The sequence below is a fragment of the Saimiri boliviensis genome, chromosome 15, assembly GCF_048565385.1.
Source record: "Saimiri boliviensis isolate mSaiBol1 chromosome 15, mSaiBol1.pri, whole genome shotgun sequence".
In the NCBI taxonomy this organism is placed as follows: Eukaryota; Metazoa; Chordata; class Mammalia; order Primates; family Cebidae; genus Saimiri; species Saimiri boliviensis.
The window spans coordinates 61398563-61470651 of NC_133463.1; positions in this window are offsets into that span (position 1 = coordinate 61398563).

Sequence of the window (72089 nt, forward strand, 5' to 3'; positions counted from 1 at the left end):
CCACTTTAAGTTGGATTTTCCACTAATATGAGTAAAATATATGCTAATTTGCTCACCTTACTGAAGAAATGAAGAAGCAATGGACCATGGGAAATAAGGAACTAAGTAAAATCCCCCTAGTTACTGAAGAGCATATTTAAGATGAAAATCTAATAGGCCTACGTATTAAGCCTAACCTCATTCGATTATAGCATGGGAATTAACCTATGGCCACAGTGGAAGTTATTTAGATACACTGAAAACTTCAACTCTTTTCTGTTATCCTTTATCCCCCATAATATCACTGTTCACAATTGTCACTTTTGGAAAAGCTTAACTCAAAGAAAACAAACATACATTAAAGTATGTCATTTTCAGGCAATTTAAAAGTGAATGATAAAAACTGGTATGTTAATATGTAGGGAATGATTCTTAATGAATATACAACTGTGACCCTTACACAACACAATGATTAGGGTTATTGACCCCCACACAGTCAAAATTCTGCATATATTTGTTGATATTTTCCCAAAACTTAACTACTAGTATCCTACTGTTGACCAGTATTAGTGTCGATTAATGCATAATCTGTTGTGAAATAATAATATAATATATACTGTATTTATAAAGTAATCTAGATAAATGAAAATGTTATTAGGAAAATCATAAGAAAGAGACACCATAATTCTCAGCAAACTGACACAAGAGCAGAAAATCAAACACCACATGTTCTCACTCATAGGTGGGTGTTGAGCAATGAGAACACATGGACACAGGGAGGGGAGCACTACATGCTGGGGTCCATTGGGGGGAAATGGGTGAGGGACAGGGAGGTGGGGAGGTGGGAGGAGATAGCATGGGGAGAAATGACACATACAGGTGAGGGGAAGGAAGGCAGCAAACCACACTGCCATGTGTGTACCTATGCAACAATCTTGCATGTTCTTCACATGTACCCCAAAACCTAAAATGCAATAAAAAAAAATAAAAATAAAAAAAGATTTATATAAAAAAAAAGAAAGAAAGAGAAAACATATTTACTACTCATGACATGAAAGTGGATCACCATAAAGGTCATAAAAATCATCCTCGTCATCTTTACATTCAGTAGGTTAAGGAGGAGGAGGAAGAGGATAGGTTGGTCTGTTGTCTCAGGGTTGGCAAAGTAAAAGATTGAGAAGGTAAAAGAGGAGGTAGGAAAGGCAGAACACATAATGTAACTTTTATTGAAACAAAAATCTATATGCTAGTGGACCCTTACAATTCAAACTCATGATGTTAATTCTAACTGACACAAAACAGTAGAAGTTTTCTTCTGTAATTTTTTTATTTGTTACAAAAATACACTGCACCTCAAATACCAAATGACTGTATTATTAGCTTTTAATATTAAAACAAATTAGTTGGCTTCTTGTAGGTATGTATTTTCTCAAAGAGTGGTGTTTATTTGTTTAAAAAACTCTGAAAACTCACTCTTGCTTTTATCGATTCACAAGTATTCAATGAAGCATTGATTTTAAATTTTTTAAACTCTCAAGGCAAAACAATCATCTCTTCAAAACATTCTTTCTGTTGTTTCTCTTCTCATTATTATTTTTTACTTTTTGTCTCATTATTCTTAAACAAAGCCTTTGCATATTTAAAGTTATAGGCTTTTATAGACAGTCATACAATAATGAGGGTTTTCTTTTTTTGGTTTGTTTTTTCATTTCTTTTTAGGCAGTTGGGAGTAATGTGTAGAGTATGGTGACAAAATTATTTAAATAAGTATTTTCATCAAATTAACTACTTTTACATTTTTTTCTGTTGGATATTTAACAATTGCCTGCAGCACATTCCAAAAGGAAAAAAAATAGTCTTTTGACATTTAAATGTTACTAAGGAAATTTAAGATTAGGATTCAATTATTTTCTAATAATACAGTCATACACAACATAATGATGCTTCAGTCAACAGTAGAATGCATATACAACAGTGGTTTTTCTGTACCATTTTTGTTTAGATATGTGTAGACACACAAATAATTACCACTGCATTAAAATTGCCTACAGTATTTAGCACAGTAACATGCTCTACAGGTTTGTAGTGTGGAAGCAATAGGATATACCATACAGCCCAAGTGTGTAGAAGACTATACCATCAAGGTTTGCACTTAGGTGCACTCCGTGTGTGATATCCTTACAATGTCAAAATTGCCTAAATATACATTTCTCAAAACACTGACGTTAAGTGATGCACATATTTTACTGGCTCAGTCTATTAATTTTTATTTTGCTTTGCTGATATTTTATCCTTTGTTTCCATCAAAAGATTGTCACATAAAGTAAACAAAGTTACTGTATTTCCTTTAATAAGGAAGGTATAAATTTTAGAACAAACATGTTAGCAGGGAAGCTAAAGGATGTGGCTTGTAAAAAAAAAAAAAATAGTCTTGGGTCTGCAGGCTTGGATCTTTGAGCACTAAATTTATCCCACTGGCTTTTCCTGAAGTTCATATAAGTGAGCTTTGTATTTCACAGACTTTGTTCTCTCCTCCTCTGCTAGTAGATATTACCACGTGTGTGTGTGTGTGTGTGTGTGTGTGTGTGTGTGTGTGTGTGTGTTCACAGTGTCTGTGAGACAGTCACGGATCATATGTATATGGCAGCCTTTTCCTTATATATCTCCCTTCTTTGATAATGGCAAGGATGTTTAGGCCTCCTCAAGAAGTAGAAAGATTAACAATTTTTAAAAATATAAAATGTCTTCTCTAGTTCTTAGATAGTAAGGCCTCAATGAGGATCAGTGGTTATTGATGATAATTATTATCAGTTGTCTTTTAAAATTTTTTATTTTTTATTATACTTTAAGTTCTGGGATACATGTGCAGAACATCCAGGTTTGTTACATAGGTATGCAAGTGCCATGGTGATTTGCTGAACTCATCAACCCATCATCTACATTGGGTATTTCTCCTAATGCTGTTCCTACCCTAACCCCCATTCCCCTCAACAGGTCCTGGTGTGTGATGTTCCCCTCCCTGTGTCCATGTGTTCTCATTGTTCAATTCCTCTTATGAGTAAGAACATGTGGTGTTTGGTTGTCTGTTCCTGTGTTTGTTTGCTGAGAATTATGGTTTCCAGCTTAATCTATGTCCCTGCAAAGGACATAAATTCATCCTTTTTATGACTACATAGTATTCCATGGTGTATATGTACCACATTTTCTTTATCCAGTCTATCATTGATGGGCATTTGGGTTGGTTCCAAGTCTTTACTGTTGTGAATGGTGCCACAATAAACATACGTGTGCAAGTGTGTTTATAATAGCATGTTATCCTGTGGGTATATACCCAGTACTGGGATTGCTAGGTCAAATGGTATTTCTGGTTCTAGATCCTTGAGGAATCACCACATTGTCTTTCACAATGGTTGAACTAATTTACACTCCCACCAAAGGTCTAAAAGCATTCCTATTTCTCCACATCCCCTCTAGCATCTGTTGTTTCCTGACTTTTTAATCATCACCATTCTAACTGGCATGAGATGGTATCTCATTGTGGTTTTGATTTGCATTTCTCTAATTACCAGTGATTATCAGCTTTTTTTCATATGTTTTTTGGTTGAATAAATCTATTCTTTTGAGAAGTGTCTGTTCATATCCTTTGTCCAATTATTAATGGGGTTGTTTTTTTCTTGTAAATTTGTTTTAAGTTTCTTATAGATTCTGGATATTAGCCTTTTGTCAGATGGATAGATAGCAAAAATTATCTCCCATTATGTAGATTGCCTGTTTACTCTGATAACAAACCAACAGCCAATATTATACTGAATGGACACAAGACAAGGATGCCTTCTCTCACCATTCCTATTCAATATAGTATTGGAAGTTCTGGCCAGGGCAATCAGGCAAGAGAAAGAAAGAAAGGGCATTCATATAGGAAGAGAGGAAGTCAAATGGTCTCTGCTTTCAGATGACATGATTCTATATTTAGAAAACCCCATGGTCTCAGTCCAACATCTTCTTAAGCTGATAAGCAACTTCAGCAAAATCTCAGGATATAAAATCAATTTGCAAAAATCACAAGCATTCCTATACATCAATAATAGACAAACAGAAAGCCAAATCATGAATAAACTCCCATTCACAGTTGCTACAAAGAGAATAAAATTCCTAGGAATACAACTGACAAGGGATGTAAAGGACCTCTTCAAGTTGAACTACAAACCACTGCTCAAGAAAATAAGATAGAAAGAAACAAATGGAAACATATTTCATGCTCATGGGTAAGAAGAATTAATATCATGAAAATGACCATACTACTCAAAGTAATTTATAGATTCAATGCTGTCCCCATCAAGCTACCATTGATTTTCTTTACAGAATTAGAACAAAACTACTTAAAATTTTATATGGAAGAAAAAAGAGCCCATATAGCCATGACAATCCTAAACAAAAAAAGCAAAATTGGAGGCTTCATACTACCTGACTTAAAACTATACTACAAGGCTACAGTAACCAAACCAGCATGGTATGGGTACTAAAACAGATATGTGGTACTGGTACTGATACCAAAACAGATATATAGACCAATGGAATAGAACAGTGGCCTCAGAAATAACACCACACATCTAAAACTATCTGATGTTTGACAAACATAACAAAAACAAGCAATGGGGATTCCCTATTTAATAAATGGTGCTGGGAAAACTGGCTAGCGATATGCAGGAAACTGAAATTAGACCCCTTCCTTACATCTTATACAAAAATTAACTCATGATGGATTCAAAACTTAAATGTAAAACCTAAAACCATAAAAACTCTGGAAGAAAACCTAAGCAATACCATTCAGCACACAGCCATAGGCCAAGCCTTCATGACTAAAACACCCAAAGCAATTGAAACAAAAGCCAAAATTGACAAATGGGATCTAATTAAAGAGTGAGCTTCTGCACAGTGAAAGATTAACAATTCACACATATTAATGTCCATGAAAAAAAGTTCAATGATCATTTTTAAATAACCTAAGACTCTTTTTATTATCCATAACTATATTGGGCTAAATAACGGCCACTGAAAGGCATCAGCTCCTAATCACTAGAATCTGTAAAAATTACTTTTAAAGAAAAAGGAGCCTTTGTACATATGATGAAATTAAAGATTTTGAGACTGGAAGATTATTCTGAACTATCAGAATGTATCCTGATAATAAGGGTATCTTCACAAGAGGGATGCAGAAGGAAATTAGATACAGACAGAAGTGAAAAAGTTTATGTAATTACAGAGGGAGAGAGAGGAGTGATGTGGCCACAAACCAGGGAATGCCTGCAACCACTCTCAGAGCTGGACAACACAAGGAGGCAATTCTCTCTCAGAGCCTCCAGAAGGGGCACAGCCATGCTGAAATCTTAATTATGGCCCAATGATACTAGTTTTAGACTTTTCACCACAGAACTATGAGAGAATAAATTTCTGTTATTTGAAGCCATCAGTTTTTTGGTAATTTGTTACAAAAGCCAAAGGAATGAATTCAATGATATAACCACAAAAAGAAATATACTCTGAGTTATTTTAAAAGGACATACACACCATCTGTACACCTCTTTTTTAGGAAAAGGCAGTTCCTTGTGTCAATCATTCTTCAGATATCCTAAATTAGGAAACCTTAGGAATTGTCCATATAGAGTGATGATGGGTACTTTATTCCCAATTTATGTACTTACATACCTCAAGTAACTTGCCTATTAAGTTATGAATTTGATCCTGTATAATTATCTTATACTTACTGTTATAAGTAGGAAAATATATTCTATTAGGGATTCATAAGACTAGTTATTATTGTTATTTTTGGGCCTCCTAAACTTTCTCTTCCCTTAAAAACCATAAACTGTATATGAGGAAGTTTGTAAATATGCATACCCCATCCAAATGCAAATAGGTTTATACTGACCATGACCTAGTTATTTACAGCCTTTATTTCAATTCTGACTCACAGCCAAGGTAAAAATTACTTCAATTTAGGGGGCATGAGCCTATAAGTCTTCAGAGAGAGAAACCTCTGTTCACAGTAAAGAGAAAGTTTTACCTGTATAAAGGTTATGGTGAAATTTTTGGCTTGCCTATGACCTTCTTAGTTCCACTTATGAAACATTGCAAATGATTTTCAATCATTTTTGTGATTCAGAATTATTTCCATACTATATCAAAATATTCTATGAATTTTATATATTTTTTCTTTTTATGATTATGAATGATTTTTGACAGAATAACTACTTGAGAAAGTTGACGTTTCAAAAGACAATCTCCTTTTAAATGGTTTGGACACTAGGTTTGTCATTGCACTTTAATTTACATTTGCTGGATGATTATCAGAAAAAAGCCTCTATAAAAATCAAAATGGAATGAAGTATCTTTTAAACATGAGACAATACAGCTACATTCCTGTATAGAAACCACTTCAGAAAACAAATGACCAGGCTTCAGCCTAAATTAAGTAAAGGCAAAACTAGAAAAATTATAGAATGCTGCCAGAGAGCATGTGAAAAGTATATACCTGAAAATTCCAAATAAGTGCAAATTACTGTGTACCAAGTTTTTTTCCTAGTCATTCATCACATCAAGACTTGAAACACAATGAAAACTGCTATGATTTTTGCTTTTGTCTTTTTGCCTCTTATTTGCCTCTAAAGGAGTCATCAGAGTCTGCCAATACACATTTTTGTACATAAAATTAAATCCCATTTTCTGCTGATATAATTAGCATGGTCAAGTGCTAGTTTACTCACTAAGTATTGTAAGTGTTGCGATGAAAGATTTTCAAACTAGAATTTATGTGTGTTGCATCAGATGATCACTAGTTTAGGAACAGAAACTTGCATATGCGTCCAATAGAAATTTTTCTTGGAAGTCTATGTAACATGAGTATTACAAAAAGCTGCCAGGATTATGTGCTGGAAGATTATTAAAGAATGTGGTCATAAATTCCAGAGGATCTAATTCTGTTTGACACTTAAGAAAAAAATGTAAATTGCTTTATGTGTTCTTTATTGGTTCATTTAGAAATCTTGCAAAGAGAGTACACTCAGAAAACAGAGAAATTTAAATTCTATCACATTAATACTACATATTCCTACAGCATGAATTCATTTCTGGCATATAATGATTTATTAAATGGAAAGATTCCAAATACACCATGACATTTTACTTCAAGTATAATTTATGAGCGCTGATGCCATTTTTGCAAGCCCTGGCTGAGTTCAACAGTCTATAAAGTTAGATAATAACCATTATGTTTTCCACTTTTTATCAGCTATTTTATAAACTTTATGGATCTGACTAAAACATAAGGTTATAGATTCCTAACATATGAATTCTAAACAAATGTTAATCTACTTCAAACCCAGCGATGTGACTGACAAAATATATTTAAGCTGCAGTTGCTGGAGAAGTTCTAAGCATCTGAATAAAAATTTCTTTTGAGTATTCAAGTACTACTTAGGGAAAATTTCCATAACCATCTCCAACGAAGGAAAGAAACTATAAATAGTTCAATCAATAGTAAAAACTGGTATATACCAAGATATAATAGGAGAATATTACTTTATTTATTTATTTTGAGATAGAGTTTTACTCTTGTCACCCAGGCTGGAGTGCAATGGTGTGATCTCAACTCACTGCAACCTCTGCCTCTCAGGTTCAAGCAATTCTCTTGCCTCAACCTCCCAAGTAGCTGGGATTACAAGTGCATACCAGCACACCCAGCTAGTTTTTATATTTTTAGTTAGAGACAGGGTTTCCCCATGTTGGCCAAGCTAGTCTCAAACTCCTGACCTCAGGTGATCCACTCGCCTAGGCCTTCCAAGTGCTGGAATTACAGGCATGAACCACCGTGCCCAGATGAAAATATCACTTTTAAAAAGTAAGCTTAAACTAGTAAAATACTTGTGAAGAAAATATAATGTCAATAACATTATTTTGTTCAATGATCTAGACCCATTCTGTTATTTGTAGGTCTTTGGACAAATTATCCAAGAACTACATACAATGATTTTTTGCTTGAGTTCCCCTTAATCTCTACCTGATTACGTCCATTTTTCTTTCTGATTTCAGTTTGCATGTGACATCAAGGTAACATTCTTCAAAGTCATGCCTGACTACCATCCTGTCATCCAAGATGTAATTAGGTGAGTAACCTGTGCTTTTGTTCTACCCTTAACTTACATTATCAAAACACAGCAATTGCCACCTTATTGTAAATGCTATCTATGCCACATTCAACAGGACCATTAACCTGCTAACTTCAGGAACCCTGTCTGTCCTCATCACCCAGGCTTAAACAAGTTACCAAAAATAAAAAATGTTCAAAAACTATTGTCATCTTATTGAATGAATAAATTAAGGAGAAAGTGGGTGAATAGAAAAAACACTGGGTTTGAATGTTTGTGTTCCTGATTTTTTTAATAAGAGGTATAAGATTCTGCCATTCGGGTGGATCACGAGGTCAAGAGATTGAGACCATCCTGGTCAACATGGTGAAACCCCGTCTCTACTAAAAATACAAAAAATTAGCTGGGCATGGTGGTGCGTGCCTGTAATCCCAGCTACTCAGGAGGCTGAGGCAGGAGAATTGCCTGAACCCAGGAGGCGGAGGTTGCGGTGAGCCGAGATCGCGCCATTGCACTCCAGCCTGGGTAACAGGAGCTAAACTCCATCTCAAAAAAAAAAAAAAAAAAAAAAAAATTCTGCCATGACCATACTCTGCCGGCAGACACAATGGCCCCCAATTAGTGAAAATTCAGAATTAGTTTTCCCATTAACTGAATACCATTAGGAAAAATAAACTTCACACTGAGTAATGAAGACTTTAAATGTTTTGCTTGAAAGATTGTCTCAACTTTTTGACCAAAAACCAATTTTATAAATCTAAGTTTAATGCATCCCCTAATTCTTTTATACCATTTGCTAGTATATAAATTGCTTCACCCTTTTGGAGCAGAACTTCTAAATGACACAAAATGCAAAACACGTATACATTTAGACCTAGCAATTCTGAAACATGCAAAAACATGTGCAACAATATTCAATTGTGCATATTATTGAATAAAGACAACCCGAACTTCATCTTTCAGAAACTGGCCAAATATTAATAAACTATGCTACAATTAGATACTATGTGGCTATTTAAATCAATGATGAATTGACTATGTTGATAAAAGAAGATTCCAAAATTGGTAGATGAACGAAAGTACATTACAGAACAACATATAGACTGTGATTGTATTGTATTTTTTGTGTACACACACACATATATATTCATTTATAATTCATTTAATAAATATTTCTTGAGGAATTACTATGGGTTAAGAAGTGCTCTGTGCAGGGGATATAAAATGACAAATAAGCAAGATAAATAAATTTCACATTCTATAGTATAAAATGCAATGTTTTTAAGTGGATATAAAATGATCTGGGAAAAGGCATGCCCAAGTTTTAACAATGCATTCTTAATCCAGGACTGAGAGGGGCAAGTAAGAAAGAGGCAACAGCAATTTTTATAATTTGCCCTTTATATTTTTGTTTACTGTGTTTAAATTCACTCACAATAAGCATGTATTTTGCACTGAAAAAGAAAACCAAAAGTTTCATAACTCACATGGTTCAATTCCTCTAAAAGTTTTCTGAATTATCTCACATCACAACATAAGAACTTCAGGTTGGAACTGAAACTTATTTTTTGTTTTTGTTTTGTTTGTTTTTATGCCCAGTTTAATATACCCAGCTCTTCCCACATACCCATGATCTACTGATTGGTAATATTTCAAATGACTTTCTTCTCTCCCTCTTGATTGTAACTTTCATTGAAGGAAGGAAGCCATCTTATTTACCTTTATATCCTAGAACACTTAGATAAGCAAATACGGTGTAAAGAGTTTGTGAATAAATGTGTTGATGGCATTGGAAATAAAAACTTCATTCTAAAAAATTTTATTATTTCAGATAATGTAGAGAATTTTATTTAACAAGTTGTAAGAGAACATTGTATTACTAGTCTCTTTTAGTGACATTACTTTCAATTTAAAATATTTTTGATGGTGTGTCTTGAAACATGAAAGGTAAAAACTTCCTGTTTCTAGTAAAGCTCTCTGCCCCAACAGGGTGACTCTTAAAATATCTACATTCTGTAGTCTCATTCACTATATAAAAGTGGATCACTTGTTTGATTAAAACATGACAGATATTAAGGATTTTTTGCCAAGCAATTTCACATATTTGGCCATATATGAAAAATTATTTGGGAATCAACAGAATTGAATTCTGTTTAATGAACTTTAAAGTTCCTTACTAAACAACTTTAATTCCAAAGAGTAAAATCCACTTAATCCATAACCTAAAAGTCTGTTGTGTTTAGCAGGAATCAGAGAAGGAATTTATGTCAATGCATTGATCCTATTGGGATCAAATAGGCCTCAAAAAAAAAAAAAAAAAAAAAAAAAAAAAAAAAAAAAAAAAAAGGCAGGATTTTCCTAAATGTTATTTATTTAAACGTGGGAGATAGATGGGTTGTTAAGAAAGCTTAGTGGAAACATAAATATGATTAATTGGGAAACAGGTCAAAACACTATAGAAATCACAAAATTAAATGTCCCTTCTCACAGAAAAGGAGTTCATGAGAGTAACCCAATGTGATGATGAGAAGAAAATTAAATTAAAATATAGAAGGAGGTATTAATTTTCTACTTAATGAATATATTTAGTACATTAAGTACCATTGTGTGGACTAGGTGCTAAGGTTTAATAGAGGATGAAATCACATGGTGGATTAAACAAGAGAATTTTAATATAAATAAGTATTCCATTTTGATAAGGGAGTAGCTATATGATATAAGAAAACTATCAGTGGCACTCTAGGGAAAATGGTGAGTACCTAAGGAAGGACAATCTGGTAAAGGGGACTTCTCAAGACTGAAGTTTGAGGTTTCTCCCCATGGTTGGAGTTCACATCATTCTTTAAGGAGGCATAGGTCAGCCCACTGTATGGTAGAGAAATCTGTCAATTTGCCCAGGCTTGCACTGGCTCATAGTCACAGGAGCAGCAGGAAGCAACACCAATTCCCTGGTGTGCAGGTGGGGAGCAGGTTATCAGCAACCTCAGGTAACATACAGAGGGACTGAAAATTCTCCTGGATCTAAGGCTACCAGAAATTCTCCTGGATCTAAGGTACCAAGGCTAAGGCTGTCATCACTGAGGGGATCGTGTGCTACTTACATGTGACTGGGGCAGAGCTCCCATGTTGTCCTCATCCCCCCCCGCCCCCCACCCGATCCACCACACAGCAGCTAGAAACTGCAGAAGAGGCCCTTCCTCCTGCAGTGTCTCTCAGTGCACTCTACCAAGAACTGTTAACAGTAAGCTCACTTTAATGAAGACATGCTTAAAGGGATTCCATTTATAACAGTAGAGCATATATTGAAGGGTGAATTAGAGCTGAGAAGAAAGAAACTGATAATTGGGACAATTATATGAAACTTTTACCTTGAAGAATAGTAATTTAAAATGTGTAGAATTTGTGATCAGGTACATAAAAATTTGCATTATAGTGGACCATCAAGAGAGGAAGCTCTTATCAGATGGGCAGTACATAACAGGTTGGAATATAGATCCAATTTTATATGTGACTATAAAAAAATAGAAAATAGAAAGTCAACAACAGGGGCATATATTTGTAGATAGCATAAGCCCAGTTATGGGGTAGAAGTAAAAAATAATGTGTTAATTGTCTCTATTCCTCCATATCTGTAGTTTAAGATATTCTCATAAGGCCTCTGCAAACCTAATTCAATCTTACAGCAAACTGTTTTAATTCCCTGGCCTAACTATGTCCCCAGTGAGTTTTCAGTTTTCTACTTCTGAGTCATATAGGTAAATGCATACTTGGCAGAGATTTTACAGACCATGCATCTTTCTTCAGGAGGGACTTTAAAATGAGTGAGTAGGCATGATCTCTGTTTCTCCTAAAAGAATTCAGATTCTCAATGGATAGCTATACTTAATTGCTCATTTATTTTTATAATCATATTTAGGAGCACTTAAGGTTAATCATGAAACACTGGATATGACAATTCATGTGGCTGAGAGAATATAAAATACAAATCATTAATTTAAATAGGTAACATGAGCCATGGCATAAATTAGACATAAAATATTTTTTCCCAGACATATTATTTTTGTCCTTTTGTGGATGTCTTTTTATTAACTGTAATTATTATTTACAGTTATTATTTCACCCTTAAAAATAAGGGTGAACTGAAGATTGTTAGTAAAATATTATTCAATGTATTTTCGTTCCATGGAATGATTTTTGTCAATGCAGTATTTTTAATGGTCTTGTGCTAGACAAATATAATAAAAGCCTAGGGATTTTATCAGATGAATGGTATAAGAACAGAGACATTGTAAAGACTGCATGATCAACAAAATTATGGGTTGATAAGTCATTTAAGAGATATTTTGAGGATAAGCATGAGAAAGAGCAAGGGGATTTTCTCAATTCACACGAAGAATCAGTTATTTCTAGAAATGTCAATGGAGTTAATAAGGTTTGACAATGAAACTGGTCAATGGCAATAAATATTGTATTTCCTGCAGTCACTCAGAGGAAGGGTATGATTAATTATTATTCAATCAATAGTTGTAAAGTACCTATGGCATGGAAGGCACTGTTATCAGAATTGGAGATTGGGCAGTGAGCAAATCAGGCTAGATCTCTGTTCTCACTGGGCATATATACTAATGATAAGAGTCAGGGAAGAAAGGAAGGAAGGAAGGAAGGAAGGAAAAAAAAATAAAAATAAGTGATAGCACTATAGATTTGGGCAATGGCACTGGAAGTGGTTAAAAAAAAAAAGCAAAAAATAACATGTGAGATATATTTTTAGAGAAGAGCCAATGAGACTCACTAACATCAAAAAGAGTATGAAGAAAAATGGATGAACACAATAAGAATGCATTTAGTTATCAATTATGGACATGTATATACATTAGCTTATGAAAATCCTAATTGACGAGTTACAGCAGCCCTAAGAGAGATAAAAATTGGCAATTGGTGTGTACCTGTAGATGAAGACACAGTATAAATAACAGGTAAAGAATGGAGTGGGGGCCAGGCATGGTGGCTCACACCTGTAATCCCAGCACTTTGGAAGGCCGAGATGGGTGGATCACAAGGTCAAGAGATTGAGACCATCCTGGCCAACATAGTGAAACCCCATCTCTACTAAAAATAAATAAATAAATAAAAAATTGACTGGGCGTGGTGGTGCACGTCTGTAGTCCCAGCGACTCGGGAGGCTGAGGCAGGAGAATTGCTTGAACGTGGGAGGCGGAGGTTGCAGTGAGCAGAGGTCATGCCACTGCATTCCAGCCTGATGTCTGGCAACAGAGCAATGCTCTGTCTCAAAAAAAAAAAAAAAAAAAAAAGAAAAAAGAAAAAAGAAAGAAAGAAAGAAAGAAAGAAAGAAAGAAAGAAAGAAAGAAAGAATGGAGTGGGTAACTTCCCCCATCCCCCATCCCTTACTACTAAGATCCAAAAGGGTGGAGGATATCATAAGCTACTTCTGACCATGCAACTGCTATTTGGCTTTATTGACATATTTTCTGCTTTGTATCCTGAAATTCAAGTAAACTGATAGCCTGAATATATTTTACCTGTATACTTTTTTTGTAATTTCCAAACCTGAAACCAACTGATACAGGATATAAAAAATTTGAGTTTATTAGACAGGGATTTGGAAATACTACCTTGGGAATTCATGATAGAAATCTGGAACTCTGGGATAAAATTGTGGATTAATACATAGATTTTTTTCCATCTTAAGCTTAGAGATGGTACTGAGAAATATTAAACAAGATGAAGAAAAATGAAAATTGATTATTGCTTTTGTCATAGTTGAAATCATTGGTAACATTTGTCAGCATGATTTTAGTTGGACAGTAGAATTAAAACTTGATAAAGTTGGTTATAAAAGAACTATGTTGTTAAAAGAAATTGGAGATAGCAACTTGTACTGAGGCAGTGGGAGTGGGATTCACACTTGCGTGCACATGGCAATAGATGCAAGGTTGGGTATGCATGTGTTGGTAGGGTGGTGGCACCAACAGGGTTGGGGCAGCAGTGTCTTCATACATGTGCATGTGCCATGGCAGTTTTTATAGAAGTAATTACCCATGAGGTGAGTTTTAAGAAAGATAATGGGAGTTTGTATCATATTATTCTGTTTAAACATTCCCACTTCCTTAAATAAAAAAGCCTAGCTATTTCTTTCATTAAGTTTTGCCATGCTTGTGATGGATTAAAATGAGCTTTCCAACTGATAGAAGAATTAAGTCAATGAGAGCCACGGTTAACACCATTAAGAGGCTAGAGATATAGAAACTTAAGTCTAGCTGAGAGAAACCCAGAAGAATAGGTCAAGGTTGCAAAGTACATAACCCTTTGTTCATTTGTATCAACTACAACATGAACAGCATGTCCTGGAACACTTGAGTAAAGTGGTCCTGCAAGGGGTAGGCTTAGTGTTTCACAGTTAAGGCAAGAACTTGGCACAAAGGCTATTCCTTAGTTGAATGGCCTCAAGAAAATCTGAGTGTATTATTGGCTTGATTACAGTCACTCAGAAAATGCCTTATTCCACAATAACCCATAATTACACCTCATTCACTCTGAGGCAGAAACTTCTTTTATTCCTTACTCCTATCATTTTAGCTACTAATAAAATCTGTCATACTTGACAAATGAGAGAGGGCTATTTACTTGTTCTACTAGAAGAAACTTTAGCTATCCAAGCTACTAACTCGGCATATGCATATGCATAGATTCAGGGGCAGATTTTAGATTTTAGTATTTCTATTTTATAGCTCCATTGTAAAGAAGCCAAAGTGAACATTATGAAAATAGGCATCATCACGGGATACTCTACTTTAAAAGGTCATACTTTGGCAGAGGAAATGAGTATATATATATATATATACTCAATGTATATATATACATTGCATCTAAAAGACTTGGAAGCAAAACAGATTTTTATAACTAAGTAATGGAAATGGATGTCTCCTATATAATATACAAATATTTATCTGACTTACATTGAAATAAGTGACTCAATCAGCCTCTATTTATTCTATGCACCAGGAAATTTTTCCACCTGAATGTCATTTATTGTTCACAATGCTGAGAATATGCTGGTGTCATGAGTAACTAGCTTCATAAAACTGTATGTACCATGTATATGGTATAATGCATCTGCTACAATAGCTCCATTTCTGTTGTTGAACTTAAAGCCTACGTTACAGATCAGTTTCTTTCTTTCATTACTATTCCATATTTACCTTCTCATTCATCCCTACTAGACTCAGCCAACTGAGAGTTTTGAATTGGTGGAGTGGCCCCAAATATAATGCTCACAAGATCCGAATTACTCTACATTTATTGGGTTCTCATAGTTTCCCACTGAATTCTATTATTGGGCAGGGGATACTAAAAGATGCTTCAGTTAATTCTCAAATTTTACATTTAGCCTTCTTATTAGGTTCCTGTTGCTGCTATAACAAATTGTCACAAACTTGATGATTTACAATAAGCCCAAACAACACACATTTATTGTATTATAATTCTGAAGATCAGAGGTCTAAGATAGACTCACAGGTCTGTCTGTGTTCCTCCTGAAAGCTCCAGGAGATTGTTTTCTTGTCCTTTCACCAGCTTCCAAAATTCATCCACAACCTTTGCCTGATAATCTCTTCTTTCCCCTTCAAAGCCAACAGTGTAACATTCTCAAATTTCTTTCCTTTTGTCCCTCTGTTTCTGCCTTCTGTCTTTATAAAGATCTTTGTGGTTACATCAATGAGCCTACTTAGTTATTCCAAGAAAATCTCATCTCCTTTTCCTTAATTTACTCAAATCTGCAGTTGTTGTTGTTGTTGTTGTTGTTGTTGTTGTTGTTGTTTTTTTGCCATATAAGGTTAAATATTCATATATTCCACAAATGAAGGTGTGGACATCTTTTGAGGATTATTCAAGACCACAACCTTTCTTTTCCTCATTATGTAGCAGCAATCCAAGTTTTATTTGGTAATCTGAATCAACCATCCCAAACAATAGTGCAAGCTCCTTTTCTCCTTGTTGAGTCATTGGTATGAGTAGTACAAAACTCATTATGTTGGTCAAAATGGTTTTAGTTCCTAGTTTGATGGAACCATGACTCTGTTGCCTTAGACACTACAATCTGCAAATCATTAAGTCCAAAGTTACAGTCAAAAGAAGCAATATTTCTACAAGTAGATTATTAAGTATTACAGAAAAGATATTTCTTTCTCTTACATCTTTTAGTCTCTAGGTTTGTATTTTGTCAGTGGGGAAAGCAACACTGTATATTAATCTATATTTTAAGAAATAAATTGTATTCTATAGAACGAAACCCATAAGGTGTAATATTCAGACGGAGCTCCGGTTGAGTCTACTGGAAACCATTTTATCATGAATAGACTTCTGATGATATAAAGGAATTCCAGGGATGAGAGCTTATTGCTACATATCTTTTTTTTCTTAAAATCAGTTGCTTGTCTAGGGGAGATATTATGTGGACAGTATGTTAACAAATAGTCCAGTGGCGTGCTATACTCATGACACTAGCTAATGAGAAACAATTGTTAAAATTTTAAGCATTTTGCTAATTGGTTATTAAATACAGCTATTATTAAAATTAAAGTGTAGAATTTACTATAGGAAAATAATAAAACTTCCCTAAGTTTCTTATCACTTCTGTAAAAAGGCTTAGTTTCCTAAGTCCATTCTTATACCTTGAGAATTAGAATTGCAGCCACATGTTTAATTTCTCTGATCATAAAGTGTACCGAAACTTATTTTATCTTTCTAAGACAGGTATGTAATTGCAGTGCAGAATAGATCGGTAGATTAAGTTCCCAAGGTGGTAGGAATACTGAGAAGCTATATCTCTAGGTAGGAAGCCAAGACTTTGGAGAAATCTCTAGGTCATTGCTATACTTTACATGTTTGTTCCCTCCCAAACTCACATTTTATTGCCAATATAACAGTATTGGGAGGTGGGAACTATAAGAGGTAGTTAGGCCATGAGGGCTCCACCCTCATGGATGGCTTTAATGCCTTTTTTTTTTTTTTTTTTTTTGAGACGGAGTTTCGCTCTTGTTACCCAGGCTGGAGTGCAATGGCGCGATCTCGGCTCACCGCAACCTCCGCCTCCTGGGTTCAGGCAATTCTCCCGCCTCAGCCTCCTGAGTAGCTGGGATTACAGGCACGTGCCACCATGCCCAGCTAATTTTTTGTATTTTTAGTAGAGACGGGGTTTCACCGTGTTGACCAGGATGGTCTCGATCTCTCGACCTCGTGATCCACCCGCCTCGGCCTCCCAAAGTGCTGGAATTACAGGCTTGAGCCACCGCGCCCGGCCAATGCCTTTTTTAAAAGGACTTTTGGGAATATGTTTTCTCCCTTTGCTCTTCTGCTTTTCTGCCATGTAAGAAACAGTGTTTTTCCTCAGCATTCAAGGAGACTTGGAAACGGAGACTATATATTCACCAGACACCACACTTGCCGGCACCGTGATCACGGACTTTCCAGCCTCCAAAACTATTAGAAATACATTTATGTTCTTTATAAACTACCCAGTCTCTGATATTTGTATCTGATATTACCCAGTCTCTGATATTTTGTATTAGCAACACAAAATGGACTAATCCCGTCACAGGAGACAGTCACCTGAGATTTATCTGACTCTTGGAGAGATGTATTTGCATTCCAAAAGGTTGGACAAAGGGCATTACTATCTGTCTCCTCTTTGTTTATCACTTATGAAGCAACTAGATACTTAAGTAGGACATCTGACCTGGTTTCTATCACATCATTCCAGGAGTAAAATCTGGGGCAAGGGTAGGGGGAGGACATCCAAGTAGCTTTAGTTTTATTTACTATATCATAATTGATAAGATATTTGTCTTTGATCTAGGACACTTGGTGTGTGAGCAGTCACAATAAAATTAAGTTGAATATCAAAAATTAAACTCATATAGTAAAATAAAATATATTAAAAAGAAAGATAATACTCAACTTTCACCACTTCCTAATTGTTTTACCAAATTTACTATTTCCTATGTTCTTGAATTTATGTTCATCTGTTGTATCTGTATGGTGAAAATACTCTAACAGTGTGCCACACTGTGTATCTTTTCTTAAGTCTAAGTGTAGTGGATGACATACTGGCCATAGTAAGAGTATTTAAAGTGTGGAAATTGACAAACAGTACAAATCGTAACTTTATTTTCTGTTTGTTAGTTGTCTAAAATTGATAGTGAAAATGTTAACTCTGATTAAACTCAAAAGAATATTATGTCTGCAGATACTACGTTGAGAATAGAGGGGGAGCAAAAGGAAATATTTCTCCAAAATTCAAACTCTGTTTTTTTTTAATTTAACAAAGTAATCATGTACAACAAAACCAATGAATGAAAGTCCAACATACATTTTTGTTACTTCACTTTCATCTTATCAATGTAAAAGAAAATACCAACCAACATTTGTGTCTGAATGACATTCATTGGTTAGTTGCAATTATAGATGGGTTATGGATAAAGTGTTTAGCATAAATTTAGCAAACTCATTTTGTATGAAACGATTGGTTCCATGAAATGTACAATAAAGAGTTTCATACATCATATTATTGCTTGCAAAATTTGTTCTACACATTCTATCAATGTAATTTATAATAAGTATGTATATGAACATACAAGCAATTTTTTTTTTTTTTTTTGGTGAACTGGTTGTTAAATATTTACCAGCAAAACACTGATAAGAAAGCATTCTCAAAGTTCACTGATAACTATAATGGAAGAAAAGTTGTGAACATGAAGGCAAACCCATATGCAAAATACTAGTGTGTTTCAGTGTCTTCTTCTTGATGAAGAAGTTTAATGAAGTCAATCTGAACCCTCAGGAAACTGGACTGCATGGGGATTTCACCACTGAACTCTGCTGTTGTCAGAAAGTTCAGCATAGAAGTAACTGGTGAGAAGTAGTTTATATGGTTGAATTCATGCACAAATTCTATCCCTGACACGTAAGTGGCCCATCTGACTGATTAGAACTACAGAAATCTAGATCACCTCTTTAAAAGGTAAACTATCTTTTAAAAAATATTCCAAACTGAGCAATCATATACCTAGCAACATTAAACAACACTGTAATTAAGACTAATTCAGGGAGTTTCTTGCATATTTTACACTGAGTAGGATTAGACATTATAAGAAAAATGAATACAATTAAAAAGATTTTAGTGGGAAATTGACTGCCATTATCTTAGCCAGTGGCATTATCATCTTATATAAAGAACTGAAATGATAATTTGCAGAGTGACTGTTGAAAATGTGTGGAAATGTTTTAAGAAAAGAATTATTTTTATCTGACATGATGATTTTCTAAGCCAATATGAAGACGCACAATGCACCGATGAACTCCCTCAATGCCTCTATTTATGGACCTGTAAATTGTTCAGGTTTGTCAGCATTATACTTGAATTTTAAATTTTCTGTTAATGCTGTGGCTGTTGAGGAAGAATGCCAAGCATAGTACTAAAGATTATCTTTATTTCATAAAAGTTGTTTTAAAATCCATTAACATCTAATGTTCTTTAAGAAGCAGCATCTCAAATTAATTTAAATTGTAGAACATACTTGCAAATCAGAATTTAGCTCTTAATGCTGACAGAATATAATTTCCTCCTTTTTACATTTGGTTTACACAACACTTTCCTGTGGTATTCAGTTTCTGTTAGGAATTTCTGATCATCTGTAACCTCCAGTTTCTCTCATATATATTTGCATGCCATACATAAGAATAAGTGATTGAGGGAAATTGGTAATGCTGAATGCTTTCCAAATCTTCTTATTTTGGGATTAGTTTGAACTATATAAAGTTATGACTTTGTAGATCAAATGCAATCTAATAATGACAATTTCTTATATTTTAATTCAATACTCCATGCTCATGCTAGCATAAGAATAAGGTTATGTAATTATTAAGAAGTAATTGCTTTTATATACATAAAATGCAATGAGGAGCTAAATTAAAGCTCCCTGTAATTTAAGTATCAAACTAAGGTGAAAAGTAACAATGGGGAGATTGTGGGCTTGGATTAGTTTCAAGAAACACATAAATTTTATTATTATATCCAGTGACGTATAATCTCACATTAAATAAACTTGACTATTTAAAAAAGAATTAAAAAGTCACTAAAGATGATGCAGCTTAGTAAAAATTACTTGGGATATGTGTTGATATGTTGAAATTGTTCCTTTCTTCAAAAAAGACAAATAAATTATTGAATGCCTCTTAATTAGACCCTGTGCTAGACACTTTGTACAAAGCTTTTCATCTAAATGTCAATAATCTCATGGTATTTTGTTCTTATATTTCAGAAAAGAAAAATGAAGCACAATAAATTGCCTTAAAAGATACCACTTTTTAAATAGCAGACTTGGGATTTGAATCCATATTCCACTAAGTTCAGAGCCCCTGTTCATTTTGTCATTTGTAGATTAAATTTAAATGAAATCAGTAACAATGAAATACAATCACTTAGAAAAATCCAGAAAATAGTGATATAGAGAAAAAAAATACAAACTTATTTAAAAGAATTTTTAGCAAGGCTGAGAAAATGCATTGTATTACTGCAAGTTTGTCAAAACAGAGAGAATATTTGCATGGATGCTATAAGCATGTTTTCTCCCATAATCAGAAGCTTACAATTTCCCCAACTATAAGATTACTATAAATGAGAGCTTAATGACCTATGAAATATCATTTGAAAATGAAAGTTAGCTGTAATTTGAAAAGCAAAGCAGGAAGTACCTTTATAATCCTCCTCCTGCATTCATTTGGAATGCAATCAGCTCAAATATTCAAGTGGCATCTTCACAAATTTCTCAACACACGTGACTGTAGTCTTTGAAAGGCAAGCTTCATCTTGAGAATTACTGTTACAGCTTGACTTACAATCTTCTCAAGATGACAAGCAAAATCAAAAGACTGTAAAGAATAACACATTTATAATTTTATGAAATAATTCCAGAATTTTTGATTGTTCAGCAGCATAATTGTTTGCACAGTGGTATTAAACAAAATTTCTTAATAAAAAGAAAACAGTAATAGAAATTAAAATATCTTCTTAGATATGCACTTAGATATGTAAATGTTACATGTAACATTTACATTTTTGAATAAAATAAGAAAATAATATTATCTTCCAAATAAAATCACAACTGTATGGCTGAAGTTATAATATTCAGCTGTTTAACTGTAGAATCCTATTTAAGTACAATCAATATCAAATATAATTATGATTATATTGATTATGTCAGTTCAGCTATTATGAACATGACAAATATATGAAGAGGTGTGTCTTATAAATTGTTTTTTATTTAGAAGATTAAAAATAAGTAAATATCAGAAGCTGTAAAAATAAACCAAATTACATGTTTGACTCTACTTCTTTCAGCTCTTTCAAGATGTCAAAATATTCTCCATAATTTGAAAACACTGTGAATCTTTACAAACTCTTTGTATTCTGAAGTGAATGTCTGTACCTCAAATATAGAAAATTTCATCTGGGATTCTCAGTATCTTATTCATTCACCAAGGTTCAAACTGTGAAACCTTTCAGCTAGAAGTAATAAACTAATTATCAAATATCAATATGCCTCTTCATTACAGTCCTTATTACCTTTTCTTTCTATGATAACTATTTGTGAAAAAAGTCTTTTATTATTTCACATTTGTTAAATCTTTTAATCTCGGAATATTTCCTCTTGTGTATTTACACATACACATACAAAATATATGTTTTCTATAGATGACTTTTTCATATATTAAATACTTTAAATACATCCTTTTAATTGGCCTATCACCCTAAACCCTATTTGCAATTATGAATCCAATTCAAGTTATTTATTTATATTTTTCAGTAACTAAACTTATTCTTTGTAGAAACGGTTGCATTGCTTTTTACTAATATGAAGAGCTCAGTTTCCCTCACCCTAGGAGTGATGGTAAAATGAAAGTGAGTGTCACTTTTTACTTAATACATAGAAAGTATATCTCAATAGGCAGTGTAGCACTCTATACCTGACAATGCTCAAACAAAAGTTTAATCAGTAGTAAATAGCACCGACACACATTAGGTCTGCAGTACCAATGGACCCAGACAGATTGACGATGCACATGACCTGAGCATTCCCCAAACATTCCACTATCGTAAGATACTCTGGTTCCTAGGCAACAACATTTCTCATATTTGTCTCTTACATGTGGTTCCTTGCATTACTGATGAAACTGAAATGTTTTCATATGCCTATTAGTCATTTCAGTTTCCCATTTGATTAATTGACTAGAATAAAGACATTCTCAGATATGCCAGCATTACAGCATTACTAAAACCTGAAAACTTAATGAATACTTTCTTAGTATGATATTGGGGGACACACTAACCAAAAAATGAGTGAATGAATAAAAACAGAAATACAGGGAACCCAAAGATCATGGGATTTTACTCAGGAGAATAGCAAAGGAGGTGCTCAGCGTATTACTAAATGTAAGGACCAGGCCTGTAAATGGACAACAGAGCTAGCAATCAATCCAGACAAGACTAAGAGTGCAGGGGCGGGTCTCTCCCAGATACACAGGTGGATATATGACCTGATTAATGATAGATTCATAGTAACAAAGCCAATGAATATATAAGATAAAAATTTATTTCAATTGGTAAAAAAAAAAAAAAATGCTGAATCCTGAGTACAAATATAATCCACGCAACTCAAAGGTAGACAGTCTACACAATCACAATAATCAATTGAAAACTCTAAAGTTGAATTTGGTAAATCACCATAGGGTCTGATGAAAAATAAAGAATTAAAAAAATCAATTAAAATTTCATTCGTATCATAGTGTGAAATTGGGGCTAGAGAATGTATATGTGTGTGTTTGTTTTTGTTTGCATTTATTATTTGTTACTTTTTGTTTTGTTTTTATTTTATTAATATCTTAAATTTTAAGTGTATTATACAGTATTGTTAACTATGGGCAAAAATGTGTTGTTGTTTTTTTTTTTTTTAATATGTGTGAACAAATGCTTAGGGATATGGAGGAAGGCAAGAAAAGGAAAACGCTCAACATATGTTGTGAAGGACAATAAAATCTAACCTAAAAGGGAGCTACAGAATAAATGTATTACTTATTTATACTTTTATAAATTTAGAAGTAAATACCAGAAGAAACAGCTAAAGATTTAAAGGTAACTGCTTTAGAGCATAAGGAAGGTAGACTGCTATCTTAGTTTAGTACTTTGTGATTTTTTTCTAAAATGTCATCAGCACATGTACAGTGTTTCATCTGAGATAATTCAATCAGCCTGGGTGTAAAGGTGCAATTCTCCAGAGATTTGTGTCTGTTCATAGTGTTTGAAACCTAAGCCCTCATTAAGTTACCTTCCTATGTTGGATATTTTTTGATACCACCTATGTAGAGGGAATTTAAACTCCAGTCTCACATGAGGGCAGCTTATACTCATGAATTCTCAGGAGTGACTTTCATTGTACGAACAAGTGCCAAAGCTGTGGTAAATTCGCTAAACATCTCTCTTTACAGAATAGATTATTTTTAGTTTCTCTGACACTGAGATTGTAGACCTTCAGAGGTCTTTCTGTGGGATTATTATTCTGTTTTTCTCTCTGGCACAGACACTGGATTTTAGTTGTTTTCATTGCTGCAACCATTAAAACTCAAGCTTTTCAAGGCAGATGCCCTTAGGGCAGCTACAGATTCAACACACTCTTACTAAACTGAACTGATGCTCCTGGCTCAATCTTCTCCTCTGAGGAGTTTGCTTACTTTCTCCACTTAGCTACATATTTTAAAAATATATTTGTAAACATTTTATCTAGCATTTAAAGTATTTTTGTAACAAATTTATTTAGAGATAATGCACATATTATCCAGTATTTTAATTGGTTTATTACAGGAATATTTGCAGAATGTTTAATCTCATTAATTATTGGAAATAAGAAAATTTAGTATGTGCTTGATTATTTTCTTCTATGCATTTTCTCTCCTCTTCATTTTTTCTAGATGATTTGTATGAAATACAACTGCCAACATTGGTCCTCTAAATTCCTATCTCTTCCCTATTTTTTTTCTTCTCCTTTTCTTTTTAAACCTATCTCTTGGATTTCTTGAGCTTTTTTCTACACTCTTTCTACTCTTTTTTCTGCTCCCATAATTTTGACTTGAAGAATGCATTCTTGTTTCTGAATGTTCCTTTTTATATCATTCTGTTTTTACTTCATATATGCAACATCATCTCTTATATTTCTCAGAATGTTGTGACTTTTGGAAGTTTTAAAAATGGTTAGCTTGCTTCGCTATCATCTTTTGATACAAGAAGCTGAAAGATCTGTGGGCCTATGGCTTTCATTCTTGTTTAAGAGTGAAAACTTTGAGTCAAAGAATGTGGTTTTGTTAACCTGGAAGTTGTAGTGCTAGTGCTTTAGAAAAGTACGACAATGAAATGTGTCTTGCCATTTTCTATTAAAAATAAGTAATACAATTTCCTGAATATGAGACTGTTTAATTTGTCCACAGAGGAAGCTCCCACTCTCTTGCCTAAATGCGTAGGTCTGGTTGACGGCTTCTAGACGATGAGCAGGAGAAGTGATCCACAGGCTTGCTATATACTATGAATGTAGACATGTATTTAACTTGTCTGCTTTCAATAAGGAGACTCAATCATTGCCTTTTATTGTGACTGATGTTTAAAATGAAGAATCTTTTCAATTTCTCCACAGTATAAACCTTCCTTGTATTTTCAGTGCAGGATAATAGTAGTCACTTGGCTATTCAAGATGGAAAAGACAATCTAACATATCATTCTATTTTTGAGCCCTCCTTTTTACCAGTGCCCACTCCTCAGAAGTAACCAGTGCCTAGACTGTTGGATAGTGTATACAGAACAAGCAAGTACTCTTTCTTCTTGTTCGTTTCCCCTTTTCCACACATGTGTTTTAGCATTCCTAGCTTGAAGTCAGTGACCACTTTCCCATTTACTGTCATCCTCCAAAATTATGTTAACATGGCTTATCTAGTGGTGTCTTTACTCTCATTTTCTTTGTTACTGTGTATTTTTGCCACTGCTATTTATTCAATATTATTTTAGTATAATTTTGCAAGGAAGTAGAAGGCAAACATTTACTCAATCCACAATGTTTAACTGGGAGTATACAAACTAATTTTCACTTCTCTAGTGGTCACATGTAGTTATTTAAGACCCATATTTGTGGTGTTTAGGTTTCTGGATTATTTCACTTAGCATGTTCTCACTCTTACATGGAAGCTAAAATACATTAATCTCATAGAAGTATGACAGAAAAAGTATAACAGAAGATATTAGGGTTTGGGAAGTGTATGGATAAGTGGGGTAGGAATAGGGTTAGATTTGTTAAAGGATACAAATTTACATCTAAATTGGAAGAATAAGTACTAGCGTTCTACAGCACTGTAAGATGACTACAGTTAAAAATAACTTATTAAATAGTTTCAAATAGCTAAGAGAAAGATAAATAAATAAATGACACATGTTCAAGATGATAAATATGTTAATTTCCCTAATCTGAGCATCATACATTATATGTATCAAAACATCACTACCTACTTTTAAATATGGAAAATTACTGTATGTCAATTACAAAATACCTGTATTTATAGTTATTTATCCTTGCCACATTTTTAAGCTTATTACTATTCTTATTGTCTATGAGGCCATAAGAATCCCAACAAACTCCCACCTCCCTCTGGTCCTCTACTATCCTCTTCATCTCTTGCTTCTACCTTCCACACACATATTGCTATTACTCACAAGTTTTAATTCCAGATCATTACCATTTATGTGGTTGGAGAATGAATCAGAGGCAGAGAGATGGCAAATGCTTAGCAAAAATTTGGTTTTGCTTAGGTATTAACTTACTGTTCCTTCAAGTGGCTAATAATATCCTCCTGGACTTATTTCTCTTTTTGTGTATTTCCTTTAGTGAGTATTCCAAAGACGTTTTTGTGGAATAAAACATCTAATTTTTAAAAAATAAATGAGTGTCTTTATTTCAGGCTTGCATTTATATAATATTCTAGAAATATATGTAAGATTGCAAGTTTGAATTTTTTATCAACAATCTTTCAAATCTTTGTTTTCTTTTTTTATTTTGTTCTTCTCACACTGTTCTTGTGACAGTGATGCTGTTGAAAAATCTAAGTCAATGTAATTCCTGTTCCCTCATTTTTTTTCTTTCATGAAACCCTCATGATAATTTTTGGCTTTGAAGGTTTTAAGGCACTGAATTTAATATGAATATTTTGACATATTCAGACTAAAATTAGAAAACATTCTCTCATAGTTTATATATTCCATGAGCTTGGGAAAGTTTTAAATAATGGCTTTATCTAATATTTTTTTCTTTTTTGTATTTTTCCTTTTCCTACTTATTTGGTTTGCTGACACTTGTATTTCAAATATCCATTTGTTTTTAACTTATATTTTGCATGATGGCCCTAATGCCCTCCTCCAGAGTCTCATTCTGATCTTTTAACTCATGAATTCACTTTTCTGTTGAACTATACTGTTAATCAACTCATCTGATGACTTATTTAAAAGTTTTGTATGCAATATCTCAATTGATTATTTTGATGACTTTCTGGTCCTGCTTTGTTTTTCTTTTATCTTTTTAGTTTTTGAGGGCATTTATTGTGCATATTTAAAAATCTTATTCTCCGAGATCCATTAATTTTGTGTAATATTATATAATTTTAAGGAGAGAAAGGTAACTCTCAGGGCAGTCTCTGGTGTTAGCTATGGGCAAGCCTGGCCCCATTTCTACCCTCTCCTACTGGGTAATATTCTCTCAGGTAACTGCCCTTGATCTCAAATTCTTTGTTCTCTTCCAATAGTCGCCCTTCTAGATTTTAATAATTTAATCTTTATAGTGAGTAGAGAAAAGGAGGGAACATTTCCTCTTGGCCCCTCTACCAGGTACTAAGTTTCCAAGGGTTACCTACAAAACTGGGAACCTGTCACAAGGCTTGCAATATGTACACAAGCCAAAGAACAAAAGCAAAGTCTTCGCCACTAGCCTTTTGCTTTTCTTAGGAATCCAGCTCTCTTCTTTCCCTCATCACACTCTTATCAACTACCTTTGGCTTCTACAAATTTATATCCATTCAATTCTCATATTAATTTTCAGGATATGTCAAATTCACTATCAGAGAATTGACTCAGCAAAAATCTATGTTATTTGGCCATTTGTCTATGATAAAAATGTACATTTATATCAGTCATTCTATATGACAAATGATTGTTTCAGATAAAGAGTGCTATAGAATCAAAAACTTGAAAAGAATAGGATTAGCATATAATCTACATAACACCCGATATGTCAAAGTCATCAAAGAGCTACTAAATAAATAAGTAAACAAACAAACTCAGGGCAAGAGACTCCCTAATGCTTAAAAATAACTGAGAGGCCTCCAACAGTCCACAATCCTACTATGGACTCACAATTCTAGCTAGGAGGGAGCCCATCAACCTTCATGGGCCCTGAGACTAACAGAAAGAGCTCTCTTGAAAGCACACTAAGGCACTGCTGCAGCAAGAAAGCTGACACTGGGTCCCCAAAATCCTTGAATCCTAAGTAGTAATGACACAATGCACCAGTGGTGGGACAAGAGGCCAGTCCCCACCATTTGGTGTCCTGCCCTGCAACGAGGGCTGAGGCAGAAGCCATGGACAGCCATCCCACACACTAACACCCACTATTACAGAAGAGAAGCCATGCATTTTTATGCATGCTGAGGACAAATTCCACTCTACACAAAGAGTACAGCCCATCTCCCTCATCCACCCCTTCCAGCTTCCTGACTACAGCTGATCCCAGGAAAAGCAACTCCCCCCTTCATAGGAGCAGGGCCACAGCACAGCCACTACCATATCCACCTGAGCATTCCACCAGTGACCTAGGAATCCCTGCTTCTGAATACCAAGCCAGCATCTATACATACCACCAGGGGACCTGAGGGCATAGTCTGGCCTGGTTCTACACTTCCAGTAATACCCAAGCAGACAACCCACAGGTCTAGAAATCTTCACCTGTGATACCTGAGCTTTTCCCTTGGGATCTGAGATCAGAGCCGCTAAACCACTATTGCAGCTGGTGGTCACCCGCATTGACCATCTGTGCAACTGGTGATAGACCTGCCCAAACCATTGTGGTCACCACCAACACCAGCATGGACCACTCATGTTTCAGGAGGCTTTCTCACCACTGCTACTGCCATCACGCACATTATGCCCACTGCCCAGGTGCTCAAAGCCAGCCACTAATGCCATTCCTGGCACCTGAGCAAGCTACTTGGAAATCCAGAAATTGGATTACATAGATCTACTAATACCAGGACCAGCATACACTGCCATGTGACCCAAGAACAGATACGCAGAGCTTAATGCTGCCACCACTGAGGCCCAAAGACTAGCCAACCTGGTGCCTAGTCCCAAGAAAAATCTCCATTACCTTCTCTAACAACTATGCCCTAAACCACCAATTAAGTCACAGACACCACTGATGCTGTTCATAGACAAAGAAATAATGCAGAGACTACACTACTGCACCTTGTGTCAAAGCCAGAGTGCCCCATCTAACCAGCACAATAGATTCATCTTCAGGAAAACTCTTCCCCAATGACCACAAAATCAAAAAACTGAAAGAAGCAACTCTTATGCCAGATATGCAGCCATCAAAGTAAGAACACAGGCAATATAAAAAAGCAAGAAAATATGACATCTCCAAAGGAACACAATGATTCTCCAGCAGCAGATCCCAATCAAAAAGAAATCCTGGAAAAAGAATTTGAAACTTTGGTACTAAAGATGCTCAGTGAAACAAGAAAGCATTTGGAAAAACAATACAAAAATTCAGAAAAAACAATTTGGGATATTAATGAATTTACTAAATAAATAAATATAAAAAAGAACCACAAATAAGTGAGAACATGCGATGTTTGTCTTTTTGTGCCTGGATTATTTTACTTAACATAATAACCTCTAGTTTCATCTATGTTGTTGCAAAAGAATTTTCTTTTTTTTTATAGCTAAGTAGTATAGGTATATAAATAACTCAATTCATTTATTTATTTTTTCTGAGACAGAGTCTCACTCTGTCACCCAGGCTGGAGTTCAGTGGTACAATCTCGGCTCACTGCAACCTCCACCTCCCGGGTTCATGCTATTCTCCTGCCTCAGCCTGCTGAGTTGCTGAGACTGCAGGTGTGTGCCACCACACCCAGCTAATTTTTGTGTTTTTATTAGATACAGGGTTTCACCACGTTGGCCAGGCTGGTTTCGAATTCCTGACCTCGTGATTCACCCTCCTTGGCCTCGCAAGTGCTGGGATTACAGGCGTGAGCCACTGCGCCCAGCCAGTACCTCAGTTTATTTATCGACTCATTGGTCAATAGACACTTAGGCTGATTCCATATCTTTGAAATTGTGAATTGTGCTGCAGTAACATAACATGTACAGGTGTCTTTTTGATGCAATGATCTCTTTTTCTTTGGGTGTATCTCAGTGTTGGCAGAAAATGATAGATCTACTTTTAGTTCTTTAAGAAATCTCCCTACTGTTTTCCATAGTGGTTGTACTAATTTACACTCCCATCAGCAGAAAGGTTCTTTTTTCACCACTTCCTTGCCAACATCTATTGTGTTTTGACTTTTTAATAATGGCCATTCTGCCTGGAGAAAGGTGGTAACTCATTGCAGTTTTAATTTGCATTTCCCTGATGATTAGTGAAGCTGAGCTTTTTTTTATATGTTTCTTGGCCATTTTTATGTCTTCTTTTGAGAAATGTCTATTTGTGTCATTTTCCCAAGGTTTGGATGGAATTATTTATTGTTTTTCTTGCTGGTTTCTTTGAGTTTCTTATAGATTCTGGATATTAGTCCTTTTTTGAATCCATAGTTAACAAATATATTTTTTCATGGGTTGTCTTTTACTCTACTGATTAATTTTGCTATACAGAAGCCCTTTTTAGTTTAATTAGGCCCCATTTATTTATTTTTGGTTTTGTTGCATTTGCTTTTGGGATCTTGGTTATAAACTCTTTGCCTAGGCCTATTTTCAGAAGAGTTTTTCCTAGTTTTTCTTCTAGAATTTTTATGGTTTCAGAACTTAAGACTTACATTTTTTATCCATCTTGAGTTGTTTCTTGTATACAGTGAGAGATACTAATGAGTTTCATTCTTCTGCAAGTGGCTATCCAGTTTCCAGCACCATTTATTAAATAGGGTATCCTTTTCCCAAGTTATGTTTCTATATGCTTTGTCAAAGATCAGTTGGTTGTTAGTATTTGGCTTTATTTCTGTATTTTCTATTCTGTTACATTGGTCTATTTGTCTACATTTATACCAGTACCATGCTGTTTTGGTAACTCTAGCTTTGTAGTTTAATTTAAATTCAGGTAATGTGGCCAGGCATGGTGGCTCATGTCTGTAATCCCAGCATTTTGGGAGACAAAGGTGGGTCAGGTAGATTATCTGAGATCAGAAATACAAGACCAGCCTGACCAACATGGTGGAAGCCCATCTCTACTAAAAATACAAATATAAATTATATATATATATATATATATATATATATATATATATATTTTTTTTTTTTTTTTTTTTGTATTTTTAGTTGATTTTGGTGACACACACCTGTAGTCCCAGCTACTCTGGAGGCAGAAGCAAGAGAATTGCTTGAACTTGGGAGGCGGAGGTTGCAGTGAAGCAAGATCATGCCACTGCACTCCGGCCTGGGTGACAGAGAGACTTCGTCTCAAAGAAAAAATAATTAATTAAATAAAGTCAGATAATGTGATGCCTCCAGATTTGTTCTTTTTGCTTAGGATTTCCTTGGCTATTTAGGCTCCTTTTTGCTTCCATATGAATTTTAGAATTATTTTTTCTAATTATGTTGGTATTTTGGTAGGAATTACATCGAATCTGTATATTGCTTTGAGAAACATTGGTCATTTTAATGCTATTGATTCTTCTACTTTATGAGCATGGAATGCGTTTCTATTTGTTTTTAATCCTCTATGTTTTCTTTCAGTAGTGTTTCATTATAGAGAGTTTTCACCTCCTTGGCTAAGAATATTCTTGGGTACTTTAATATTTTGCAGCTATTGTAAAAGGAATTGAGTTATTAATCTGATTTTTAGGTTGGTCATTAGTATGCAACAGTGCTACATATTTGTGTACATTAATTTTGTAACCGGAGATTTACTGACTATGTTTATCAAATCCAGAAGTCTTTTGGAGGGGTCTTTCAGGTTTTCCAGATATATGATTATATTATTGTTAAACAGTGATAGTTTGACTTCCTGTTTTCCAATTTGGATATTCTTCATTTCTGTCTCTTGCCTGATTGCTCTGGCTAGGTCTTTCAGGACTGCTGAATCTAAATTGTGTAAGTGGGCACCTTTTTATTTTTTCAGTTCTCACTGAGAATGTATTCAACTTTTTCCCATTGAGTATGTTGCTGGCTGTGGGCTTGTCATAGATGGCTTTTATCACCATGAGGTATATCCCTTCTATGCCTAGTTTGTTGTGGGTTGTTATCATGAAGAGATTCTAGATTTTATCAAATACTTTATCTGTTGAGAAGATCATAAGGTTTTTATTTTTAATTCTGTTCATGTGATTTATAGCATTTATTGACTTGCATTTGTTAAACCACTTTTTGGATCCCTGGGATAAAACCTACTTGATCATTTATCATGTATCTTTATTTTATTTTATTTTATTTATTTATTTGAGGTACTGCTGGATTTATTTTGCTAGTATTTCCTTTAGGAATTTTGCATCTATGTTCATTAGGGATATTGGTCTGTAGGTTTCTTTTTTTGTTATGTCCTTTCCTTCCTTTGTTATACCCTTTCAGGGTGATCTGGCTTCATAGAGTTAGCTATGGAGAACTTCTTTCTCATTTTTTTTGAATAGTTTTAGTAGGATTGATACAAATTATTATTTGAATGTCTGATAGAACTCAGCTGTGATGCCATTTGGCCCTGAACTTTCTTGTTGGCAATTATTTTTATTAATGATTTGCTCTCACTGCTGATTCGTCTGTTATTGGTCTGTTCAGGGTTTCTATTTCTTCCTGATTTAATCTAGGAGGAGTATATGTTTCCAGGAATTTATCAATTTTCTACAGATGTTCTAGTTTGTTTACATAGAGGTTTTCAGAGTAGTCTTTAAGAATCTTCTGTATTTTTGTGGTGTGGTTGTAATGTCTTCATTTTTATTGCTAATTAAGTTTATTGAATCTTTCCTCTTGTCTTTTTGGTTCATTTAGTCAATGGTCTATTAATTTTATCTTTTCAAAGAACCAGCCCTTTGTTTCATTTATCGTTTGTATTTTTGTTGTTTTATCAATTTTATTTAGTTCTGCCAATATTTGTTATTTCTTTTCTTTTGCTAGTTTGGGGTTTGATTAGTTCTTCTTTAGTTACTAAGGTGTGATGTTAGGTTGTCAATTTGTGTTCTTTCAGATTTTCTGACACAGGCATTTAGAGCTACTAACTTTCCCCTTAGCACCACTTTAGCTGTATCCATGGTTTGATAACTTGTGTCACTATTATCGTTCATTTTAAATACTTGTTTTTTCTATGTGTTTGGATAGTTTTGAGGGTTCCTTCTGGAGTTGATTTTTAGTTTTATTCCACTGTAATCTGAGAAGATATTTGATATGATTTTTATTTTAAAAATTTATTGAGACTTGTGTTGTGGTCTTTCATATGGTCTCCGTTGGGGAATGTTCCACACGCTGATGAAAGTAATGTTTATTCTGCAGCTCTTGGATAGAATGTTTTGTAAATATATGTTAGGTTCATTTGTTCTACAGTGTATTTTAAGTCCATTGTTTCTTTGTTGATTGTCTTGACTATCTGTCTAGTGCTGTCAGTGAAGCATTGAAGTCCTCCACTATTATTGTGTGGCTATCTCATTTCTTAGGTCTACAAGCAATTGTTTTATGAATCTGAGAGATCCAGAGTTAGGTGCATATAAATTTAGGATTGTAAAATCTTCTTTGTGGATATACTCTTTTATCATTATATAATTACTTTCCTTGTCCTTTTTATTATTATTGCTTTAAAGTCTGTTTATCAGATATAAACTAGCTATTCTTATGTGTTAGGTGAGTCTCTTGAAGACTGTTCAGTGTCTATATGAATCCTTATGTGTTAGGTGAGTCTCCTGAAGACAGAAGATAATTAGTTTGTAATGTTTTAATTCATTCTGCCAATCTGTATCTTTTAACCATTTAGGGTATTTACACACAATGTTCATATTGAGAGGTGAAGTATTGTTCTAGTTATGCTGATTATTACCTATCTTGTTTTCTTTACTGTGTTATTGTTTTATAGTCCTGTGAGTTTTATGCTTTCAAGAGTTTTTATTCTGGTTAATATCAACCTTTTGTTTCAAGATTCAGAAGTCCTTTAATAATTTATTGTAGGACTGGTCTAGTAGTATAGTAGTGACAAATTCTCTCAGCATTTGTTTTTCTGAAAATAACTATTTCTCCTTCATTTATGAAACTTGGTTTTGCTGGATATGAAATCTTTGACTGGCATTTATTCTGTTTAGTCTACAGATAGAATCCCAATCTCTTCTGGCCTGTAAGTTTTCTGCTGAGAAATCTGCTGTTAGTCTAATAGCTTTTCCTTTATTTCCTTTACAGGTTAACTGTTGCTTTTGTCTCACTGCTCTTATAATTCTTTCCTTCATTTTAACTTTAGATAGCCTTGGTGATATATTTTTTGTAATGAATCTCCAAAGAGTTCTTTGAGCTTCTTGTGTATCAAAATACCTAGCAAGGCCAGGGAAATTGTCCTCAATTATCCTCTTTAGTAAGTTTTACAAAATTTTGCCTTTTCTTTTCCCTCAGTATACCAATTATTTTTAGGTTTGGCCATTTTCCGTAATGCTGTGTCTCTTGGAGACTTTGCTCATTTCTTTTGATTCATTTTTCTTTATTTTTGTCTGATTGTGTTAATTCAAAACTCTTGTTTTTGAGACCTGAAATTCTTTCTTCCACTGTTCTAGTCTATTGTTAAAACTTTGCACTGCTTTCTGTAATTGCCTAAAAGTGTCCTTTATTTCTAGAAGTTCTGTTTTTTTCTTTAAAATATCTATCTTTTTAGAAAAGTTTTCATTCCTATCCTGAATTGTTTATTTTTAAATTTCTTTATGTTCATTTTCACCTTTCTCTTGTATCTACTTGAGTAGCTAAATGATCAACATTTTCAATTTTTTATTTAGTATTTCAATGATGTCATCTTAATTTGGATTTATTCCTACAGAGATGGCGTGATCTTTTGGGTGTTTTATAGAACTCTGTTTTGTCATTTTGTCAGAATTATTTTTCTGGTTTCTTCTCGTTTGTGTAGACTATTTATTCTAATTAGTTTTGAATTTATTTTTTTACTTGACTGTGTTGTTTAAATTTCTATTTTAACCTCTTAATGATGTGACTTTAGTGTTTATAGTTTATTATATTCTAATTTGGTGCTTGGTGCTTTCTGAGGTGAAGATTCTGTATGAGTTCTTTGGTTACAGAAAATATTTGCATGATGGCTTTTTCAAATGCTGACTGTAGTAGCAATGTGCTTAGTGTGTGAGCAAGTTCACTGCCTTCTATGAAGTTAGAATGACAGAAGTCTCTTAAAGTTTATCTCATTACCCTGTGATGTGCACATTTTTTATTTAGTATTTTATTTAGTGAGTTGAATACTTCAAGCTTTAGGCCATTAGGGAGGTGTCCCTGGGTAGACATAAGTGTGACTAAAGCAGGAGGAAAAATGCAATACCAGTGGTGGACAGAGGTCCCAGCCTTCACAGAGTGGCTTGGAGAATTCTCAGTCAATGCACATGGGGGCCACCTCAGCTCCCCTGCCAGGCCAGCAAAAATGTAATTCACTTCTTAGTCACAGTCCTGAACCAGTGTTTCTGCTATTCAGAGCAAATAGGCACCTACTTTATCTGTCGGAATGTTGATGTTCCAAGTAAAAGGGAATTGTGACTCTATTCCTCATGCAAGCCTGAACTTGAAGGGCACTCCTGTTGGAATGCAGTCACCCTGCAGTGTTCCAGAAAGATTCTCTATAAGTGCATCCATGCCAGGCTCCCATGAAAAAAAGCCCTAGTTGTGTCTGCAGTGGTAGATGAGAGGGAAAAGAAGTACCCTTCTCCAGGACTCTTCAGGACTGCCTGTTGAGAAAGAGCTGTAGATTTTCCCCATTGAACCCAAAACTGCACCTATGCCTCTAATAAAAGCAACTTCCCACCAGCAGAAAGATCTGGGACTCAAGGACTCCCATGAGACCCTTTTGGCACACAGGGTGTTCCTTTGATGTGGTACATTCCTCCTGAGGGAAGGAACAGGAGTCCCTGAGAGCCAGACAACTGACTACTATGAATGCTGCTGCTCATCTGGGTCTAGCTCTCCAGTAAGGCTGCCACACTCCAGGCTGGTGCTGGGGAATGCCTTGATTAGGCAGATTTTTTTTTCCTCCAAAATAATCACATTAAAATATTTTACATACTCTCACAATGCAAAATCCAGACAGATTAGTATTGGCTACCAATTAAAACCAATTTAAAGATACCTTAAGAAGTTACCACTTAAAGTACATTCAGATTAGTAGATGTTTACTTAGAATGGACAGAAAATGTCCTGTACTTTGATCAAAGTCTAAAAATGCACACCATTTAATAAGCAAAAAAAAAAAAAAAAAAATGTGGTTTGAAATGCAGTCTGCAGACAGAGGCATCTGTATGGGTTGAAAGTTTATGCAAACATTCATAGATATCAGTGCCAATGTCAAGGTTTGGCATTTTATACACTGACAGACAGCATGAGTTATAGATTATGATGAAAAAAGTCAACCCAAATTTATAATAAATTGTGTCAAATCCATAGATGATTAGAATTCACTTGAAATAACACCATAATTTTTCTTCCTTCATTCAACTTGCAGTGAAAAAATTATTCTATACACGTATTTTTTAATTGTCCTGGTACTGTCACAATAAAAATATTATTGTGAGTTTTAACCTGCACAAATAAATAAGAACATTTTATATTTGGGGAAAAATAAAAATTGTTGCTAAAAGAGTGAAACTGCTTTAGCTGTCATTGAAAGGCTATTAACAGTTTTATTAATGGCGCTTAGAAATATATCTGTTGTTAGATGCTTTGCAAATTCTGTTACCAAAATTGGTGTTACCTTTTCAACTTATCTCTGAATTCCTTGTATAACGTAATATTCCCATTGCTCTTTATCGTCCTTTGCTCTTTATTTTCTTTATTGCATTTATCACCAGCTCCCATACTGTCTGCTCTTTCTTTCCCACCCCTACTACTCCTCTGCCAAGAGTGTAATCTTCCAGATGATGGAGGGTTGGTCTGCTTTGCTCAATGTCAAATCTCAGCACCTTAGAACAGTGTGTATTCCAGTAGGTGCTTAAGAAATATTAATGAGTAAAGAAAATTAGAACTGGAAAATTAAAAGGCCCTTTAAGAAATTTAAGGTCTAGACACTTACAATTGAGTAATCCAAGATATGATATAATAACAATGGAACTGAAATCTGCACTCTTCCACTACAACCATGCACAAACTATTGAGCGTCAGTACCACAATTCTGAACACTGGTTCAGAAAATGCACAGAATGCAATTTCTGCGCATTCTTTGTCATACTGTGCTGTTTACATGTCTGAAATATTTACTACAAAGCAATATATTTAGGTAACTATTAAGAAGATTTTTGTTCCAGAAGGACAGACTGGGAAGAAATGGTAATGCAAGTTAAGCTATGATCTGTATAGTATGAGCACAAATCCAGTAACTGTATTAGTTTACTCAGGTAGATATGGTTCAGATCAAGGTAAAAAATGATTGCAATGTCACCTTCCTTACACTTTAAGCAGTAATTAAGGAAACCACGTAAGCTCATAAAGGTTCTCTGATTTACTTTGAATTATGTGTATAACTTTGTTTCCCTCATTATTCTTCCCCTGGTGGATCATTGTGGGATTAAATCCAACAAGTTAGAGTGATGAATAATTTTCCCAAAAAGAGAGTAGCCTCATAACTGCTTGCTTTATTAAACACTTATCTTGACATTTGTAGAGAATTATCTTAAATGGGAAATAATAAAGTACAAAACAGTTTTTAATAAACAGTAAGAAAATGCTCCAGACAGTATCAGTTCTTTAAATGTGATGAATATAATACTTATTCTGAAAAAGAGGCATCTGCACAAGAGCTATCTAGAAACTAAGGCTCCCTTCAATTAGGACTATATCCCTTATCTGAGGTCTCAGAGGGAGTTTTTAGGGCAGATGGAATTAATCAATTGGAACCAAAAACTGTGTAAGCCAGCAAAAGATAAATATAATGATGGTAATTAAAGTGTCAAAAATAAAATTTCTTCAACTCTCTCTCATTCTATCCAATATAGTAGATATTTGTGATGTTTGATGACACAGTTTTTCAGGCTTTCATTATCAATTCCTTACTCAAATGGAAGTAGAAATCTCAAGAACTATGTCAGTCTCAAAATATACTTACTAGCTACCAGGAGGACAAGTTACAGAGTAATTTTCAAAGACTTGCTTTTCCAAGAGAGATGAGATCCATGTCTATACAAGGTGACTTTTATGATGTAGTCCTGAGTGCCAGTGTTCAGGGTAGAGTAGGAGGGTTCTTTGTGCATTATGTTTTAGTGATGATGCTATTGCATGTATTTTATAATAAATAAGAGATGAATTCCACTGTGTAAGAAACTTCTGTACACTGGGACACAGGTGTCTATATTCCTCATTACTGGCACATTATGCCATTGTGAAATGTTGCTACCGCCTGCTTTGTTTAATCCCATAGAGCTTTTATACAGTTTTTCAGGGCCAGAATTTAATTAGGAGATAGAAAAGTAAGAAGATCGAAGACATTAGATCTGACCTTTGAAAACAATTTAGAAGATCCTGATACTATAATGCTATTTATTCACTGGTTATCTAAAAATTGGATAAGATCATGTATCCATTCATATAAACTTTCCTGAAATAATTTAATCAGGGCCACTTCTAGTTCTCTGTTTGGCATAGACTTTACAGTCATAAGATTTTATGATAAAGATTTAGACTTCGTTTAAGAATATGTCATGATGAATATTAGCAAATTTGATCTCCTAAATCTGTTTACTACTCCTTAAAAGTAAATTAGGAGTGCAAAATTTGCTGTCCTTTGAATTTTTCTCATCAGTTTATGTATCTCATCTGTGAAGTGAATCTATCAATTGCTGGCAGTTAAAACAGGCAATCCACACTGAGGGATAAAATCATTTCAATGCTTCATATTGATGTAATTGAATCTGCTTTTCTGATAAACTTGATTAGTATAAAAATAAGTATATACTTGGTAGACAACATTGATATCAATTGTCTTTACCACAGTACAAAAGAAACTGAATTTGTCATAAGACATAGTCTCTTTTCCCATGAGACATAAGATAGGTCATGTGAGCATAAGAGGGAAGATAATCTGAGAGACCACTAGGTGACGTTCTAGAGCTTGTTACAGATTTCTACATGTAAAATTAAATTTTCTTTTTATTATTTTTGTTTAAATTTTAGACATTTAAATCTTAAAAATGTTTTGTATCTTGTGGGGAAGGTTTTGGAAAGACTATTTAGTTTTAGTAAAATGTAAAGTTGACTACCAAGGAAGATAATAGGTGAAGATAAATTTTTATCTAAAGTGTTTTTTAAAAGCCTTCATTCGTAATTTTCTTGCTTCAAATTTTTTCTTTACTCTTTAATATTAACTAGGTTTTTAATGTGTTGAATATTGAAAACTTTCAAGGTATTTAAGCGAGTGCAGTTACTATTTATTATTGGTTATCCAAACAAATGGCATGATTTTTGTTACTGATCTGAGTGTGTCAAGTAATCTATTTTTAGCAGACTGTGTTTTATAGAGGTGGTCTTTGCACATGAAATTTTTATATGTTTCAAAAAGTCTGATTTATTGAAATCCTATGTATTATTTATTAGCTCTATTCTTTTTTTTTTTTTTTTTTTTTTTTTTTTTTGTATTTTAGATGGAGTCTTGCTGTTTCCCAGGCTAGAGTGCAGTGGCAACATCTTGGCTCACTGCAACCTCCATCTCCCTGATTCAAGTAATTCCCCTGCCTCAGTCTCCCAAGCAGTTGGGGTTACAGGCACATGCCAACACATCCAGCTAATTTTTTTGTATTTTTAGTAGAGATGGTACTTCACCATGTTGGCCAGACTTGTCTTGAACTCCTGAACTCAGGTAATCTGCCTGCCTTGGCCTCCCAAAATGCTAGGATTACAGGCATGAGCCACCACACCCAGCCTTAGCTCTATTCTTGTACCTATGTAGAAAAACTATTTTTAGGATATTAATAAATTTAGTCAGTAGATACAAAACTAATAGCAGTGATAGAATAATGATCATGAAAAAAGTATTAATAATTGCTCCATGCACCTAAATATTTTTGGGAAATAAAACACAGATATATATATCTGTATACTAATTTTAAGAGTAGTATATTTTTGTTGTTTTTTACCATTGTATCTGGAACCACTGAAGGTCATCTACATACATTAACTTCTTCAGGCTTTGGGGCTGGCCTGTGACTGACCATCATTGCAAATGTAAAACTGAGGCACAGAGAGGTTAGCTGGTACACTCAAATGATGTAATTATTTCATTAGACCAAATTATGTTGGAGTAAAAGTTGAGCTTAATGGCCTAGATAATATATCTTATTAAATTCAAAATGTATTTAAATACTACTACTAAATTAGCCTTATGCACCAACAATGTTAAGAAGAAATATTAGTAAGTTAAAATCTTTTTACACTAAAATGTTAAAGAAATCATGATAATTTTAATACACAGATGCTCAAAGAAAGGTAATTTGGGGGAAAATTCAGGTTTAATGCCCGTATTAGTACTTTTTCTCACATGTACCGTGGAGCTCAGCAGAGAGTAGGTAGCTCTTCCCAGAGACACCATGAAGGTGAAGACAAAGCATCTTGACCTCCTCCTTGGAGGAAACCACTGACCTTTCTGGGATATGGAAGTAGAAAGGCCAAGGATGGTACTGCAAGGTGGATTCAAGTGGGGAGGTCTCCTTTCTCTGATTGAATACAACATCAACAATTAAAATATCTTTATCAGCAACAACTTAAAGTAGCTAAATACTTGAAAATCCAGCTCAGTGTTATAATCTCTAAAAGTGCCAGAGGTAATCTCTGATAATGATGACACTTTATAGCTTTTCTTTGGCATATCTGAATTGCCACCATCACTATACTTGCCCTTTGGGGTTGTTATTAAGCAAAATCGGGGTTACTTGAACACAAACACTACTATACCTTGACAGTCAGTCTGATAACTGAGATGGCTACTGAGGGACAGGTAGCAAAGACAGTACAAATAAACTGGATGAACAGAATTCACATTCCAAGTGAGACAGAACAAGGTTTCATCATGCTAATCAGAATGACACAGAATTTCAAACTTATGAACTGTGAATTTCTGGAATATTTCTTCAATATTTTTGGACAGAGTTTGACCATGAGTAACTGAAACCGTGGAAACAGGAGGTGAAGGGGAAGGGGACTACCACATCTGTTTTTTATGGCCAGATCCAAAGAGGGTTAGATTGTGACCCTGATCCAGGAAAGTGTTAATGTACCATCCTCACTCTTCTCTGTTTCTGTTTCTTTGATTAAATGATTCTTCAGTTTCTGTCTTTAAGTAGTACTTTGCTTGTATTGCTTGCTTTTTGAATTAGTGTTTGGCTCAAATAAAAATATTCTGTGATGTCAATGCCAGGTATCAGGGTGTTGACTTTAAGACAGAGAAAGACTATTTGCATTCAATGTCATGCTGACAAAATTTTTCCTAGATTCCAACTTTAAATGCTAAAAACAGAAAATTATAAATTGAGCATTATAATTTTAAAACAAGTACATCTTCCAGAGAGAAGCTGAGCAGAAGAAAGCCAGTCAATGCAGCCTGAACATGAGTCAAAAGGATGATGGCACTCAAAAGCCTTGAGTATCAAATAGAGGTTTTAGCAGTGTGTCCTTATCATTGCAAATTTTTAATAAAATTTTCTGTAATTTACTCAAACATACAGGTTGTATTAATAAATTTGAATTGAATCATCTCAGTAGAAAATGTTTAATTAAAAAATATTTTCTCTGTAGATGTTGAGATACTGGTAGACTCAGTGAAAGGTATGCTAATTAGATGACAATATATATTTTCTTATTTATTTTTGAGATAGAGTTTCACTCTCATCACCCAGCCTGGAGAACAATGGAGCAGTCTTGGCTCAGTGCAACCTTCATCTCTGGGTTCAAGTGATTCTCTTGCCTCAACCTCCCAAGTAGCTGGGATTACAGGTGCCTGCCACCAAACCCAGCTAATTTTTGTATTTTTAGTAGAGACGGGGTTTTACCACATTGGCCAGGCTGGTCTCAAACTCCTGACCTCAGTGATCCTCCCACCTTGGCCTCCCAAAGTGCTGAGACTACAGGTATGAGCCACTATGCCCAGCCTCTTTAATATATATATATATATATATATATGTATATATATATATATAAGCATATATATATGTATATATATATACACATATATATATATTTTTAACTATTAGATACTATGTTCAGTTCCTGAGTGCAATATATCAATATAACAAAACCTGCACATGTACCCTCTATATATTTATAATATGTTTTAGATAGAGGGGGTACATGTGCAGGTTTTGTTATATTGATATGTTGCAGTCAGGTACTGAGCATAGTATCTAACAGGCAGTTTTTCAAAGTCCACCCTTCTATATCCCCCCACCAATGGTCCCCTTTTATCTGTTGTTCCCGTGTTATGTCCATGTGTTTTAGCATTTTACACAGTGCTGGTAAAGACATATCTGAGACTGAGTAGTTTATAAAGAAAAAGAGGTTTGATGGACTCACAATTCCACATGGCTGGGGAGGCCTCACAATCATGGTGGAAGGCAAAAGGCATGTCTTACATGGCAGCTGACAAGAGCTAATGAGAGCCAAGTGAAAGGAGGTTCCTCTTATTAAATGATCAGACATCATGAGATTTACTTATTTACTACCACAAGAATAGTATGGGGGAAATTGCCCCATGATTCAGTTATCTCTCACCAGGTCCCTCTCACAAAATGTGGGAAATATGGGAGCTACATTGCAAGATGAGATCTGGGTGGTGACATAGCCAAACTATAGTATTCCAAATCTCATATCCTCCCATTTCAAAACCAATGATGTCTTCTCAACAGTTCCCCAAAATCTTAACTCATTTCAGCATTAACCCCAAAGTACAAAATCCAAAGTCTCATCCAAGACAAGGCAAATCCCTTCCACCTATGAAACTGTAAAATCAACAGCAAGTTAGTTACTTCCTAGATACAATGGGGATACAGACATTGGATAAATACACCCATTTCTAATTGGAAAAACTGGCCCAAACAAAAAGGCTAAAAGCCCCATGCAAGTCCTAAATCTAGTGAGGTAGTCAAATCTTAAAGCTCCAAAATGGTCTCCTTTGACTCCATGTCTCACATCCAGGTCATGCTGATGCAAGAGGTGGATTCCCATGGTCTTGGGCAGCTCTCCCTGTGTGGTTCTGTAGGGTGTAGCATCTCCTCTGGCTGCTTACATGGGCTGGCATTGACTCTCTGTGGCTTTTCCAGGTGCATGGGTCAAGCTTTTGGTGGATCTACCATTCTGGGATCTGGAGGATGGTGGCCCTCTTCACATAGCTCCACTAGGAAGTACCTCAGTGGAGACTCTGTGTGGGGGCTCCAACCCCACATTTCCCTTCTGCACTCTCCTAGCAGAGGTTCCCCAGGAGGGCCTCCCTTTTCCCTGCTGCAAACATCTGTCTGGACATCCAGGAATTTCCACATGTCCTCTGAAATCTAGGCAAAGTTTCCCAAACCATAATTCTTGACTTCTATGCACTGGCAGGCTCAATACCACATGGAAGCTGCCAAAGCTTGGGGTTTGCATCCTTTCAAGCCATGACCCAAGATGTAACTTGGCCCCTTTTACCCATGGCCAGAGCAGCTGGAATGCAGGGCACCAAGTCCCTAAGCAACACACAGCAGGGGGGCCCTGGGCCTGGCCCATTAAATCATTTTTTTCTTCCTACTCCTCCATGCCTGTGATAGGAGGGGCTGTTAAAAAGGTCTCTGACATGCCCTGGAGACATTTTTTTCCCATTGTTTTGGTGATTAATATTTGACTTCTTGTTAGATTTTCACATTACTGCAGGTGGCTTAAATTTCTCCTCAGAAAGTGATATCTATATATTTTTTTCTATCTCATCGTCAGGCTGCAAATTTTCTGAACTTGTATGTTCTCTTTTCCTTTTAAAACTGAATGCTTTTAACATCAGTTAAATTCTTGGATATGTCCAAATTATGGCCTCCAGCTCTACTGAGTACCCAATTCACCTCTTGAATGCTTTGCTGCTTAGAAATTTCTTTCACCAGATACCCCAAATCATCTCTGTCATGTTCAAAGTTCCAAAATCTCTAGGGCAGGGGCAAAATGCCACTAGTCTCTTTACTAAAACATAGCAAGAGTCACCTTTACTGAAATTCCCAACAAGTTCCCCATCTCCATCTGAGACCACCTCAGCCTGGATTTCATTGTCCATATCATTATCAACATTTTGGTCAAAGCCATCCTGCAAATCTCTAGGAAGTTGCAAACTTTACCACATCTTCCTGTCTTCTGAGCCCTCCCAACTGTTCCCACCTGCCTATCACTTAGTTCCAAAGTTGCTTCCACAGTTTTGGTTATCATTATAGCAGCATCCCACTCTACTGATACCAATTTACTGTATTAGTTTGTTTTCACACTGCTGATAAAGACGTACCCAAGACTAATTAATTTATAAAGGAAAAGAGGTTTAATGGACTCATTTCCATGTTGCTAGGGAGACCTCACAATCATGATGGAAGGTGAAAGGCATGTCTTACATGTCTTATAAAACCATCAGATCTTATGAGACTTACTTATTCACTACCACGAGAACAGTATGGGGGAAATCACACCCATAATTCAATTATCTCTGACCAGTCACTCCCATAATATATGTAAAATATGGAAGCTACAGTTCAAGGTAAGATTTGAGTGAGGACACAGGCAAATCCTATCACCTTGTATGCTAAATATTTAGCTACCTTTATTTAAGTGAGAACAAGCTTTAGTTTTTATTCCTGGATTAGTTTGCTCAAAACTATGGCCTCCATCTCCATTGATATTGCTGCAAAGGATAAGATTTCATTCATTTTTATGGTTTTGTAGCATTCCATGGTAAATATGTGTCACATTTTCTTTAGTTGGCCATTGATGGGTACCTAGATTGATTCCATGTCATTGCTATTGTGAATAGCATGGTAATGAACATGTGTTTTTTGGTATAATAATCTATTTTCCTTTGGATAGTTACCCAGGAATGGGATTGCTAGGTTGATAATAGCTCTCTTTTAAGTTCTTTGAGACATTTTCAAACTGCCTACCACAATGGCTGAACTAATGAACCTTTCCACTAACAATAAGTGTTCCCTTTTCTACACAGCCTCACCACCATCTGTTAATTCTTGACTTTTTAGTCATAGCCATTCTGACTGTCATTAGATAGTACTTCATGGTGGTTTTGATTTGCATTTTTCTGATTATTAGAAACGGTGAATGTTTTCCATGTTTTTTGGCCACTTGAGTAACTTCTTTTGAAATATGTTTGCTCATGTCCTTTGCTCATTTTTAATACAGTTATTTGTGTTTTGCTTATTGATTTAAATTTCTTATTGTTTCTGGATATTAGACCTTTGCTAGATGCATAGCTTGTGAGTATTTTGTCTCATTCCAAGATGGTCTGTTTATTTTTTTTTTTTTGATTTTTGTTTGTTTGCTATACAAAAGCTCTTTAGTTTAATTAGGTCCCATTTGTCAATTTTTGTTTTTACTGCTATTGCTTTTGGAGAATTAGCCAGAAACTCTTTGTCAAGGTCAATGTTGAGAAGTGTATTTCCTAGGTATTTTAGAGTTTGAGGTCTTACATTTAAGTCTTTCACATAATTTGAGTTAATTTTTATATACGGTGAAAGGTAGGCATCCTATTTCATTTATCTGCATATGGCTAGCTAGTTTACCTACCACCATTTATTAATTAGGCAGTCTTTCTTCACTATGTGGTTTTGTCAGCATTGCCAAAGATCACATGGTTGTAAGTATGTAGCTTTATTTCTGAGTTTTCTATTCTCAGTTACTGTTACATATGCCTATTTTTGTAGCATTACTATATGATTCAGATCTGTGTGCCCACCCCTATCTCATGTTCAATTGTAATCCCCATTGTTAGAGATGGTGCCTGGAGGGGTGATTGAATCATGGGAGTGAATCATGGGAATAGTCCTTCATAAATGGTATAGCAACATCCTTTTGGTGCTGTTCTAGAGATCTGGTTGTTTAAAAGTATCTGGCACCTTCCCTTTATCTCTCTTTTCCTTCTGCTCTGACCATGTGAAGTGCCAGCTTTGCCTTTACCATCTGCCATGATTGTAAGTTTCCTGAGCCCTCCCCAAAAGCCAAGCAGATGCCACCATGCTTCCTGATTACCCTGCAGAATCGCAAGCCGATTAAACTTCTTTGCTTTATAAATTATCCAGTTTCAGGCATTTCTTACAGCAATGTGAGAACTGACTAATACAAGTACCATGCTCTTTTGATTACACTACACAATATTCTGTGCCATGAAAAAATAAGTTGAGAAGTATGAAGGAGTCCCCTGGGTCTGATGAAGTGGATTGGGGATATTAGTTTGAACAATTTAAGGAAGTAAAAAAAGTGAAAAGTAGAAATAATAGAGATACCTTTGAACAGCCCCAGGCTACTTGAGTGAGATTCTCTATCAGTTAAGGCAAGTGTTTTCGGAAGAGGAATACCCCAGGGACAATTGTGTTATGTAATGGTAAGAGAAGCATATATTCTTTGGCTTTTTAGCATCTGGTTTCTAAAATTCAGAAATATAAAGATTTATATAAATAAATGGGGAAAAGTCATATTTTTATAAGTACATGATGATAAATTGAAAAGTAGAATGGAAAATTTTCTCTGTCTTAACCACTGAAACTCCCCTTTGATTACATTTAATTACTCCTTTTCTTGGATTTAATTTTACATATTTTATGTGCATTGAGTGAATAAATGCCAGTTTTAAGTATGCATTTATTATTTGAAGGACCATTATTTTACAGAGTAATTCTTTCCTGAGTTAAAGTGAATTAATATTTCCTAAATTATTTACATTTTTTTTAAAGTTAATCCTATGCTAATAAGGGTTAGGAGTCAATACTGCTTTAATTTATTTAGATATTTTCTTATGTTAAAAGAACTTTTTATGTTCTAATTAAAAAAAAAAAAAGCCTGATGGTAAAATAAAATTTGATGGTAGAATCTTATATAAACTTCATTTGCCTTTTTAAAAGAGAATGTGCTAGTAGAAAGGAATAAATTATAATATGTATTTAAAAGTACTATTCTTGTCCACATGTAAGTCAATTGTTAATAGGTTATACTAATGATTAAAGTTATAATCACAAATGTACTAAAGCATACCAATTGAATACCAAAATAACATTTAATTGAAACTTAATTACATAAGCTAATCCTATGCTCTATAGCAAACTTGAGTGTTTTAGTTACATATTACTTATTATTTGGAACTTTTCTTTACTAGTTTTTTAAGAAATAGCATTATGTTCAATTTTTTTTTTTTTTTTTTTTTTTTTGAGACAGAGTCTCACACAGTTGTCCAGGCTGATTTGCAGTGGTGCAATCTCAACTCACTGCAGACTCTGCCTCCCAGGTTCAATGATTCTCCTGCCTCAGCCTCCCAAATAACTAGGACTACAGGTGAGTGCCACCATGCCCAGCTAATTTTTTGTATTTTTAGTAGAGATGGTGTTTCACCATGTTAGCCAGGATGGTTTTGATCTCATGACATTGTGATCTGCCCACCTCAGCCTCCCAAAGTGCTGGGATTTCAGGCTTGAGCCACCGCACCTCACCTAGTTTCAATTTTTTAAGACAGAAAAATGGTTGGTTTTTATGTGCAGTGCTAAAATATAAATTTCATGTATCTTAGAGACTAGATTATTTATCCGGAATCCATTGAACCATAAGAGATTCCATGATTCTGTGTGACATGATTGTATATCTAGAAGACCCCGTGGTCTCAGCCCAAAATCTCCTGAAACTGATAAGCAACTTCAGCAAAGTCTCAGGATACAAAATCAATGTGCAAAAATCACCATTCCTATACATCAATAATAGACTTAAGGAGAGCCAAATCAAGGATGAACTGCCATTCACAATTGCTACAAAGAGATTAAAATACTTAGGAATACAACTAACAAAGAATGGAAAAGACCTCCTCAAGGAGAACTACAAACCACTGCTCAATGAAATAAGAGAGGACACAAGCAGATGAAGAAATATTCCATGCTTATGGCTAGGAAGAATCAATATCGTGAAAATGTCCATACTGCCCGAAGTAATTTATAGATTCAACACTATCCCCATCAAGCTACCAATGACCCTCTTCACAGAACTGGAAAAAACCACCTTAAACTTCATATGCAACCAAAAGAGAACCTGCATAGCCAAGTTAATTCTAAGCAAAAAGAACAAGGCTGGAAGCATCACACTGCCTGACTTCCAACTATACTACAAGGCTACAGTAATCAAAGCAGCATTGTACTGGTACCAAAACAGAGATACAGACCAATGGAACAGAACAGAGGCCTCAGAGGCAAAACCACCCGTCTACAACCATCTGATCTTTGACAAACCTGATGAAAACAAGCAATGGGTAAAGGATTCCCTGTTTTATAAATGGTGATGGTAAAACTGGCTAGCTATGTGCAGAAAGCAGAAACTGGACCCCTTCCTGACACCTTCCACTCCAGATGGATTAAAGACTTAAACATAAGACCTAACACCATAAAAACCCTAGAAGAAAATCTAGGTAAAATCATTCAGGAAATAGGCGTAGGCAAGGACTTCATGACCAAAACACCACAAGCACTGGCAACAAAAGCCAAAATAGATAAATGGGACCTAATCAAACTCCAGAGCTTCTGTACAGCAAAAGAAACAGTTATTAGAGTGAATCAGCAATCAACAGAATGGGAAAATTTTTTTGCAATCTACCCATCTGACAAAGGGCTAATATCCAGAATCTACAAAAAAAAAAAAAAAAAAAAAAAAAAAAAAAAAAAAGATTTACAGGAAAAAAACAAACCCATTCAAAAGTGGGTGAAGGATATGAACAGAAACTTTACAAAGAAGACATATATGAGGCCAACAAACATATGAAAAAATGCTCATCATCACTAGTCATTAGAGAAATGGAAATCAAAACTACATTGAGATGCCATCTCACACCAGTTAGAATGGCAATCATTAAAAAATCTGGAGGCAACAGATGCTGGAGAGGATGTGGGGAAAAGGGAACACTTTTACACTGTTGGTGGGAGTGTAAATTAGTCCAACCATTGTGGAAGACAGTGTGGCGATTCCTCAAGGACCTAGAAATAAAGATTCCATTTGACCCAGCAATCCCATTACTGGGTATATATCCAAAGGATTATAAATCATTTTACTATAAGGACACATGCACACAAATGTTCATTGCAGCACTGTTTACAATAGCAAAGACTTGAAACCAACCCAAATGCCTGTCAATGATAAACTGGACAGGGAACATATGGCACATATACACCATAGAACACTATATGCAGTCATAAAAAACCATGAGTTCATGTCCTTTGTAGGGACATGGATGAACCTGGAAATAATCATTCTCAGAAAAATGACACAAGAACAGAAAATTAAACACCGCATATTCTCACTCATAAGCGGGTGTTGATCAATGAGAACACACAGACACATGGAGGGGAGCATCACACACTGGGGTCTGTTGGGTGAAAATAGGGAAGGGACAGAGGGGGGAGAGGTGTTGGGGGGAGATAACATGGGGAGAAATGCCAGATATAGGTGATGGGGAGGAAGGCAGCAAATCACACTGCCATGTGTGTACCTATGCAACAGTCTTGCATATTCTTTACATGTACCCCAAAACCTAAAATGCAATAAAAAAAAAATATTAAAAAAGCACTTAAAGATTTGGATCTAGAAACTTAAACGTATTTCCTGATGGTGTGAAAATGCTTTAAAAAATAAACTAACCAGTTTCTACCCCTCAAAAAAAAAAAAAAAAAAAAAAGATAGTGTGCTGATATATTCAAAGTACTGATAAGAATTCTGCTAATAATCTTATTGAAGACTGTATGTATGTAATTAATCCCTTCTCTCTTGTACTTAAGATTCTCTTTTAATTTTTGGCTTTTGAAAGTTTGATTATAATGTGTCTTGTTGTGGGTTTCCTTGAATTCATCTTTCTTGGAGTTTATTAAACTTTTTGGATATTTATATTAATTTCTGTCATCAAATTTGGGGAGTTTTCAGCCATTATTTTACAAATATTTCTGAGACTCCCACAATACATTATTGATGGTGTCCCACAGGTGTCTTATGTTCAGTTGGCTTTTCTTCAATCACTTCTCTTTAGGCCCCATAATTTTTATTGTCCCATCTTCAAGATTGTAGATTCTTCCTTCTCTTTGCCTTTAAGGACCTTTAGGGAATTTTTTTTTATTATATTGTAATTTTTAGCTCCAGAATTTCTTTTTGGCTACTTTTTGAGGTTTTCAAACTCTTTATTTATATTGCCATTTTGCTTTATTTATATTGCCATACATCATTTCATTGTCTTTATCCACATGTTCTTTTATTACTTTGAGTGTGTTTAAATGTCTTTTAAAGTCTTTGTCTAACAAATGTGTCATGAAATCTGTTTCAGGGACAGTTTTTTTTTTTTTTTTTTCTTTTGAATAGACCATATTTTACTATTTATTATTTTGTTAAAAATGACATTTGAATCTAACAATGTAAGAAATTCTAGTAATCAGATTCACTCTCTTTCCCTGAATTTTCTGCTTTTTGTTAATGTTTTTGTTTTAGATTGTTGCAGGCTGCCTCTGTGCTCGGCATCAATCTAAGGTATAAACTTAAGATTTTGTCAGAGTTTTTGTGAGCCTTTTCCTCTGCATATATGATCACTTTCTAGTTTTTCCTTATATGCAATTGTTATTGAATATCCTATTCCTTAATATCTGGCTCCCTAAAAGGGGGAAAAAAAGAAAAGAAAAATGAAGAGGAGAAGGTGAAAAAAAGTACCAGCTCTTTAAATTCCTTGTAATTCATTCAGCCAGAAAGGAAGGGGCTTACAACAGGAGAGCAGATGCAATAACAATGGCCACTCAACTCTTCTTCTGCACTCCTACAATCAGAAGCAGCAATCGGAACACAGATCCTTGATATTTGGAAGACCAGATTTTTCTGGCATACCCTGGCTCCACCTTTGCCCCACCAGTATGCAGGCTGCTCCAGGAACATAGGCACAGCTACCCCTACTTGCCATATGTCATTTCTAACTAAGCTAAGCATATATTCTTGCAATATATTTAGTGTTTTTTTAATGTCTTTATGAAACCAGGACAGAGAATGCAAAAAAAGAATAAAACTTTTTCTTAAAATTTTATTTTAGTTTATATTAAATAATTCCCCCAAAACTCCAGAAAGAGGAAAAAATATTTTTTTCTTCCTTTTTTGTTTTTTAGGTGGAGTCTCACTCTGTCACCCAGGCTGGAGTCCAGTGGCACGATCTAGGCTCACTGCAACCTATTCCTCTCAGGTTCAAGCGATTCTCCTACCTCAGCCTCCTGAGTAGCTGGGAGTACAGGTGCCCATCACTACGCCCAGCTAATTTTTGTATTTTTAGTAGAGATGGGGTTTCACCATGTTGGCCAGCCTGGTTTTGAACTCCTGAACTCCAGTGATCTACCCACCTTGTCCTCCCAAAGTGCTGGGATTACAGGCAAGAGCTACCATACTTGGCTAAATTTCTAGGCTTCTTAATTTTGTTAATATATCCAAATGTGATGGAGTTCTCTGAATTATACGTATACTATCTAACTACAAAAATGTGAGTAAAACACAAAAAGGCCAGCTTATTGATATATAAATATAACTAAGATTGAAGAATGATGAAACTTAACATGTTTTCATAATTTAAAAATGTACATTGAACACCTGTATTAAGCCAAGTTCTAGTTGTTGCACTATGCCATGATTTCAATATACTCAAGGTTTCTTCTCACACATAATAAAAAATGCTCAATATTTATGGTAAAAGAAAACAAATGATAGTAAATAGTATTCAAATAATTAAAATAAGTGTTATAAAAGAGAATGATTGGATGGCTGGTTTAAATTAGAATGTCATAAAAAACTTTCTTGAGGAGGTACTATTGTAAGCTGAGGTGTAAATGTCAAAAGTCAAATGTTTATGCCTGTATCAGAGCATCACATATATCCCATAAATGTATATACCTATTATGTAACCATAATAACTTAAAAAAATAAAGCTATTAAAACAAGTATCATAAACATTAGGGATGTTTATGGAAAAAAATATTAAGTTAGAAACATTTTGACTTGTTTGGGAAACCAGAAATGTTCACTGTGGCTAATGCAGGGTAAGGGAAAGTGAAAGAGACCAGAACAGATTATGCAGGCTCTGGTTATATTAGTCAGTTTAGATTTTATTCCTAAGTGCAATGGGAAAGCCCTGGAGAGTTTTAAGCAGGAAGGTGGCATAATAATATATGTTTTTAGAAAGACAATTGTAACTGTGGTGTAGTGATTTCACTGACAAAAAATGAAGCAGAGAAAACATTTAAGTAACTACTGTATAGTTACAGTAGTAACTAGAGATGGAACTAGTAGTAACTATATGTTGATGTAACATCAAGCTAGAGATGACAGCAAGGGAATTAGAGGAGATTAAGAAAAATCAATTCAGAATATCTTTTCACAGGAGATTTGAAAGAACATGGAGATAGTATGTGTATGTATATCAGTTTTAGATACTTTCAAATTCAGCAATAAAACGTCTAATTGAAAGAGGCTTAAACAATCTCTTAAACAAGAACTATGGAACAAGGGCTTTCCAGATTTAGAAATAAAAATCAAGGATCCAGAATTTTCCTGTCTTTTTACAACTGCAATTGGCAAAATTATTGGCTTGCTTGTTAGGCTTGTTCCCTCCTAATCATAAATGGCTGATACAGATACATCCCCATATATAAGTGGCAATTTACAAAAAAAAAAGGAAGAAGGGATAATCTCTTTATTTTTCTTTTCTTCTTCTTCTTCTTTTTTTTTTTTTTTAGATGAAGTTGTTCTTTGTCACCTGGCTGGAGTGCAGTGGCGCGATCTCAACTCACTGCAATCTCCACCTCCAGGGTTCAAGCAATTCTCCTGCCTCAGTCTCCTGAGTAGCTGGGGTTATAGTCTATACTTCTTTTTAATGAAAAATATTTTTCTCCGGAAGCTACAGTGCAAAATTCCTTCCAGGACTCATTCCTATTTATGCTATGCTATGGTATGATAAAGGGAGTAGGAGCAACATTGGCTCTGGCGTTTTTAGTTTCTCCTATGGACTCTGCAAGACAAGATGCAGAAGAGGGAAGTAATTACTGGGTAGGTAACCAATACTATCTGTCACAAAGTGTAAGGATAACTCGTACACAGTTTATTTAATTGAAACAATAGTGTTACTTGCAGAAATGGAGAAGGCTGGAGAAAGAGCTTATTTAAAAGGGAAATTTTTTTAGGACTATTAGATATCCATGTGCATATTTCTGTTATGCAGTTATGTATATGAGGTTTGAGTCTGAGAGATACTTGAGAGAAAAAATTTACTGAAGATTGTAATATTACTTTTGTAACCACTGCTATGAATATGTCTTTAAAATCCACACATTTAAGGATACACCATACACCATAAACCAAATTTGAAAGGTAAGGTAAAATTTATTGGTCTATACTTTTAAAAAGTGACCATGCTCTGCCTTGTGTCTCATTGATGTAGGCAAGCAGAGAAACACTAACTGCTACATATGAGCATTTGATACAGTAGACTCTGCTTCCTTTCTTGAAAAATTATCTTTAATCTACGATGCAACATTTGTTAGTCAATTTTTGAATTGCTATACAGAAATACCTGAGTTTGCATAACTTATAAAGAACAGAGTTTTAGCTACTATTTTCTGCAGGCTGTACAGGAAGCGTAGTGCTGGCATCTACTTTTGGTTAGTGCCTCATGAAGCTTTTAATAATGATGGAAGGTGAAGGGGGAGGAGGAATATCACAGGGTGAGAGCAGGAGCTAAATCAAGAGCTAGATCAAGGCTGGAGACAGGATTAGAAACAACAGGACTATATGAGCCACCAAGAGAAAGTGTATAAATTACAAAGATAAGAAGTCCCATGCCAGAGCCTTGGTATATGACAACATTTACAAATCAAATGGAAGTAAGAATATGGATACGATAGTAATCAAAGAATAGTAACTCTTAAAAAATGAAAAGAAAAAAAAAAGAGGAAACTTCGAAACTATTCGAGAGATCTGATTCTGATGCCAGAATAGGAAGAAATCAAGATTAAGATGTAAACTGAATTTCTGTGTTCACCGTTACCCACGAATTTACTACCACAGACAGTATTTTTAAAATTATTTTCCCCCAATAAACATACATATTTGCACTCACACCTCTAAAGTAAAAAAATTAAAAATAAGCAAAAAAAAAAAAAACTAGCTCCTACTTTTTAAACTATGCTTGTCTATTTTAAATTGTGTATTTAAAAGATAATGTTTTTATTCTCTTTGTAGCAATTGTGAAGGGAATACACTCATGACTTGGCTTTCTGTTTGTCTACTATTTTTGTATAAGAATGCTTGTTATTTTTACACATTAATTTTGTATCCTGAGACTTTGTTGAGATTGCTTATCAGCTTAAGGAGATTTTGGGCTGAGATGATGAAGTCCTCTAAATATACAATCCTCTTGTCTACAAATAGAGAAGATTTGACTCCCTCTTTTCCTAATTAAATGCCCCTTATTTCTTTTTCTTGACAGATTGCTCTGGCCAGAACTTCCAAACTATATTGAACAGGAGTGGTGAGAGAGGGCACTCTTTTCTTGCACCAGATTACAAAGGGAATGCTTCCAGTTTTTGCCCATTCAGTATGATATTGGCTGTGGGTTTGTCAAAAATAGCTTTTATTATTTTGAGATATGTTTCATAGATACCTAGTTTATTGAGAGTTTTTAGCCCAAATTAGTTTATAGATTCAATGCTATCCCCACCAAGCTACCATTGACCTTCTTCAGAGAACTAGAAAAAGCCACCTTAAACTTCATATGGAACCAAAAAGAGCCCACATAGCCAAGAAAATCGTAAGCAAAAAAGAAACAAAGCTGAAGGCATCACACTACCTGACTTCAAACTATACTACAAGGCTATAGTAATCAAAATAGCATGGTACTGGTAATGAAACAGAGATATAGACCAATGGAACAGAACAGAGCCTAGGAAGTAACACCATACATCTACAACCATCTGATCTTTGACAAACATGACAAAAACAAGCAATGGGGAAAGGATTCCCTGTTAAATAAATGGTGTTGGGAAAATTGGCTAGCCATATGCAGAAAGCTGAAACTGGACCCCTTCCATAATTACACCTTATACAAAAATTAACTCTAGATGGATTAAAGATTTAAGCATAAGAGCTAACACCATAAAAGCTGCAGAAGAAAACCTAGTCAATACCATTCAGGACATAGGCATAGGCAAGGACATCACGACTAAAACACCAAAAGCAATGGCAACAAAAGCCAAAATAGACAAATGGGATCTAATTAAATGTAAGAGCTTCTCCACAGCAAAAGAAACAATCATTTTCTTTTGCTGCGGAGAAGCTCTAACATTTAATTAGATCCCATTTGTCTATTTTGCTCTATCCCATTTAGAGTGATCCAGCAACAATCAGAATGGGAAAAAATATTTGCACTCTACCCTTCTGACAAAGTGCTAATATCCAGAATCTATAAAGAACTAAAACAAATTTACAAGAAAAAAAAAACATCAAAAAGTGGGTGAAGGATATGAACATACACTTTTCAAAAGAAGACATTTATGCAGCCAACAAAACATATGAAAAAAACTCATAATCACTGGCCATTAGAGGAATGCAAATCAAAACCACATTGAGATACGATCTCACACCAGTTAGAATGGTGATCATTAAAAAATCAGGAGGCAACAGATGCTGGAAAGGATGTGGAGAAAAAGGAACACTTTTTCACTGTTGGTGGAAGTGAAAATTAATCCAACCATTGTGAAAGACAGTGTGGCAATTCCTTAAGGATCTAGAAATAGAAATTCCATTTGACCCAGCAATCCCATTAGTGGGTATATACCCAAAGGATTGTAAATCATTCTATTATAAAGACACATGCACACATATGTTTATAATAGCAGAGATTTGGAACCCACCCAAATGCCTATCAATGGTAGACTAGATAAAGAAAGTGTGGCACATATAAACCATGGAATACTAAGCAGCCATAAACAAAGACGGGCTCATGTCCTTTGCAGTGAAATGGATAAAGCTCAAAACCATCATTCTCAGCAAACTGACACAAGAACAGAAAACCGAACACTGCATGTTCTCACTCATCAATGGGTGTTGAACAGTGAGAACACATGGGCACAGGGAGGGGAACATCACACACCAGGGCCTGTTGGGGGATGGGGGGCCAGGTAAAAGATAGCAGGGGGTGGGGGATTTGGGGATAACTTTAGGAGAAATGTAGATGACAGGGGCAGCAAACTTCCATGGCATGTGTATACAGATTTATCAATCCTGCACAATCCGCACATGTCTCCTAGAAGTTAAAGCATAATTAAAAAATAAAATAAAATAAAATAGACAGTTTTTCAAACTGTGAACAGACCTGCATCTCCTTGTGATTTCAGTTAGTTATGCTCAATTGCTTTTTGCATTCAAATATTATAAAATATATCTTTATTGGTAAAATTATAAACAATATTTTCCATATATTTATTGATAAATGTTTTCTTGATATTCTGTGCTAAATGAGCAAGTAGGATTGATGACACAAGTATTTATTTTCTTGAATCTGAAAGTGCCCTGCTGTTCAGAGATCAAATGCAAAATGGGACCTGGGAACTCTGGACAGTGGAGTTATTTCTTTAGTTCTTTTTTTTTTAAACAAAAACCACCACCACCACCACCACAACAACAAAAAAAAACAACATGAGTTCTATTTCTGCTTCCACACTCTCATATGCCTAAATAAGATCATTGCAGTTCTTAGACTCTCACCCTTAATTTCTTGAAATATTTCTAGGTAAACATACTTTGTTGCAAATACAATGCTCACTGTTTCTGAATATTTCCCCTGTGAACTTTTAACTTCTATAACCCTAGACTTAGAATACACAAAGTTTCAAAGAGAATCCTTACATATCTATTTATATTAAATGTGCACAAGAAATCAGCATTGCCAGTGGGTAATGACCTTCTCTTCATCTATTGATTATGTTTTCTGGTTTATTTTCTCTCTCTTCAATATTTTCTAGCTAAATTCACCTTTCCTCACCCCAAACTTACTTGTGTATACTATGCATCCATAAAAAGTAACGAAATCATGTCCTTTGTTGCAACGTGGATGTAGCTGGAGGCTATTATTCTATGTGAATCAATGCAGAAACAGAAAACCAAATACCATGTTCTCAACTGTAAGTGGGAGCTCAAATTTGGGTACAAATGGATATCAAGATAGGACAAATAGACACTAGGGACTCTGAAAAAGGGAAAGAAGGGAGTTGGGAAAGAGTTGAAAACCTACCTGTTAGGTAACATGTCCACTATTTAGGTGATAGGACCAATGGAAGCCCAAATCTCAGCATCATGCAATATATCCATATAACAAACATGCATATGTACCTTTTGAATCTAAAATAAATAAAAACATTCAAAAAGTGCTAAGCACTTCTCTTATACTCTGTACTAAGCAACATAATCCAACCTGTAGAAAAATTAATGTAAAAAGTGCTTACGGTGACTTCTAAACTTTAGTTACTTTGTACTAATACCAAGACTTTGTTCACAAGACAGTTTCAGGTACAGGTGGTAGAGCAGTGAGTTAAGACAGTCAAAGTTCCTGAACTCTAGAACCAAACCCAACAACGGAAAGAAGACTGAATAAAATTAGATACATTAACAAATAAGACTATTGTAGGAACTGGCAAATGGTAGAAATAACATAACACTCTTGAAATACAAAAAAAAAAAAAAAAAAGTGTTAGAGAATGATGTGATGGGCATTGGCTATTTAGATAGGGTAAACAGGGAAGAAATATTTTAATTGACAAGACACCTGAGACCTCAATGATAGGAATGAGCCTGGCTTTAGGTTGAGGGTGTAGTATGTGCAAACAATGCACTCAGATGTGCTTGAGGAAGAGTGAGAAACCTAGTGTGGCTAGAATGCAGGAAGCCGGGAGATATGAAGTCAAAGAAGTATACATGTGTAAGAAATACTAATTTTATTCTAAGTGCAGGGTAAACACTTCGATAGTTTTACGTAAGAATGTGGTTTGTTGTGGTTAAAATTTCGAATGATTCTTTTGGATGATGGCCAAAGAGCGACCAATTAGGAAGTTGTTACAGATTTTATAGTACCCTAGGCAGAAACAGTTGAGTCCTGGACTAAGTTTAACTGTACTAACAGATTACTATACATACAACATACATTTATCATATATATTTGAGAAAATATATGTATATTAATGAATATGTACACAGTCAGACTTTCATATCCATAGGTTTTTAATATGTAAATTCAACCAACCACAGATTGAAAATATTTTTTAAAATTGCATCTGTTCTAAAAATGTACAAATTTTTATTGCCATAATTCTATAAACAATGCAGCATCACAACTATTTATATAGCATTTACATTGTATTAAGCATTATAAGTAATCTTGATATTATTTCAGTATACAAAATAAAGAAAGAAATACAAAAAAAATGTGCATAGGTTATATGCAAACACTATGCCACTTTATGTAAGGAATTTAAGCATCTGTATATTTTTGTATCTGTAGGAGCCCCTGGACCCAATCTTCCATGGAGACCAAGGGACAACTCTGTGTGTGTGTGTGTGTGTGTGTGTGTGTGTGTGTGTGTATATATATATATATATATATATATATATATATATATATAGTGAAGATGACTTACTAATAAAGACAAGAGAAAAACAGAAGTGACCATTGATATTTTGAAGTGTGTCTGTATCAGTGGCCTTTTTACAGATACATAACTTATAATTAAAATTCATATGAAATTCTTTCCCCAATGGGGAAAGGATTCCCTGTTTAGCAAATGGTGTTGGGAAAATCGGCTAGCCATGTGCAGAAAGCAGAAACTGGTTCCTTTCCTGACACCTTACACTAAAATTAACTCCAGATGGATTAAAGACTTAAACATAAGACCTAACACCATAAAAATTCTAGAAGAAAATCTAGGCAAAACCATTCAGGACATAGGCATAGGCAAGGACTTCACGACTAAAACACCGAAAGCATCGGCAACAAAAGCCAAAATAGACAAATAGAACCGAATTAAACTCCAGTGCTTCTGCACAGCAAAAGAAACAATCATTAGAATGAATCAGCAACCAACAGAATGGGAAAAATTTCTGCAATCTACCCATCTGACAAAGGGCTAATATCCAGAATCTACAAAGAACTAAAACAGATTTACAAGTAAAAAACAAACAAGTTCATTCAAAAGTGGGAGAAGGATATGAACAGACACTTTACAAAAGAAGACATATATGAGGCCAACAAACATATAAAAAATGCTCATCATCAATGGTCATTATGGAAATGCAAATTAAACCTTCATTGAGATACCATCTCATGACACTTAGAATGGTGATCATTAAAAAATCTGGAGACAACAGATGCTGGAGAGGATGTGGAGAAATAGGAACATTTTTACACTGTTGGTGGAAGTGTAAATTAGTTCAACCATTGTGGAAGACAGTGTGGTGATTCCTCAAGGACCTAGAAATAGAAATTCCATTTGACCTAGCAATCCCATTACTGGGTATATATCCAAAGGATTATAAATCGTTCTATTATAAGGACATATGCACACATATGTTCACTGCAGCAGTGTTTACAATAGCAAAGACTTGGAACTCACACAAATGCCCATCAATAATAGACTGGACAGGGAAAATGTGGCACATATGCACCATGGAATACTATGCAGCCATAAAAAACAATGAGTTTGTGTTCTTTGTAGGGACATGAATGAACCTGGAAACCATCATTCTCAGCAAACTGACACAAGAACAGAAAATCAAATACCACATGTTCTCAGTCATAGGTGGGTGTTGAAAAATGAGAACACATGGACACAGGGAGGGGAGCATCACACACTGGGGTCTGTGAGGGGGAACTAGGGGAGAGACAGTAGGGGGTGGGGAGTTGGGGAGGATAACATGGGGAGAAATGCCAAATATAGGTGATGGGGAGGAAAGCAGCAAATCACATTGCCATGTGTGTACCTATGCAACAATCTTGCACGTTCTTCACATGTATCCCAAAACCTAAAACACAATAAATACACACATACACACACACACAGACACACACACACAAACACACACACACACACATATATATATACACACACACACACACACATAAAAATTCATATGGAAATGCAAAGGAGTCAGAATAGAAAAAAATAAAAATTTGAAAAAGAGAAATAAAGTTGGCAAATTACCCTTCTTAATTTCAAAACATATAATAAAACTAAAGTAACCAAGATAATGTCATTTGGTATAAAAATAGATGCATAAATCAATAGGATAAAATCGAGCCCAGATGTTAAGTCCAGACATCTATGTTCAATTGATATTTCACAGCCAAGATCTTTAACTGGGAGATAATAGTTTCTTCAAGTAGGTACTTAGACAATTGAATACATACGCCAGCAGAAAAAAAAAAAAAAAAATCCCCCAACTCAAAAAATTTAATTCTAAATGGATCAAAGACAGAATATAAGAAATATAACTATAAAAACCCTAGCAGACAATATTGGGGTAAATCTTTGTGACAGTAAATTTGGCAAGGCTTTCATAGATGTGACGCTAAAAACAGGAACAAGAAAAAAAAGTTAAATAAAAATTGGACATTATCAAAATTAAATCAAAAGTAAATGTATCTTTACAATTAAACACTTCTATCCACTAAGGATACAATCAAGAATGTGAAAAGACCACACATAAATGGGAGAAATATTTTCAAATCCTATATTTGATAAGATGCTATTATAAAGAATATAGTTAAAAATTCTTACGTCAACATTAGAAGACACATTATGAGAAAATGATTGAATAAATATTTCACTGAAGGGAATGTATAAATAGGCAATAGGCATATTGAAAATTGCTCAACAGCCTTTGTTATTATGGAAATGAAAATTCAAATCACACTGTATAATAAATATATCCAATAAATAAAATATGTCCAAGAGTAATAAATACAGAGCTTGTATTTATTATTCATGTCCATATAAAACCTTGTACACGTTTAAAATGATATAATTTATAATAACCAAAGTGTGTAAATTATTCAAATGCCTATCAACTGATGAATGGATAAATATGATATGTCAATATAATGGAAGATTATTTATCAATAAAAAGCAAAGAAGTAATGATGTACACTACAGCATGAATGAACGTTGAAAATATTACCTAAGTGAAAGAACCAGCCACATAACATCACATATATGAATTCACTGATATGCAAAGTCTTAGACATATCTATGTACAAGAAGAAAGTAGAGTAACAGTTTGCAGGAGCTGAGGGGTCAGTGATTTGGCAATGATTACTAACTGCCACGTGACTTTGTGAGGAAATTAAAATTAGATTGTATGAAGGTTGCACCACTCTGTGAATATACTAAACAAATTAAATTTTATGCTTTAGATGAGTGAGTTGTCTGGCATATGAATCATATTTTAATAAAACCACTAAAACATACAAAACAAAATAACTGAAAATAAAATATGAAATACAAATATTCTCTAGACTGCATTGTTTATATTAGAAACATGACTACATGAAGCCTTTATACACCTTTATATAATGTCAGACAATTGTTCAAAAAATACTTTATATAATAATACAATTTTCAGTATTGGTAGTTTTTAGATTCTTCTCTTTAGAAAACCACTTCTGATTTTTTTGGGGGGATGGCGGGGAGATCTCACTATGCTGCCCAGGCTGAAGGGCAGTGGCTGTTCATAGACACAATGGTAATGTACTACACCCTTGAACTACTGGCTTCAAGCTTTTCTCCTGCCTCAGCCTCCTGAGTCAGAGTGCACCCAGCTTTTTACTTCCAAATTTGAAAGTAAATGCAATAAAAAGGAGGTGAAATTGAAAATTAAAATGTGACTTCTGCTTTACTGCTTTGCCATTAGTCAACGTTGATACCCTTATTCATATATTAATATTTATCTACAGAAAGCCTTTGTTTACAAATAGTAGATGACACACAGGTACACTTAATGTCTACAGATTAATATAGGTTAGTGATTTAAAACCTAGTTCTCAAAGTCCACTGGGGTGGAGTAAAGTCCTGTCCACCAATTACTCGTTTAATGAGGTTGGCAAGAGACTTAATCTTTCTAAGTTTTGCTTTCCTCACTTATAAAAATGAATAATATAACCTCTTTTTCTTTTGAGAAGTGAAAGATAAAATATCACAGTAATTAAGCCAATAATATAAAACAGTGTTATATAGAAAAAAATATAAAACTGCCTCTTCTGTCATTTGACGACTTTTTATTTGTCTTACCATACTAATTTTCCTATTATTTCCAAAATAGTCAGCATTTAACCTTCCTAGCATAATACTAATTTTACATGAATTAAAATATAGTTTCTCACAGACTTGCATTTATTTAGATTAATTGCTAGATTTTAGTAGAGACAGTATATCCTTTGGCCACTTTTCAGCTTTAAAGTCCAATTCATCCTACTCCCTGATATGAAGTTAAGGTGTGAAGTAGGTAAACAGGCAGCTACCTCTATTAGATGGCTTCAGGGCCACTCTAAACACAAACCACTAGCATCTACTTCGTCTTCTATATTCTAGGACTCTGCCAAAACTTCTCTATCATAACCTTCTAATCCCCAGAGCAACCTATTGAGTTATATATTATTTTTTCTACTTTACGAATAAGAAACTTGATTAAAAATAAGCAATTTTTCAAATTTACAAAACAAGTAAATGCTAGGGCCAAAGTTTAAAATTAGATCTATCTGGTTTAGTACTTCACACTACATTTACCATTCAGTCAAATGTATCTTTTAAACAGCTGGGTTTGTTTCTCTTTTCGTTTTTTTCTTTAAGTCTCCCATTGAGTCTGAAATTTCAAACACTAATTTTACTCCTCTCAGACATTAAAACAGAAAATTGTTTTGACAAAATGTTTTAAAGTACATATTCTTTTAAAATATCTAATATTACATTACTTCCAAAACAGAGATAGCAATATTTTGTAAATATTTTTCTTTATACAATGTAACATGTATTTTAATTTTTCTTTTTTAAAGTGAAAAATACAAATTACACATAATTAAGAAATACAATGTAATGTTTGATCTATGTATACACTGTAGACAGAATCAATCAAGATAAAGATTCTGTCAAGATAATCAGCACATCCATCATTTCACCAACTTAGCATTTTTTTGTGGTGAGAATATTAAAAATCTATTTTTTAGCAATTCTGAAATATTCAATAGGCTACTATTAACTGTTATCATCATACAATACAATAGATCACTAAGAAGAATTACTCCAACCTAGCAAACTTTAACCCCTTTGATTATTTTCCTTTCCCTGTCTCTAGACTTCATCCCTCTGCTAACCATCTTTCTACTCTGTTTCTATGAAATAAACTTCTTTAGATTCCATATATGATATCATACAGTATTTGCCTTTTTGTGCCTGGCCTATTTCACTCACCATAATGCCTCCAGTTCCACCCATGTTGTCATGAATGACATTTTCTTCTTTTTAAAGGCTGTATAGTGTTCCAGTTTGTAAATATATCACATTTTCTTTATCCGTTCATTCACTGAAGCTCATTTCATCATTATTTACAATAAAACAATATATGTAATTCTACCTCATCATTCTTATTGTCACAATAACTGTTTATAATAATTGAAATGAAATGGAAGACTCTTTCACCAAGGATACAGTATTATGTAATTTTAGTAACATTTAACCATCTGTTTGTATCAAAATAACAGTACTTTGTCAATCATTGCAAAACCACCAAAGGTAGATAACATGGGAATTTTCTCCTGTTAAATAGTTGTCTACTGTCTAATGACACTGAGCAACTTAAATTCATTAACCATACTTTGGGAAAAATTTAAAATCAAATTGTCATTGATATGTAGGGCATTTACAACAGATACCTAATAATTATAAACTGTTTTAGAGAAAAAAATTGTGAAGAAATCTCAAAGCAATTCAACTTTCATGTTCTATTCAGCTGCAAATGGTGGAATATCACTGACAATAAAAGCACTCAAGTCTCTCAGCATTGTTGGGATTCAAAGCTAATAACAAATATAATTCCCAAAATAAAATTCTTATTTAATTGTATTCAAATTTGAAGTATAAAATTCAGCAGGTGCCAGAGTTGGGCTTATTATTGCTTTTTATTATTCAATATTATTGCTGAAAACTATAAACAAAGAAAATAAATTCCAGTTGGCATCATTCACTGACACTATGTGTTCCCCTTTTCTATTACCTTGTGGTAGAACTTTCTAAAACTTAAAAATAGTAAGTTTTAACCTAGAGAGCCAACAGATAATTTCAAACTTTCTTTTGTGATTTTCATATAAATTATTCATATAGAACTTATGTGCAGAACCAATATGATTGGAGCACTTACTGCTTGTTTTATTTGTACATATCCTGTTTATGATGAAGTTCTGAGAAATTAGTATTACTTACAATAATGCCATACATATTCATAAAGTCACATTAAAGGATTATTTTCACGATGTCATTATTTACCGTTTATGCAGAAAGTCTTAATGGCCTCTGTATCTATAAATAATCTGAAAATTGCAGCCTTTGGTGAATAAATTAAGTCATTTTAAAAGAAAACTGAAAAACTAAGAATACACAGAATATGAAATACCATATATATGTTTTTAAAGTATTACACTGTTACTTATATTGAGAGGAGAAATGCAATTTTGCCCACTCATTCCCTGTTTAATTGTATTTATCTTTCTTAAATGTTGTTATGTCAGAATATATGTGTATTGAGGAGAAAGATGTGCATTCATTTCAATTAAATGACAAAAACAAATTTCTAAAAAATTCCAAAAGATTTATAAGTACTCATGCTCCCAATACCTGTCAAAATACATTGCTATCCAAAATAGACGTTGCATTTGCCCATCTAAAACTTCAACTTGAATGCAAGTTAGCTGACTAGAAAAAGCTTTCTTATTAAAGGCAAACAAAATGAATAATACAAATATCTTTTAAGTGTAGTGAAAATTTGTAAACATTTTTTAGTTGGTGGAAGAATATTCTCTGAATGCTTCCCTAATTAGCACAAATGATATATGCAACATATGGGATAAATGAGATTTGTGATATATCCTGGTAACTTGGGTAACTTTTAGTTTGCTTAATAGCCTAGACAGCCTATGTATTTTACACAATGCAAACTTATCCTAATAATAATGGACTAATATATTTTAGGCCTCAAACATATCACTGACTTACTAAATTAGATAATAGTCACCTGCTATCTCTCTACTCCCTCTTCTATCCCCATTCTGACTGCTCTTTCACTGAAGCAGAAACCCAGCTTTAATCCTAAATTTCCACTTTCCTTTGCCATGTTGTCTCCTTGCTTTTCTCCTTACCCAGACTAAATCTTAAGATTCTGTTTAAAATCACTCAGCAACCTCAAGATTGCTAGAATTCAACTATTTACTGAACCTACGCATCCATCTAATGGCAGAACATAGCTGGAAAGTAATAGATAATCACATTAGGTCTTGATCATTTTTAGTTCTTGGCCACCGCCTTCAAATGATCTATTAATGCTGGTTGCTAATCAACCTATTACACTAGTTCAATCACTCTTCCTGATGACAGTTACATAGCTTCCTTTTTTTCCTCAAATACATATATTCTCTTCTGCTATCACTATTGATGATAGTTCTACTAAATATTTGTTTGTGAAAATGAGAGGAGGTGAAGGTTGGGCATGGTGGCTCATGCTTGTAATCTCAGCAGTTTGAGAGGTCGAGGCAGGAGAATCGCTTCAAGTTTGAGACCAGCCTAAACAACGTAGTGAGACCTCATTTCTATAAAAGTAAAAATAAATAATTAGCCAGGCATAGTGACACATGCCTGTACTCCTAGCTACTTAGGAGACTGAGGTAAGAGGATCACTTGAGCTCAGGAATTTGAGGCTGCAGTGTGCTATGATTCTGACACTGTCCCCAGCCTGGGCAACCAAGTAAACACTGTCTTAAAAAAAAAAAAAAAAAAAAAAAAAAAAAAAAAAGTTGTTGGTGGCTGAGGGTGGGGATTAGAGGACTTCTATTAGCTCAGACGACCACATTTACCCATCTTTGTCTGGGATCATACATTCTGTTACTATGGTTTAAATGCATATACCCACTAGGTCTCTCATTTTTCATAAAAGGTCTGGGTTTTTTAAAAAAGTTTTTATTTGTTTACTTTTTACTTTTTCCTCTGATGTTTTCAACTATAATTTTGGAGGAAAAGCAAGAGAACAGAAGAAATAATTATTGGATTGTATTTTGTAAGCTGGCTTCTAACTCTCCGGGCTTTGCAGATATTTCAAACTTTAATCCTGGAAAACTTCCAAGTCTCTTCAGAAGTCTCCAGCTGTGTTCTTCTGACCAAAGATCCTTTGATATGCCTGAAAGCTTCTTCAACTAACACTTGTATTTCAGTCCCACACTCAGACATTAACTGCAGAGCTCTTTCACCCTCCCCACTTTCTTTGATAGAACATAATAAGACCCTATGCCAAATATCACTTCTACTTAGCCTACCTCTGGTCCATTGAAAATGCTCGTGTATTCTCTGTCACCAGCAAGGACGTTCATGTCCATACTGCAGCCTTCTGAAGTCTCCCTTCAGCTCCACTGCAGCCACTTTGGCTGTGTTGGGTGTTAGTCCTGGGTTCTCCACCTGTTGACAATACATTAACAGGCTTCAGGTGTGCTTTGGTTGCAGGTGAATCTTCAGGCACTCTCCACCTGTTTTTCAATTATACTCATAGTGTGGTGTTCTGTTGTAGTTGCTACTGCTGTGTAACCATTTTAAAACTTAGTGGTATAACAATTAATTTTATTATGCTCACAAATTCTATAGCTCAGATATTCAGACAGACAGTAGGGATGGCCTTTCTCTGCTGTAGGACAACGGGGGCCTTCCTGGGAGCAACACTTCAGGGCAGGAGGCAACTTGGGATCTGCAATCATCAGAAGTGTTTTTAGTATCTGTCTAGCAGTGGATATTAGCTACCAGCTGGAATCTTAACTGAAGGTTTTCAATAGACACATGATTTGGGCTCTTCTGGTGGCCTCAGAGTAGTTTTATTTTATAGATGGTGTTCTAGACTCCAAAATGAGTATCCCAGTTAATGCAGTGGAAGTTTCATCATTTTTAATGGCATATCCTCAGAAAACATATAGGATCACTTCCACCTAAAAATTTTATGGCCATAACAGGAAAGTTACAAGATACAGAAATACAAACATAATATAATGTTTTAAGTATTTAAATATCTTTTCTAAATATAAAATATACAGAATAAAGTAAGAACTTGATATCATTTTAGAAACGTTTGAAGTACTATGAAGCCAAAAGGCCTGGACTTTTGTATGATCATTTAAAAGACTACCTCTAGTTAAAAAAAAGGTCACATTTCTCCTAGTGAAAAACTTCTTTTAAAGTATGGATTTGATATCAATCACACTTGTTCATTTTGATCTGTTTTTTGAAAGAGTATGTGTATGTGCACTTGCAAGTATGCATATATGTTTTCGTATGTGTGTGCATGTGTGAAAATTTGTGTGTGTGTGTGTGTGTGTGTGTGTGTGTACAGCATCCTATGAGAGCAGCAATCTAAAGGACTGTAGAGAGTTAATACTCCACATTCACTTATGTAAGGTAAACAAATGAAAGATCTGATAATTTCAAAAACTCTACCTAGACTACAGCACTATTAACCTACATATAGTATTGATTACAGCTAAACAATCTAAGTTTCAGAAAACATATGCATAATATATGTTCATGAGATTACAACTGTAAAGGTTGTAAAGCCAGACCATCCTTCAGATCTCTCTTGAAAGAAACATATATTGTGATTTTTATTTGTCTTCAGATGGAAGATCTGAAGATGGAAAACAAGGTCTCAGGAGATACAGCTTGCCTTAAAGGAGAGATGTCATGATATGAATATCCCTTCCAAAAACTCGTATTGAGATGTATTCCTCATTGCAGCACTATTGAGAAGTAGGGCCTGCAAGAGGTGATTGGCTCATGAGGGTTCTGCCCTCATGAATGCATTAATTCATTCATGGATTAACTAGTTCACTGGTAAATGGATTAATAAGTTAACTAGAGGTTTTAGGTGAAGAGGAATAGAAAACTAAGCTAGGTCTCAGTCCCCTCACCATGTGATACCCTGTGCCATCTCAGAACTCTTCAAAGAGTCCCAACAGCAAGAAAGCTGTCAGCACACATGGTCCTTCGACCTTGGACTTTTCAGCCTCTAACTGTAAGAAATATATTCCTTCTCCTTAGAAATCAGCCAGTTTCAGGAGTTCTATTATAATTTACAGACAGCAAACTAACACAAGATTACGCTGTGCTCTTCTCTGCCCCGCAATGTATTTGCACCCACACTTTAAGCAGTGTAGCTGTGATGAAGGGCATTTTCACCCAGGAAAGGTAAGCTGACAGTAGCCATAGGAGGTAGACCAAGATCTGGGCTGAGAGATACATTTCCTGAGCCTTCTGAAATGTGACACTAGATCTGAGAGAGACCACAATTAGAAGCAGCTAAACCTTATCATCTCTGTAATAAAGCCAATTGGTTATCCCAGGTCTTGTTAAAAGATTGGCTTTTATTAACTCTTACTCTCTTACAGAGAGAGAGAGTCTAGGGAAGGGTATCCCCTCAAACATAAAGTACTATGAGGAAAAGAAATAGATGCCTTGAAAAAATGGGCCAGGCAGTACCAAAGGTGATATGAAATCGAGTGTTCAACAGCCTGCTGGTAAACTGAAAAGCCATTGTTTAGAGGTTGCTTTTTGGTCAAAGCAAGTGACAACCAAGAAAGATTGAGCTTAACACATAGGATTTTTGAAGATAAGCCTCTTAACCCTTCCATTTTCCTTTTTTTCTCAAATTTTAAAACTTAGTATAAAATAAAAAACGTGGTCTTTGGAGTTATGGATACAACAGCCAATGTAAATAAAGGAACATGTCTCTCTAGGTTAAGTATAATGGTGATTTGAATTTGTAGAACAAAGTGAATATATTGCCTTTGTAATAATAAAAATTAAGCACAAAAGTAGTTTACTCAGCTTAACTTTATATGCAAGGTGATGAGACCAGGTGACATTTGAATTAAACATATTTGATATGCAGAAGTAAGAGAGGGAAGAATCAGGCAGAACAAACTATTTCAGGAATGGAATTGAAGAGAAAAAGTATATATTCTATGTGGGGGAAAAGTGAGTAGTTCAGGTTTTTAGACCATACTGTGTAAAACATAGAAGTGAAAGACAGTGTTGGAAAAGGAAAATGGTGCTCAATTGCTAGTTTAAGGAATATTAACTTCTCCAATAACCATAGGAAGGACATTGACTGTTATTAGGCAAGGGAATGGCATGCTTAGCAATCCTTTTTAGGAAACTCAAACTGAAAACATTATGGAGCAAGGTTTGGAGAAAACAGAGAAACCAAAGCAGAGATGCTAGTTAGAAATATATTTGGCGCAGTGGCTCACGCTTGTAATCCCAGAACTTTGGGAGGGCGAGGCTGGTGGATCACAAAGTCAGGAGTGAGAAACCAGCCTGGCCAATATGGTGAAACCTCATCTCTACTAAAAGTACAAAAATTAGCCAGATGTGGTGACGCTTGACTGTAGTCCCAGATCCTCAGGCAGAAGACTCACTTGAACCTAGAGATGGAGGTTGCAGTGAGCCGAGATTGTGCCACTGCACTCCAGCCTGGGTGATAGAGCCAGACTCCATCTCAGGGTGGGTGGAGAGGAGAAAGAGAGAGAGAGAGAGAGAGTGAGAGTGAGAGAGAGAGAGAGAGAGAGAGAGAGAGAGAGAGAGAGGAAAGATGGAAGGAGAGAAAGAGAAAGAAAGAATGAAAGAAAGAAAGAGAGACAGAGAGAAAGAGAAAGGAAGAAATATACTTTAATCACGAAGTAAAGTAAATAGAGGCTAGTTAGAAATATATTTTAATCATGATGTAAAGTAAATAGAGGCCAGAATATGCTAGAGTCAAGAGTTGGATATAAGAGCTATCATAGCAATACTATCACTGAGGCTAGATAGCTGGAATCATTTAAGAAAAAGAAGAGAGAATCAGGAGTAATGCTAATCTTTTACAGTTAACTATATCAAAAGCTATTGATACCAAAATAGCAACAGAAAAGACAGAAAGAAGAAAGATTTTTTTGAACAAACAGGAGAAGCAGGAAATCACTGAAATTTATATATTAGATTTTGAGTTTCTGGAGGAAAAACCAGATAGCAAGTGTTGTTTTTTATCATTAAACATTAAGAAATGAGTATAAACCTCTTTTAGGTACAGTTTTTGCCATGAAACATAGAATTTTGGTTAACATGTTTAGTAGTTATTCTAAACTGCCAAAAGAATGCAATCATAAAAAAATGATATTAGCAATTGTTACTCCTAGTGGTAATTCTGATTAAGTATTAAAATATATGAAATAAATCTGTCACATAATTTTGTTGTACCAGATATTTGTGCCTCGGTTCACAGCACTATTAATCTAAGTTAGACAATAGTTCACTACGGAAAAATAAGACTCCATGATACCCAAAACTCCCCCAAAGCAACAAGTTTTAAGGCATTCATATTAAAGGACAATTGCTACTACACATTTCAGTGAAACTCCTGGTTTTACATGTAAAAGATATTGGATTCATGTACCCTTTCAGAGTAAAAAAAAAAAAAAAAAAAAAAAATCATTTTCTTGGCTTAAGTTGCTATACTGTTGACTTCCGAATTGCACATCTAGTCCAGGACCCTCTCATGACTTCCTACACACCTATCCAACTGCTTATTTGAAATGTAAAATTGATACCTAAAGTTAGGGCATTTATATACCATTATCTGGCACTTTTAAAAGTAAAAGTAAATATAAAATGATAAAATCCAAAATTTAAAAGATTTTAAAATGTTTCAATTCTATTAAAGAATATAAATTCAGCTGGGCATGGTGGCTCACTTCTGTCATTGCAGCCCTTTGGGAGCCTAGGTGGGTGGATCACCTGAGGCCACAAGTTCGAGAGCAGCTTGGACAACATGGTCAAATTAAGTCTCTACTGAAAAAAAAAAAAAAAAAAAAAAAAAAAAAAAAAAAAAACAGCCAGGTGTGGTGGCAGGTGCTTGTAGTCCCAGCTATTCCAGAGGCTGAGGCAGGAGAATCTCTTGAACCCAGGAGGCAGAAGTTGCAGTGAGCCAAGATCACACCACTGCACTCAAGCCTAGGCGACAGAGTGAGACACAAATTCACAAAGTCATAATAGAAAAAGCACTGCTATATTTGAAGATTCTTTTTGTATTCAACACCAGCTTTGACACCAGAAAAACAGGACTGCAGTCATACTTCCTCTGTACCATAGAACCAGTGAGTGTGTGTGTGTGTGTGTGTCTGTGTGTGTAGAGAGAGAAAAATTTAGCTTCTATTTTCCTTGGTAAATTGGATGAAGCTATAAATTATGTATGCACCACATCCAATTCCAAGTTTTAAAGTTAGTAAATGTTCTATTTTTACCTCATAACTTTTCTGCATTTTCTGCAATAAAATTTGTTTTCCTACCATCATGTCATCTTATCTTAAATGTTAGACCATTTAATTGAATTTATAACAAACAATAATCAGAATACTGTTAGATATTTTATGGGAACAGTATAAATGTCCAAAAGTTTTACTTTTATTTTATAAATTGAATGGAGAAAAATTGAGCCATTATTAGAATTAACTGTTTTTCTATTTTTAGCATTTAATGGCTTTGATATAAAACTAGCAACATGTAACTGTGAAGTACTTCTGTTAATGGAGCTATAACTTCATTTTTTATGTGAACAAAAAACCCTCAAAATCTAAAATGAGAAAAATTATTTTAGAAGAACAGTAATTTCATCTAAATGAAAAGCCAAGCTTCAGAAAGTGATTAATTAAACACAACTATAGCAGCTGCATGCATTAAATTATTATCATTGGGTAAAATCTTTTTAAGTGGCTATAAATGTTTGAACTAGATTTTTGTTTTTTGATTTTCATGCGGTCAGTGGAATTACTTTGGCTCACTGTCTTCATCAGCTCAGGCTTCCATCACAAAATACCATGGATTGTG